The sequence below is a fragment of the Hemicordylus capensis genome, chromosome 7 (genome assembly GCF_027244095.1).
Source record: "Hemicordylus capensis ecotype Gifberg chromosome 7, rHemCap1.1.pri, whole genome shotgun sequence".
Lineage (NCBI taxonomy): Eukaryota > Metazoa > Chordata > Lepidosauria > Squamata > Cordylidae > Hemicordylus > Hemicordylus capensis.
The window spans coordinates 5,342,624-5,413,387 of record NC_069663.1 but is presented as its reverse complement, the minus strand read 5'-3'; the positions used below and the strand labels follow the sequence as shown (position 1 = coordinate 5,413,387).

Sequence of the window (70,764 nt, the reverse complement as noted above, 5' to 3'; positions counted from 1 at the left end):
CATCTCATACTTCAGAGGAGGCAATGGTCAACCCCTCCTGTATTCTACCCAAGACAACCACAGGGCTCTGTGGTCACCGGGAGTCAAAACCGACTTCACGGCACACTTTGCCTTTACAGTGATGAGGACAAGTTTCCAGAGGATAGAAAGCAGGGGTGTGAGAGCTGGCTGGGTTCAAGCCGGCTTGGCTTGACAGGTCCAGGGTCAAACTTGGCTGGTCTTGTGTGTTCAAATGGGCACAAAACGGCCAGGATGGGTCCACTCAAATCCAGTTCAAATTTGAACCAAGCCTGCATAACTCGTTTTGTGTACATCCCTAGTAGAAAGTTTGAAAACAACAGTTTATGGAGAGGAAAGGCATAGACAGGTGATGATTCAGCACTTTAATCAGATTCCCTCCTCCTAGTTCTTACGTGACTGTGTGAGAGTGAGACCTGCATGTAGAGAGACTGATCTGCCACTGCCATGTCTAGTTTGGCTCCCAGTCAGACCATTGGTCCAGCTAGCCCAGAACTCCCTGCTCTGACTGGCAGCGGCTCTCCAAGATCCCAGGGGATGGGGCCGTAGCTCAGTGCTACAGTATATGCAGAAGGTCCCAAGTTCTGTCCCTGGCAGCATCTCCAGAGAGAGCTGAAAAAGACTCCTGCCTGCAACCTTGAAGAGCCGCTGCCAGTCAGTGTAGCTAGATGGACCAATGGTCTCACCTGGTATAAGGCAGCTTCCTATGTTCCCAGTCCACTAGGCAGTCACCATGCATCTCATCATGTAGCATCTAGGGCAGTGGTTCCCCAACCAGGGTTCCTCCAGATGTTGCTGAACTACAACTCCCATCACCCCCCAGCCACAATAAATTGTAGCTGGGAATGTCCACTGGTCTAGGGAAGGTACTAAAACAAATGACAGGGAATGCCCACTGAAACGCCCTGGTTCCCTCCAAATGGCCATGGGAATGCATGGGATTTCCGAATGGCCGTTGGGAACCACTGCATTCCAGAGGGCATTCCCTGTCATTTGTTTTAGGATGCTCTGACAGTAGCTCACCATAGGACTTGCACACTGACGGTCCCAGGTTCAATCCCTGGAAACAGCTTCCTGTTGGAGTTCCAGTATATCGACCTTCTGCACTGACTATACTAATGACCATTAGGGGAATTGGGAGTAGAGGTAGCTAGTGAGGGTCTCCTTACCTGTCCCTGCTTGCCTCTACTCTATGGCCCCTGCCTTGACTCCTCAGGTATTTCCTGTGCTGCGTCAGTACTCTTCCTTTCCTCCTAGAGAGAAGATGGAAACATCTCTCCCTCCCTCTTCATTACGTGGCTGATAGATAGGATAGGTCTTTCCTATCTCAAAAGTACCTAACCAATAAACCCATTTAGTTTCGATTGCACGACAATCTCCATGTGTATTCTTAAGGTAACTGCAACAGCGAAACTCTGCCCTACTCTGGAGTAACTGGAGTGGGCATCTCCCTCGTGGTGCTTTGCTAAATAATTAAAAACTCTTAACACTCCCAGCACGGCTGGGAAAGGATCGTGCCTGAATCCTGGGAGAGCCACTGCCGGTGGAGTGAGCCAGAGACCTTCTCCACGCAAAGCCTGTGCTCGTCCGCTGAGCAAAGGGCTTGCTGACTCGCTGTATCAGGATGCGGCTCAGAGGCAGGTGAGGACGCTGAGGTGGACATGAGTCAGTCAAAGGCCGGGGCTGGGCCAAAGGTAACAGCCGCTTCCTCGAGTGACCCAGAAAGCCAGCTGAGTGCAAGAGAGCAAGAATTCGTCATGTGAGGTCATGGCAGTGATGAAACCAAGCACAGAGCAAGATTAAGGAGGGTGTGGGGCCTGAGCTAATCCATCAGCCAGGCCCACCCATTTTGGCCATCAGCCTGGCTCTGTGGTTGCCAGGAGTCAACTCTGACTTGACAAGGGCGCAACCAAAGATTTGCTACCCCAGGGACAAGAGTAAGGGGGCTTGGTGTGGAGGAAAGCTTCATTCCGTTTTTTACCTTTAAAAAATATTGCTGTGCAGAGGCAGAGGCTCCGTCCACCTCCTAAACCATCACAGGAGGTGAGGTCGGGCACTGGAGGATGGCGGGGAGAGAGCTCTATATTCAAGCCCCCTTGCAAATGACACAGAGTGGGCGATGAAATTGCTGGTCTTGTAGGAGGAGAGCTGGTCTGGTGGTAGCAAGCATGACGTGTCCCCTGAGCTAAGCAGGGTCTGCCCTGGTTGCATATGAATGGGAGACTCGAAGTGTGAGCACTGGAAGAGATTCCCCTCAGGGGATGGAGCTGCTCTGGGAAGAGCATCTAGGTTCCAAGTTCCCTCTCTGGCTTCTTCAAGATAGGGCTGAGAAAGATTCCTGCCTGCAACCTTGGAGAAGCCACTGCCAGTCTGTGAAGACAATACTGAGCTAGATGGACCAGTAGTCTGACTCAGTAGAAGGCAACTTTCTATGTTTCTGTGTTCAGTGTTTCTCTTCCATAGGATCCTATGGGGTTTGGGTTGTACCCTTGTACTTGTACCCTTAGCTAAGCAGGAGTGTGAGCATTGTAAGATATTCCCCTCAGAGGATAGAGCCGCTCTGGGAAGAGTATCTAGGTTCCAAGTTCCCTCCCTGGCAGCATCTCCAAGATAGGGCTGAGAGAGATTTCTGCCTGCAACCTTGGAGAAGCTGCTGCCAATCTCCTGTGATAGTTTAGGAGGCGGGTGAAGCCTCTGCTGCTACACAGCATCATTTTTAAAGGTTGGGGGGGGGAGAATTAAGTTCCCCTCCAAGATGCTTCTCCCCAAGATTTGGTGCCATAGGCAGTTGGCCTATACTGCCTATGCGGTAACCCACAACTTTACTTCACCATCTCAGGGGACAAATGCTCCTAGTGATCCCCCTGAGATGAAGAATGGGTGATGGTATTGCTGCACTGACAGCTTTCTCTGAATCAGCATCACCCTGCTTCTTTATCCCTACCCCCAAACCCTCAGGGTAAAATTGCACTCATTTCTGCACGGAGCAAAGGGTCAAGGTAACAATGAACAACGTGTTGTCCTCTCTCCATGGAGTGGACTTTGGAGGACAGTCCTGCCCATTTCCATTTCCATTCCTCTAAGAACATTGATGAAATTTTGAATGAGCTTTTGTGTTTTTAAAAAACTTCTAAAAACTTTCAGAACTCCATTGCAAATGTGGCCACAGCAGGCTCAATGGTCAGGACAATCAAAGCATGAGCACACACTGGTGGAGAGCTGGTCTTGTGGTAGCAATCATGATTTGTCCCCTTTGCTAAGCAGGGTCTATCCTGGTTTTCATTTGGATGGGAGACTACATGTGAGCATTGTAGGATTTGGGGGCCGCTCTGGGAAGAGCATCTGCATGCTTGCATGCAAAAGGTTCCAAGTTCCCTCTGTAGCTTCTCCAAGACAGGACTGAGAGAGACTCCTGCCTGCAATCTTGGGGAAGCCACTGCCAATCTGGGTAGACAATACTGAGCTAGATGGACCAATGATCTGACTCGGTAGAAAGCAGCTTCCTATGTCCCTATGAAAGCTAAAGTCATGCAATGCTATTACCTATTTTCCTTCTCTAGACCTTGTCCAAAATCTCAATGAGCATTCGCCCCCGCCCCTAGATATTCAGTGGGCAAACATGGTCCTCCAGCTGCTATTGAACTACAACTCCCATCATTCCCAGCCACAATGTATTGTAGCTGGTGGAGCTGGGAGTTGTAGTTCAACAACAGCTGGAGGACCGAGTCTGCTTAGCCCAATCCCAGACGGTACCAATCACCCCAGCCAGCTCATGTACTAATACAGGAGATTGGTGATCATCAGAACTCTCAATGGTTTATTTTTATTTTTATTTTTAAGCAGCTCTGAGAGCTCCAATTTTGATCAAAGTGGCAGCATTGGGTGTTGTGCATTCTGCTGTCCCACTCTTTTGAACCAGGAGGTGGTGCTCTTAGATCCAGCTTTCTTGTGTAGGGTTAGGCAGTGGCCGTAGCCAGGGTGCTTTCCAGATTAGGCCCTGCAATGGGGTCACATCGTATCGCAGAAGTTGGTTGCCACACTTCCTGTGTTGTGATACCACCGTCCCTACGTGGACAGCAGGGTGCCATTCACATTTCCAATGCCTTGTTTCAAATTTAATCACTATGCTATAGTGCTATGGAGTTGCATATCCAGTGTTAAAAAGTTGCTGTTTTTTCGGGTTGTTAGTTTCCGTGAGCCTGCTCCCCCTGCTGTTTACATTTTGAATGCGACTTGCCTGAACGGAGGCATTTTGCTGCTGTTGAGCAGCTAGCCTGGAAAGCGCCCAGGAGTGCCTTTGGGTTGCCAGCTGCAGCCTTTCTTGGAAAAAGAAGATCCAACCACAATTGTTAGATATGATTGAATTGTGTAGTGACTCTGTAGATAGGTTTCACTCTAATGGGGTATGTTGAATCTGCCAAACTGTTGTATCTGCTATCTTTACTTGGTATGTTTGTTGCTCCAGGAAAATGCTTTGTTAAGAGCTCTGTGTCTGCCTGGAGTTGTGAATACTACACAATGAGGTGATTCACACAATCAAAAACTGTGTCCTACCCAGGCTTAGGAGCTGTGTGTGCTCCCAATTTTCGGTTGTGTGGAAGCAGGGGAAGAGGAAAACTTGGGTAGCTATTCCTCCAACCTTGCTTCCACACAATCACTTCTATCCAGGTTTTCCCTGCTACTTTGCTTCCACACAACCGAAAACTGGGAGCACACACAGAGCTCCCAAAACGGGGTAGAACACAGTTTTTGATTGTGTAAATGACCTCAAGATCTTGCAACCATGAGGCAGGTCTCACGATCAGTGAGACCCACTTTGTCCAGTGTAGCAGGGAGAGCAGGCTAAGCCCGCTCTCCCCACAGATGAGCAGGGCGGCAGCCCTGGGCAGCCGGATCGGCCGCCCACATGACTGCCAGCTCTGTGATGGAGCCGGGGGGACACGACTGGGATGATTGGGGGCCGTGCGGCCGCTGGAAGCTCCAGTATGCCCTGTGCGGGCATGCAGGGCATACTGGAGAGACCCCCGAGCCGGGAGGCTGCTTTTGAGCCTCCCAGTTGGGGGTCTCCTCATGAGTAGCCATGGTGCGGAGCTGCACCCCGGCTACTCATGATTTTAAAAACCGGGTTTGCGGAGCGCTGGCTACTTAAGCCGGCTAACTGGCTAACCGCTTGTAAGCCACCAGGCTCGCCTGCGAGCTCGGTGGTTTACACGAGCAGCAAAAATCGGGCTTGGCTCTCCTCGCCTGATTTTTACTGTTCGTGGAAATAGCCCCCATCTTGTTTTATAGCTGCTCCCCTCATAAATACAAAGTCACCGTATGTTTGTTTAACTAAGCCTTTATTCCAGAAACAACTCCATTTTCGCTTCTCCTTCCTTCCCCTTTTCTTTCTCACCTCTTTTCTTTTTCACTCTCTACAGGATCTCCACTGGGACAAACGTCTGATCAACAAAAACACAATGGACTGCTAGATAGAATGTAACAAGCTTCTTCTGCCCTGGTCACAATCCTGCTAGACAACTGCAATGTATTCTACATGAGGTTACCTGCAACGGCTGCAATCAGATCGGTGTCCTGCATTTTTAAATTAAGATGCCAAAATATCCATGGCTGTATTAGCACACAATGAAATGCGCTCATTAGAGTTGATATGAGTTCTGATATAAAAGCACTGCATTTTTAAATTAAGATGCCAAAATATCCATGGGTGTATTAGCACACAATGAAATGCGCTCATTACAGTTGATATGAGTTCTGATCAAACTGGTTTTATGCCACATAGGCACGTGAGGGAGTCGGTCAGAAGAGTACTTAAGGAAGTATGCCGTTGTAATTCCTTTAGCCGTATTCACTGGATGTAAGCAAACCTCTTCATACATTAGAATAAATTACTCAAATAAACAGTCTCATTGCAATTGATGGGACAGGTTTACTTTTGGGGCAGGTTTACAGAGAAAGTCTCCTTCCTGCAACCTTGGAGAAGCCACTGCCAGTCTGTGTGGACAGTACTGAGCTAGATGGACCAATGTTCTGATAGGCAGCTTCCTACCTTCCTAATTTCAATGGGAGTATCCAGTGCTAATTTTCTGGAGCCTGTCAGTCAGGCTGAGGGGAGGGATTTTCATTCATTCATTCATTCATTCATTCATTCATCTATCTCTATGTAAACCGCTTTGGAAACTTCAGTTGCAAAACAGTATATAAGTATCCGTTGTATTGTATTGTATTGAATAAGCTGAGCTCCAGCTCATAGCCAGGGGGCAATATGCTAAATCATTGTAAACCGCTTAGAGAGCTCCGGCTATAGAGCGGTATATAAATGTAAGTGCTATTGCTATTGCTATTGCTATACACTATTACATAAAAATAAAACAAAACAGAATGAAATGAAACAAACTAAAAAAACCTAAATTAACCATTTCTAGCACACCATGTGCGGAACTTAATCCCAGCCATACACAAAATGGACACCTGATACGAGACATCATCGGTGTGTTTATCAGAGAGAAGTATATAAAACTCAACAGAATTGTTTGGGTATCTAGAAACAAGAGGAGTAAAATATCAAAAATGTAAATTGCAGTAAAAAGAACAACAGGGGGGAGAAATGTTACACGTTTACAATGCTGCCTTGAGGTACGTTTCACGAGCAGTTTCTCAGAAAGCACAGTTTTACTGACAGAGCATAACACAAGTCAGAACTTGCCTGGGAGACTTCAGAGAGGAGCATTGACCAATCAGGAATGCAGGAAATGTAGTTGATGTTTAATCCATCCTGGGACTTTTACACAAAGCAGGCTTTACCACGAGTTTACGGGGGGACTTTACTGCGAACTCGAAGTTTTCCAAAAAAACTGGCGCAAATAGTGGGGTTTTTTTAACCCTGGATATAAATCGGGTTACACTCTAATGTGCAGTGAAAAACCTGAATTGTGTGTGAACTGCTCCCTGATAACTCACAGGGACTTCAGGGTAAATCTAGCCGATATATGAATGCATCCCCTCCATTCCAGAGGAGATGCAAGTTAGAGGGCTTCAAAAGCCCCCTGTGAAAAGCTTCCTGGTGACTCAAAGCCCAATCATGGCCCTGTCTAGTTTCAGGGGAGGAACATGAATAGAGGCCTTGGATGATTCATAAAAAGGTCATACAATGAAAATGCTAGAAGGGATCCAGTGAGAATCAGCCAGGCCTGGCTCTCTCCTGAGACAGAGTAAGTCCATTTGGGGCAGCAGCAGTAGTGGCCTTTCCTAACAAGCCAGGGGGCACCAAAGGAGACAGCTCGGGTCGTTCTTCTCTCTCTCCTCCCCCACCCGGGATCTGTGCTACTGCAGGCTGGTCAACCACGCATCTCTACCTGATGAATGGCCAGCCTGCAGGCAGCTGCCTCCTTTGGTGCCCCCTCTGGGCACTTTCCAGATTAGCCCCTGCAACAGGGTCACAACATACCTGCGAAGTGTGCTTCCACACTTCCTGTGTTGCGACACCGCAGTCCCTACGCTGTCAGTAGGGTGCCGCTCACATTTCTGATGCCTTATTCTGGATTTTATCGCTGTAATTTAATGCAATAACGTTGTATGTCCTTTGCAAAAAAAAAAAATAGCTGTAATTTTTCCATTTTAAGAGGGTCACAATTCTGTTTCGGCATTGTAAGTGGTGTGGTGAGGATGGTTACATCTGCGTGGATGGTGATTTATCAATATAAAGCTCCTTTCCGTTTTAGAAATTTATTTCTTTTCTTTTTTTCGATGGGGTTGTGAAGAACTTTACACCTTGATTTTTTTCTCCATGCGGTCTGCAAAAGAAAGCCAACGTTCTGGCAAGGCTGGAGATGTGCTCCCTACAGCAGCAGAAACGTGGAGACCGCCGGGGGCTGCCCTCCTCCTGCTTGGCCGTCCCATTGTTCCTGAAGGCAGCAGCCACAATAAGAAGGTTTGTGCACAGAAGTCCCCCCCCCCACTGTGAGCTTGCAAGCAAGTTCTGTGGCACAGCCTTCCCCGCCCCCCTCCCCGAGTGCATTTGCATCCCTTTTTCTCGCCCGTTTTTGCGCACAGTTCTAATAAAGCTAATAACAATAATAATGCTAAGTGGGGGGGGGCCCTCTTGCTTTACATGTACCACAGCCAGAGAGAAAGAGAGAGAGAGGAAAGAAAGACGCATCCTTGGGGGCGAAGTTGAACCATGTGTGTGCTTGAACGTTTGAGTGTGTGCACGTGCGTCTCTCTTTCAGAAAGCAAAAAGGAGATGCAAACTCCTCAACAGTGGATTGCAACTCTGCAGCTGCCAGTGCAGTTTCTTTTGGGGTGGGTGGGTTGCAGCACACAGTATGAACGGTTCCGCCTGGGGGGGGGGCATTGTTCCATGGACTATGCAACAAACGGCTTACACCATTTCTTTACGTTTCCAATGCGATCGTGCCAAGCCGAAGCATTTTACACCACCCCAACCACTGTAGAGCATGTAATCTGGAAAGCACCCTGGTTCATTCGGACAAGCCACTACTGGACAGCAGAGAGTGACTGGCCCAAACTCACCCTGTGCCATGGACCAGGACCTATTGCCACACCAGGTTGGTCTGGGGAGGGAGAGCTCTGAGGACAAGGTTCCTGGTTTCCAGGAGATACCTGCACAACCTGGGCGCTTTCCAGGTTAGCCGCTCAACAGTGGCACAATGCTTCCCTTCAGGCAAATCCCATTCAAAACGTAAATAGCAAAGCACCCAGCAGGGGGAGCAGTGTCATGCAAACGAACAACCCCAAAAAACAGCAACTTTTTTACGCTGGATATATAACATCACAGCACTAAATCGCATCGATTCAATTCTAAACAAGGCATTGGAAATGTGAACGGCACCCTGCTGTCAGCGTAGGGACTGCGGTGTCGCAACACAGGAAGTGGGGAAGCACACTTCATAGATACACCGTGTCCCCATTGCAGGGTATAATCTGGAAAGCGCCATGGCCCCAAAGCTACCCTCGGGGAACCTTCTGTATCCCCAGCCATATCTGGACCTATTGCTGAGAGTTCTGAGGATGAGGAAACTGAAGCGTCACCTTGCTCTGAGGACACCTCATTGCCCCTTTACTACAGTTCGGAGGAGTACGTTGACCCTCCTGCAGAGACTGATCCGTAGGAGTCTGCGATTAAGAAATAGGGCTCAGCCCTTTAACTAGCCATTGGGGCTATTCTCACAATCGGGAAGAATCGGGCTAGGAAAGCCTAGCCCGATTTTCCCCGATCGTAAGAACCACCGGCCTTGGCTGCGAGCCCGGTGGTTCTCCAGCGGGTAACCCGCTTTGGTGGCCCTCCTCTTAGCCCGGGTTTGCGGAGTGAGTGCTCCGCAAACCTGGGCTATCTGGCCATGAGTAGCCACATGCAGCTCCGTGCTGTGGCTACTCACGAGGAGACCCCCAGAGGGGAGGCGAAAAGCCGCCTCCCGGCTCCGGGGTTCTCACCAGCATGCCCTGCGCGCTCACGCAGGGCATGCTGGAGCTTTCAGGGAGCGATCGGCCCCCGCTTCCCCCAGCCCCCGCCAGCTCCATCACGGAGCCGGCAATTGTGTGGGTGGCCGATCCAGCCGCCCAGGGCTGCTGCCCCGATCGTCTGTGGGGAGAGTGGGCTTAGCCCGCTCTCCCCGCAGTATAATCTAAAACGGGTCTCACTGATCATGAGACCCGCCTCATTGTCTCCGGGATTGTGGGTGGAGTCTAGGCTTATACCCAGCAGCAGGGCTATATAAGAGCTCAGTTTGCAGTATGAGTTGCTGAAGCAACCTGGTTGTACTTTGCTTGTCCAGGAGATTTATCAGACTTTACCGTGACTTAACTTTAGGAGGGTGTGGGTGTGCATTCACATGTTGGCCAGATTTGCCCCTAAGTCCATGAAATGTTTCAGAGAACACTTCACACATGATACGGGTTTTCCCCTCAATATTGGAACCTAGCCTGATTTATGTCTGGGGTTAAAAAAATCTTTTCTTTTTGCGTTGGAGTATCGGTTATGCCCTGAACTCACAGTAAAGCCTCGTGGTAAAGCCACGGAAAAGCCTGCTGTCTGAAAAGCCTCCTGGTTCCTGATCCTCAGCTCCCCTGAATATGCCCTTTGCTTGCTCCTGAGAAGTGCTGTGTATTGACGACAGGCCTTTGACCTCCTGCTCTGTTGACTGTGCTATACGTCTCCTCCTGAACTACAGGACCTGTGGGTCTTCTGAACTACAGAACCTCGCCCTGTGCAGAACATGATCCATGTCTGAAGATCAACCTAGACAAGATGATGTACATTTTCCACAACAGGGCAAGTAGCAGCCGTTTCCATTGGGAAGATGGTAGGGAGGGGTCAGTCAAGCTTCTTTCCCAGTGTTGGTGATCTGAATTCCTCTACAGCTGATTTCTTTAAATATGTAGAGACACCAGCCCTATTCAGTCATTATAAAAATGGTTAGAGATTGTAACTGGGGGGCGGGGGCAGAAGTGGGGTTCCCATTTAAAACTGCCAATGGTAAGGCATCATCTCTTGCTCTGAAGAACACTCTCTGGTGGCTGGGTAGAGAGAGTAACAATAAATCACTGGCTGGTTCCTGGCTGTGATTGCCAAGATGTCCTCTTGTGGTCTGCAGGATGATACCCAGGTCATTTTGATGCTCAATGTCCAAGATCCACTGTTTGAGAATCTTCTTGGCCTGATTATATCCTAATAGTGACAGATATTTCTTTAGAATTCTTTAGAATTTAGATGCCAAGTGATGAGAGTTTTGCTAGCAGTGCTTGTATCCAGGAAGACTGAAACCTGTCGGCCAGTACAAGGGGAATCAGCCCCAAAGGGGAAAGTTGATCTTGAGACAGTAGTTGAAAATTGAAACATGCTTTGGATTCCACCCTTTGAAAACCCATTTCTACCTTAGTGCAGCATTAGAAATACATCTGGGAGCCCAGAATACAGCTCTTATAAACTTAGACTGGACAATCTGCAGTGTTCTGTAGTTGGAATAGTGGCCCAGTTGTTCACCGTACAGACATTGAGCCAGTGGTTTGGCAATGAACAGATTTAGTGCAGCAGAAATAACTTCTCCTTTGGAGCAGAAAAATATCAGAATGGCTGATGTACCTGTTGGGCAGTGTAATCCACATGGGCCTTCCATGACCCTGTGGCATGAAAAACCACACCCAAATATTTAAAACTGTTAACCTGTTCAATCCGATGGCCCTTGATTGACCAATTAAAATTCTTAGGCTTCTTGGCAAGGACCATCACCTTAGATTTCTGAAAATTCATAACCAGGTGGTTATCCTTACAGTAATTGGCCAGGAGCTTAAGAGCCCTCCTAAGATCTACTGGGGTTTGAGAGATAATAGCATCAGCATCCGCTTACAGCAAAATTGGGATTTTTACCCCCGCGATGTCTGGCAGATGTAACCCTGGATCTGAGAGATTTTTGGCTAAGGTGTTTATATGCAGCTTAAACAGAGAGGGTGCCAACCTGCACCCTTGTTTGACTCCTTTGCTGGAAGTTATTGGGTGTGAAAGTGAGCCTCGGGGTTACCTCTCACCCTGACGTTGGTGTTCTCATAAAGCTTTTGAATGAGAAGAAGTAATTGCCTATCAGTGTTGATATCCCTGAGTTTTCCCCACAACCTTGGCCTCGAAATTGAATCTAGCGCTGATTTGAAATCTACAAAGGCCACATACAAAGAGCACTTGGGCTTACTGCTATACTGGATGGCTTTAAGAGGGGTTTGGATAACTTCATGGAGGAGAGGTCTATCAACGGCTACTAGCTGGAGGGCTATACTATAGGCCACCTCCAGCCTCAGAGGCAGGATGCCTCTGAATACCAGTTGCAGTGGAGTAACAGCAGGAGAGAGGGCATGTCCTCACCTCCTGCCTGTAGGCTTCCAGCGGCATCTGATGGGCCACTGTGTGAATCAGGATGCTGGACTAGATGGGCCTTGGGCCTGATCCAGCAGGGCTGTTCTTATGTTCTCAATAAGATGGCGTAGCACTAAGGAATGATCCACAGTTGAGCGCCCCATTCTAAAACCAGCCTCTTCATCCCCCAAGATGTCTTCTTGGTGGCACCACTGTGGCAAACCCGCCTAAGTAGCCACCCTTTAAAACAAGGTTAAGGGAGCGAGTGTTCCCTTAACCCTGTTTTTTAAATCGTCTGGCAGCTGCTGATGCTTCCAGCTGCAGATGCCAGACTGCGGGGAGCCCAGAGAGGCCTCATCCCCTAGGAAGCTGCTGTCTACTGAGACTATTGCCCCCCCCCCAGCTCAATATTGTCTACACTGCTTGGCAGCATCTCTCCAGGGTTTCATGTTGGGGTCTTTCCCAACCCTGCCTGGAGATGCTGCCAGGGATTGAACCAGGACCTCCTGCATGCTAAGCAGATGCTCTACCACTAAGCTACAGCAGCACCATTTCCAAGGAAGTTGCCTTCTACCAAATCAGGCCATTAGCCCATCTAGCTCAACACTGGCTGGCAGCAGTTCTCCAGGGTTTCAGGCAGAAGACTTTCCAAGCGTTACCTGAAGATGCCGTGGGTTGAACCTGGGACCTTCTGCATGTAAATCCAATGCTCTACCGCTAAGCTTCAGCAATTGCCCCAACAATCTGCTCCCTGAGATGACTACGTCACCTTGCTTCATGGTGGGGCCGCCCTGTCCAAGCCACTAAGCCACACAGACTCTCCAATATTTTCAGCAGCGTGGTGAGTGACCCTTTGGATTTCTATACACTCCTGGCTTGATCCTTTAAAAGGGATTGATGGTCCCAAGTTCCAGTTGCAGGATTCAGGCTGGTTCATCTTGATGTACCCCCCATGCTCGCTTAAATACATACATACCGGAAAGAACTAAGAGGACGAACAGCAGCAAGGTGGATGGACTCGATTACGCAGGGGCATAGCAAGGTTGGAGTGGGCCCAGAGACAAGATTTTAAAATGCCCCCCACTCACTGAAGCTCAGCTCATGAAGTAAAGAAATCTTAAAAGAAGCTGAACAGTGGTAACAAAAAGCATCTCTCTCTCTCTCTCTCCTATGTGCCACTATAGAACATCATCCTAAATTATATTTTAAAAGGTTTTGTAAATTGTGGATGATGCAAGTCATTTAATGCATTTCCCAGTCATGTGACTTGCCTCTGGGGGAGGGGGTCCCCAAGGCAGTGGGGCCCCAAACACTGTCTCCCCCTGCCCTATTAAAGTTACACCCCTGTGATTACGACAGCAGTGAATGCACCACTGAGAGACCTAAAAGGCCAAGTTGAAGGCAGATTATCCTGGAAAGAATCTATCTATGTGGTTGCTAAGAGTCGACACCGACTTGACGGCACTTATCAATCAGCAAGAACTAGAAATGTAAGCTTTGGAGGTGCATTTGCATGCATAGTGGTGGGGACATCACTTGCACCCCCCTAAAAAAAAAAAAAATCAGTGCAGGCTGGCATGCAAAATGAAATCTGAACAGACATTCTCAATCCGTTGGCTGTTCTTTCTCTCTGCTTTGATCGATATTTTGCTACCAGGTCGGTATTAGGTAGGGCCTTCCTTCCATTGTTTAATTCTATGGCCATCGGGTTATTAGCTGAACAAACAGGTGGGTGACTGAAGCAGTTGCTGCCCAAGGCGGAGAATTATGTTGACTGTATGGCTAAAATTCTCTTCCAAGAGCTGAAATGCCTTAGTGATTAGTCCTGCTGCTAGCCTGAGTCCCAGGCTTTTGCCATTTAACCAAGCCTGGTCATTTGTCCTACTGACAGTAATGGGCTTTATTGGGTTACTATTTGTGAAGTTTCTTTTGATGCCTGCCAGAGGTTACTGCACTCTAGGGGTGTGCACGGAACCGCCAACTGCGGTCTGGCACTGGGGTGGGGTGGGGTCGCTTTAAGAGCGGTGGGAGGGTTTACTTACCCCTCCCGCCGCTTTCCCGCTTGCCACCGTAAACATACCTCCCTGCCGCCCCTTCCCTGACGTTACTTGCAAAACCTCCCAGGAGTGCATTGCGCGCCTGCGCGCACGTCACAGTGACGTTAAGCGCGCACTCGTCTCTGTGACGTGCGTGCGGAGTGCACTCCTGGGAGGTTTTGCAAGTAACATCGGGGAAGGGGCGGCCCAATTACTCGTATGTTTACAGCGGCAAGCGGGAAAGGGGTGGGAGGGGTAAGTAAATCCTCCCGCCGCTCTTAAAGCGACCCCCCCAATCCAAACCACCCAGGTCCGGACTGGTCTGGACTGGTCCGGACCGGTCCGGAGGCCTTTTCAATGGCTTCCGGACCGGTCCGGGTCCATCCCTACTGCACTCCTGTGCACTCTTTCTAGGGAATCATGTTCCATCAAACTCCATGACTCTTACTTCTGATCAAATATTTATTTATTTATGTTTATGTTTAACATTTACCCAGAATGTTGGGGGGCAATATGCTAAATTATTGTAAACCGCTTAGAGAGCTTCCAGCTATAGAGCGGTATATAAATGTAAGTGCTATTGCTATTGCTATTGCTATTATTTATGTTTATTCACCAAACATTTGTCTCTGGGAGGTTAACATAAAACAATGAAAGCACATATAAAAGTTAAAACAAATCAACAGTTTAAAATCAACCATAAAATTAAAACAGACATTTTTTTAAAAGCTGAGAAAGCTTTTCAATATGCTTAGGATCCTGCTTAGGAATATGCTTAGGATCTGGCAAGCAAAGTGTGTTACAGATATTTTTATCATAGTTTTTATATACACACATACACACACCATTATACAAGAGAGAGAAAAGGAATAGGGTCAAACAGCCCAATTCAGACACTATGCTGCATGAGTGTACAGATAGATGTCTGTACACTCGTACATGTGTTTGTGTGAATGGCTATACCTGTGTTCATTTTTAAAGTGAACCTGAATGCAGGCCCTTCAAATGCAGGGTACAGATTGGAAGTATACTGCTGTACCTGCAATCAACATAACATGTGAATGACTATACCTGTGTACAGATCTGTACCTGTGTACACTGTACACACGTTCTACAGTGTTGAACATAATGTGTGAATGAACCTATTATCACTACATTTCTTATTCCAATGGACCAAGGGCAGGCAAACTTTGGCCCAGGTGCCAAAGTGCAGACAACGTGATTTTGAGTGGCACTCACACTGACATCTGAGAGGAGGCTCCACCGCTGAATTTAGCAGGAGCCATTGTTGCAGGGGATGATGGGAGCTGTAGTCCAACAACATCTAGGGACCCCAGTTTGAGAGACCTCCTGTTCCATTGGGTTTCTTCTCCTAAGTTGGGAGTGCACACAGTTGCAGCTTGTGAAGGCTATGCAATGTGCTACAGGAAGTCCTCAGACTTATGACACAATTGCTTCCTGAAAACTATGTCTTCAGTCACAGAACGTCTTAACTCAGAACCCATTTTTCAATAGAAATCAACGTTCTAAGGAGGGGAGTTGGTTCCTTAACCACGGTTACATACCTTATTTCCCCCACCCCGCCCCCCTGCTGCTGGCACAAAGCAGCTACAATACAGGAGAAGGAGGAGAGCTGGTTTTGTGGTAGCAAGCACAAATTGTTCCCTTTGATAAGCAGTGTCCACCCTGGTTTGCATTTGGAAGGAAGACTACATGTAGTCTCTCCCAGACTACATGTGATCGGGCTGGGAGAGACTCCTGCCTGCAACCTTGGAGAAGCTGCTGCCAGTCTGTGTAGGCAATACTGAGCTAGAGGGACCAAGGGTCTGACTCGGTAGAAGGCAGCTTCCTCTGTTCCTATCTCCCAGCCTTGTGTTGTCTAGATGAGAGCATTGGGACAGTTTTAACCCCACCACAAAGTCTTAGCAAAGACACACAGCAAAGCCACCACAGGAGAAGAGGCTGGCCTTATTTCTTAGCAGACCTGGTTTATGCACGAGGCAGAGAGAAGCAGATGTACAGGTGACTTCCTTGCCCTGGCTTGCAAAGAGTCTTCAGTTCTTGCAGCCAGAAGGAAACTGCAAGTCGAGAGGACGAGACAGATCCGAGGCTGCCCACAGTAGCAGGGGATGTGGCAAGGAGGGTTTCCAGCAAGCCTGTTCCAGGAGAAGATGGGACATTTCTGCTGAGGAGTGGCTGAACTTTGGCCAGTCACTATCTTTGGCCAGTCACAGGGTGATGGTAGACTGACTTTGGACTAGACTGGTAGACTGACTTTGGTAGACTGACTTTGGCCAGTCACAGGGTGATGGTAGCCCTAGCAGAGCCAATAAGGATGAGAAACCCGTTCCCCAGTGCCCAGTTCCTTAAGGAGGGCAGAAACCCCTGCAGCGGAAAGGAGAGCAGCTAGAAAGCAACCGGAGTCTGGCATTCCATCCAAAAAGGAGGAGAGAGGCTTGATGATTTGCTATTCAAAAGCTTTTCCAGCTTCCCTGGGGGAAAAAGGTATCTTCATCATGAAAGCCCCATATTGATCTACCTTTATTTGCACACATTATTTATGCTGAAATTTTGCCTTGCCAAGTGGAAAGGCATTCATACAGATTCACCGTGTTGCTCTTGCCTGCCTCTTTTCTTTCTTCCCTCCTTCCCTCTGCTGTCTTTCTCAGCTAAAAATCGAGATTGCATGCTCCTTGGGACAGGGACCTGTCATTTGGCTCTGTGTAAAGTCCATCAATGGTACTTTATCAGTTGTTTGATTGTTCAGAGAGCGCTTCAGCTGTGTACTTCACACCATGATTGCAAAGTAATTCATGAAGCAGTGTTTAACATGTTGTTGGGAGTGTGTGTGTGTGTGTGTGAGAGAGAGAGAGAGAGAGAGAGAGAGAGAGAGAGAGAGAGAGAGAGAGTCGGGGTGCAACTGTGGGGAGTCCAGCCAGATTTAACTATTGAACAGAGAGGTGATAAAGCAGGTCAAGCCTTTCTGGAAGTCCTTTTGGAGACGGGACCATAGCTTAGCACAGAGAACATAGCTGCCTTTTGAGGGGAAGGAGGTGTGAAAGATCCAGAGATAGAGCATCTGCTTTGTATGCAGATGGTCCCAAGTTCCATCCCTGGCAGCATCTCCAGGTAGGGCTGGGAGAGACAGATTCCTGCCTGCAACCTCAAAGAGCCGCCGCCAGTCAGTCTTGACAGTACTGAGCTAGATGGACCAAGGGTCTGACTTGGTATAAAGCAGCTTCCTATGTTCCATGTTCTGCCCCTAGGTGCATGGGGCATTCTGCCCCAAAGCATGCCTTTTATACTAGTAGTAGTAGTAGTACTAGTAGTAGTAATAGTAATAATGTGCTCCAGGACAGAGCTTTTACAATTAAAACAGTTTCTTGGCTCACATTAAATCCTTTATCCTGTGTAGGACACTCTCTTCTGCATCCCCTATGCCCCTTCCTCTCACAAAACCAAAAACCAGATGCGCACTCTTGCAATGTCCTTCTGCATGGCGCTTTCCAAACTAGCTGCTCAGCAGCAGCAAAGCGCCTCAGTTCAGGCAAGTTGCATTCGGAATGTAAACAGCAGGGGGAGCAGTCTCATGGAAACTAACCACCCCAAAAAACCAGGAACCTTTTGACGACGGATATACAATGTCCTAGCTCTATATCGCAGAAATTAAATTCGCAACAAGGCATTGGAAATGTGAACGGCACCCTGCTGTCCACGGAGGGATAGCAAGAGTGGCTATCTGGCTGGCTGGCTAGTTGTCTGGCAGCTGGATTTTTAATTTTAAGCCTCCTAGCCGCAGTGGAAGAGAACGTACTTAGGGGTCCAACAAATACTGCAAAAGAGGGGAATATTAAATGCAATTTGCTTGTATTTCGAGACCGACTGCAACTTCTGGCTTGTGTTGGGTTTGTCTCCTCAAAAGACAGCTCTGCATACAGTGCATCACAATTGTCTCTTCAGTGTGGAAACTGCTGGTCAGGTTTGTTGCTGGCCCTGTTTGTTGCTGGCCCTGTTCCTAGTCTACACAGTCTAAGCAATTGGGTTGGGTGTTGTTGTTTTGCTCTTCCGCTTTGGTTTTTCCTGCTGTTACATAAGAACACAGGAAGCCGCCTCCTACCGAGTCAGACCTTTGGTCCACCTAGTTTACTATTGTCTACACTGACTGGCAGCAGCTCTCCAAGGTTTCAGGCAGGAGTCTCCCCCAGATCTACCCCGAGAGATGCTGCCAAGGATTAAACCTAGGATCTCCAGCACGCCAGGCGGATGCCCTGCCACTGAGCTAAATTCCCATCCTCATAGGATTTCTTACAGCTGACAGTGCTCACATCAGGGGTGTAGCTATGATGGATGGTTCAAAGGACCCAGCCCCCCCCCCAGCTCCTGAGGGCCCCCCAGCTCCACCCCTCCCTCTTTTCTTCATTATTTCCCTCATTCAAAGGCACCGTCAGAGAGAGGGCCAAACACGGGCCCACCTCCCTTAGCTACGCCCCAGGCTCACATGTTGTCACCCATCCAAATGCAAACCAAGATGGACCCTGCTTAGCAAAGGGGATGACTCACACCCTGTGACGTGAAATGTGTCCTGGGTTCCAAACAGCTGACCTTCAAACAAACTTTAGGAAGACAATACAGCCTGTCGGTGAGTTAGGGACTTCCTGTAGTTACCGTACTTGTCATAACAGAATAAGCAATGCCGTGGAAGGGAAGGAGAGTCGACATGTAATTCCCCCTTCCACCAGTTCCCTTTCTCTAGGCCAACTTCTGCCTTCCCACCACCCTGAAAGAAGCTAAGGCTCAACAATAAATCAGGAGCAGCTCGTCCTAATGAGTCAGGGGGACACCCAAGGAGGCGGCTCAGGTTTCTCCTCTCTCTCCCACCCTGCCTGCTGCCTGTAGGCTGGACATCCATCAGGTAGAGTGGTGTGGTTAGGAAATGATTGGAAATGCTGGAACACAACGTGGACACCAGCAGCAGCCGTCAGGAGGGGTGCCGTGCTGGGGTTGGATAGGGCCAGTTGCTCTATCCAGGAGAGACGCCGGACCCATCCGTTGGGGCCAGCATCTTTAAGAAACTGCGAGGCGCGCCTGCTCAGAGGAGATCATCGCAAGCCCGTGACGTTTAGGCTTGCAACGATCTCTAAACTGCACGGGCGCGTCTGGCAGTTTCTTAAAGATGCTGGCCCCAACAGATGGGTCCAGCATCTCTCTTGGCTGCCGCCGGAGGAGGGGGGAGGGAGGACTGCTCCACTCCCCCCCCCAGCCACAAGTATTTTTTTAAGCGGAGCTTTGGAGGGGCGGCCCCCCCAATGAGATTGGGGGGCCTCATACAGGGCGGGGGGAGGGGTGTCACATGGCTGGGTGGTCCAGGCACCTGAATTACTTTGGTGCACCCCTGGGAGGGGCTGCTGAGCTCTTGGAGGCATAAAAAGGAGGGAGGTGCACCAGAGGGCCGGCAGACCGCCTCTAGGCGGCCACCAAAGCTGGCCACCAAAGGGGGCCAGCTTTTGGTGCCGGGCCTTCGGGGTGGGACTGAGGTCTAGGAGAAGGTTATATTAGGGTGGGGCTGGAGGTCTGGGCTAGAGTTTGCAGGAGGCTTTACACACAGGGTTTCTGCCCCGAATCTCCTTCAGTAGAGAGCGTGTGCATACACTCCCTGGAGCAGGACCTTGCTCCTCTGCAATGCCAGGTCAGTTCAGAAGAAGACCGAAATCATCCACGACTTGATCATGGGTGAGGCAGGGAGCTGACCCGGCTTGTATAAGTCTATAACTGAGACTTGGCTGCGGGAGGAAAGGGGTCCAGTTTGGGCCCAGCTTCTCCAATCAGATGACTCTGATGGGGAGCAGGTTAGGGGAAGTGGGTGGGGTGGGGTAGGGTGGGGTGGCTGTGGTCCATAAGAATACCATCTCCCTTACCAGAGCCTCTGTGAGACAGATGACTTATACCAAGTGTATATTTCTGAGGCTGGGAACTAGGGATAGACTCTTGGTGTACCATCCACCCCGCTGCCCAACGGACTCCCTAACTGAGCTGATGGAACCAGTCACAGAGTTGGTGTTGGAGTCTCCCAGACTTTTGATGTTAGGCGACATCAGTATCCACTTTGGGGCTGGCTTGTCTGGTGCAGCTTGGGAGTTCATAGAGGCCATGAAATCGATGGGCCTATCCCAATTAATTTCAGGACCAACTCATGGTGCCGGAAACACACTCAATTTGGTCTTCTGTTGGGCTCCATCGTCAGGAGATCCTGTGGTTTCCCCATTGTTATGGACGGACCACTGCCTGCTTCACAGCCACAACCCACCCCTGCAGGGGTGGTGGACCTATTAGGATGGCCCACCCAAGAAGGCTGCTGGATCCAGTAGGATTCCAAAAAAGCCTTGGAGGGTTTTAATGTTGGTGCTGCCAGTGAGTCTGTCGAGGCCCTGGTGGGAACCTGGAATATGGAACTCACCAGGGCAAGAGACACGATTGCTCCTAAGCGTCCCCTCCAACCTGCTTCAAAAATGGCCCCTTGGTATACAGAGGAGTTGCGGGGGCTGAAGCATCAGAGTAGGTGTGACTGGAACACAAGTGGAGGAAAACCTGGCTCAAATTTGACAGGACACAGCACTGGATCCATTTGAAGGTTTATGTGATAGACCAATTTTGGTCTGCATGAATTGTGCATGCAGATTTGCGTTCAGCAGAGCTATCCCAGGTTGTGAGGAGTTTAATTTCTGCTCTTTCTGTTTGGAATCAGTCCCCGGAGAATTTGTTCTGCTGTAAAGCTTTTAATGGGTTCTTTGCGGATAAAATCTCCTGTTTTCTGGGCTGACTTGGACTCCACTATTTCTGCAAGGGTTATGAAGGGGGTGTTCAGCAATCCCTCTTGCAGTATTATGCTGGATCAGTTTCAATCTGTGATTTCTGAGGATGTGGACGAGCTGCTTCGGGCGGTGCGGCCTACCACCTGTTCTCTGGAACCTTGCCCGACTAACAGGAGGAGAGCTAGTTTTGTGGTAGCAAGCATGACTTGTCCCCTTAGCTAAGCAGGGTCCACCCTGGTTGCATATGAATGGGAGACTAGAAGTGTGAGCACTGTAAGATATTCCCCTTAGGAGATGGGGCTGCTCTGGGAAGAGCATCTAGGTTCCAAGTTCCTTCCCTGGCATCTCCAAGATAGGGCTGAGAGATTCCTGACTACAACCTTGGAGATGCCGCTGCCAGTCTGTGTAGACAGTACTGATCTGGATGGGCCAATCGTCTGACTCAGTATATGGCAGCTTCCTGTGTTCCTACAACTTGGCTGCTTCTATCTAGCAAGGAGATTGTTGGAGGTGGCCTCGTTAATATCATTCATGCATCGCGGAGGGAGTACCCCCTGTTTGGAGGAGGGGCAATAGATAGACCACTTCTTAAGAAACCTTCCCTGGATCCCTTAGCGATGGCTAGTTACAGGCCAGTCTCCAATCTCCCATGGTTGGGCAAGGTGACTGAGAGAGTGGTGGCCTACCAACTCCAGAAAGTTTTGGAGAAAACGGATTATCTAGACCCATTTCAAACTGGCTTTAGAGCTGGCTATGGAGTTGAGAGGGCTCCATTCTGTCACCAATGCTTTTTAATATCGACATGAAACCGCTGGGTGAGATCATCAGATTTGGTGCAGGGTGTTATCAGGATGCTTGTCATCTATTTCTCCTTGTCATCACCACCACCACCACCATCATCAGGAAATGGCATTCATTCCCTAAATGCCTGCCTACAGGCAGTAATGGGGGGAGGTGCTCATTGTAGGCACTCAGAATCTGAAGGATGAGTTAGATCTTCCTGTCCTGGGTGAGGGTTACACTCCCCCAAAAGGAACAGGTATGCAGCTTGGGAGTACCCTTGGACCCAAGCCTCACCCTGGTATCTCAGGTGGAGGCTATGGCCAGGAGTGCCTTCCAACAGCTTGGGTTGATTCACCAGCTGCGTCCATTCCTTGAAGAGAACAATCTCAAAACAGTGGTGCATCAGCTGGTAACCTCCAGGCTTGACTATTGCAATGCGCTCTACGTGGGGCTGCCTTTGTACGCAGTTTGGAAACTTAAGTTAGTTCAAAAACCAGCAGCCAAAATCTCAAAAACAATTGCTTCTCTCCAACCATCAATTTTCTGCTAAACAAGCCTCAAACTAAAGCTGCCTGCCTCTGGACCTAAGAGGGAGGGGGAGAGAAAGAGCATCCGAAGGCTGCCTGTTTGCTTAAGGAATCAAGTGGCCAGCTGGATCTTCGATTTTGACAGCCGATGATGATGGCGAGAGGGAAGCCTTCTTGGATTCAATTGGGACAGATGGGACATTCTCCTTTTGTGCTGACCCCCCCCAACGCCCCCCCCCATGCTCCCAGCAAACGTGATGGTTGTTGGTCCCTGCATTAAACAGCATTCTGTGCAATGCCCGCTCCATCTGTGAGAGCCCTCTTTGACATTTCTTTCCCTGTCTCCAAGGAAGTAGCTTCGATAGCCTATAGAAGACCAGCTAAAAGACACCCCCCCCCAACACACACACAGCTCTGGTGCTTGGGGGAGACTATCTGCATAGATGGATAGATAGATAGATAGATAGATAGATAGATAGATAGATAGATAGATAGATAGAACAAGGCTGCATAATCAACCAGAAACAAATCTGGAACTTCACCATTATTTCCCTGAGATCATAGTTCTGGCAGTGAACTATATAACTATATAAATTTAGTTATATTTGTAACTATATATAGTTATAGATATAAATATAACTATATAATAATAGATATAAATATAACTTTATAAATATTCACCATATTCATATTATTATTTATTTGATTTCTATACCGCCCTTCCAAAATGGCTCAGGGCGGTTAGGGGATGTGATACATATTGGGGATATGAGTGTGAGTTTACTATATATTGTGAAATGTGTCAACCAACCAACCAACCAATCAATCAGCGAGGGGCCCATTGTAAAACCTCGTCTCTGGGCCCACTCCAACCTCGTTATGCTCCTGATTTTGCAGTGGCCACTTTGACGGAGCTGCTCCATTCCTTCCCATCCTGCCTTCTGCGTTCTCACCAGAGTAGCTGCTTTCACTCCGTAGAAGGGAAAATATTATTATTATTATTATTATTATTATTATCATCATCATCATCATCATCATCATCATCATCATCATCATTATTATTATTATTTCTTGTTTACACAGTCAGACAGGTGTTATTGACTGGTTTGTTTTATCCAGACATCGAGTCCTTCCCAAGGACCTGGGATGCCAGAATTTTATTGTCAATCGTTATAGATATCGTCGCAGAATATAGGCTGTTCCCAGTAAAGCTGCTTTTTGTAATTGGCTGATGGTGATTTCTGTGTCCCCTATGGTGTTGAGGTGCTCTTCAAGGTCTTTTGGAACTGCACCCAGGGCGCCAATTACCTCTGGGATTATTTTGGTCTTTTTCTGCCACAGCCTTTCAATTTCAGTTTGTAGATCTTTGTATTTTATTATTTTATTTTTTCTATTTCTTTTTCTACTATTCTGCTATCCCCTGGTATTGCTATGTCGATTATTTTCACTTGTTTTTCTTTCTTCTCGACTACAGTGATATCTGGTGTATTGTGTGGCAGATGTTTGTCTGTTTGTAGTCGGAAGTCCCATAATATTTTTACATCTTCATTTTCTTCAACTTTTTCAATTTGATGGTCCCACCAATCTTTGGCTACAGGTAGCTTGTATTTTTGCAGATGTTCCAGTGTATCATCCCTGCTACCTTGTCATGCCTTTGTTTGTAGTCAGTCTGTGCGATCTTCTTACAACAGCTGATCAGGTGGTCCACTGTTTCATCTGCTTCTTTACAAAGGCGGCACTTGCTGTTTGTTGTGGATTTTCCGACTTTGGCTCTTATTGCATTTGTTCTTAGTGCCTGTTCTTGTGCAGCCAGTATTAAACCCTCTGTTTCTTTCTTCAAGTTGCCATTCTTAAGCCATTGCCAGGTCTTGGTGATGTCTGATTTCCCACTTATATTGTGTAAATATTGACCATGCAGGGGCTTATTTCTCCATTTTTCTGCTCGGTTCTTGACTTGTTCTTTCTTGTAGGCCTGTTTTGTTTCATTGGTGTTGAACAGTTGTGCGTTCTTGACCATTTGAAGTGCATCTTCTTCACTGTCCCTTATATATTCTTCAAGGTCTCTTTTCTCCTCCTCTACTGTTTGATGGACTTGCAGCATTCCTCTTCCACTTGAGCTGCGAGGGAGGTAGAGCCTATCTACATCACTGTGGGGGTGCAGAGCACGATTGATGGTCATGATTTTCCTGGTCTTACGATCTAGCGTCTCCAGCTCTGCCTGGGTCCAGTCTATCATTCCTGCAGTGTATCTAATAACAGGTATAGCCCAGGTGTTTATGGCTTGTATGATGTTCCTGCCATTGAGTATGGACTTGAGGATTTTTCTGACTCTCCTGATGTATTCACTTCCCATTTTTCTTTTAACTTCAGTGTGTGCGATGTTATCAGCCTGGAGAATGCCCAAGTATTTGTAAGGTTCTTTCTCTTCCAGGTTCTTGATCTTGCTTCTATTGGGCAGTTCTATTCCTTCTGTTTTTCTTATTTTCCCTCTGTTCATTATTAATGCAGCACACTTGTCTTGTCCAAACTCCATTGCTATATCGCTACTGAATATACGGACAGTGTTTAGCAGTGATTCGATTTCTGACTGGTACTTTCCATACAGCTTCAGATCGTCCATGTAAAGCAGATGGTTGATTTTACTGGATGTTTTAGATGTTTGGTATCTGAGGCTTGTTTTGTTTAGTATTTGTGAAAGTGGGGTCATGGCGATTACAAACAATAGAGGGGATAGTTAGTCCCCTTGGAAAATGCCTCTTCTAATGCTAACCTGTCCAAGTGCCTCGCCGTTGATAGTTAACTGTGTACTCCACATGCTCATTGCTTTTTAAATAAATATCTGAATGTTTTTGCTGACACCAGTTGTTTCTAAACATTTTAGTATCCATGTGTGAGGCAATGAATCGAAGGCTTTCTTGTAGTCAATCCATGCAACACTTAGATTGGTTTTTCTTCTCTTGCAGTTTTCTAAGATTATTTTGTCAATCAGCAGCTGGTCTTTTGTGCCTCTGGTGTTCGGGCAATTTCCTTTCTGTTCAACTGGAAGCTGTTTGTTAGTTAATAAGTGTTGCATCACTTCATCTGCTATTATTCCAGTTAATAATGTGAACATGGTTGGCAGGCAGGTTATCGGTCTATAATTACTTGGAACTGCACCTTTTGCTGGGTCTTTCATGATGAGATGAGTTTTCCCAGTTGTTAGCCATTGTTCAATATCACCTCCTTGCAAAATGTGATTGAACTGTTTTGATAGTTGTTTATGAAGGCTTCTTAGGTGTTTCAGCCTGAAGCCATGCAGTTCATCGTCGCCTGGCGCAGTCCAATTTTTAATTTTCTTTGCTCTTTCACTGATTAATTCTGGTGTTATTATTAGATCTTGCATTTGTTGGTTACATTTTTGACTTCTTTCATCCTGCCTGCTTTTTTATTATAATCTATTGGATTGTCCCATAATTTCCGCCAGAATTGCACTGTTTCTTCTTTATTTGGCGTTTCTACGTTTCTTGCAGTTTCTCCTTCTATGCTTTGGTAGAAACGTCTCTGATTCGACTGGAATTTGAGATTCTGCCTGTGTTGTGTAATTCTGGCTTCATATCTGCTAATCTTCTTTGACACTGCTGTTATTTGCTGCTTTATTATTTCCAGGACTTCTCTCATTTTCCTTGAATCTAGGTGGTATTTTTGGATCAGATACTGTTTAGTGTTTTCATTCTTCAGCTTCTTGTCTGGCATATCTTTCAATTTACTAGCATCTGATCTAAGCCTGGAGATTGTATTTTCTAATCAAATCTTCCATTTAGGTGATGTACTGCTTTCTTTTTTGACAGGTCCACTGATCTTCTATCCGAGCTCTTGTGTTGTTATTGTTGCTGCACTGTACATGAGTTGGTTTGTTTCTTGCAAATTATTGGTTGTTATTTCTGCAAGTGCAGCATTGACATCTTTTAATGCCTGAGCAAGTTGTTTTTTGGCAACTGTTTTTAGAGCGGGAAGTCGAACCCTGGTGGTTGTTTGCTTCATGTGCTCAGTTATTTTTTGCTTTAGTTCTTCTTGCTTTCCTGTTAAACGGCATTTGGGTTTTTGAGGTGAAGGCAAAGGGGAGGTTGCCTGGTTTTAATTTTAAAACAGTTCAGCAACGGTGATATCCTCTATTTCCAACACCTCCTCCATCTGCGCCTGAGCAACTGCTTCCGTTGGTGGTAATTCTTCTTCCATATCTTGAGCCTGTGTTGCTCTTTGCAGTTCTTCCAGCTCAACTCCTGTGAATACTTTATTTCTTATTCTGAATCTTCTCTGGTCTGCTAGCCTTTGTTCTGTTATTTCTGTATCTGGATGCTTCTCTTTCCAAATTTGGTACATTCTTTTTAAATCACCTCTTCTAGTTGGACTAGACTTGTAATAGCAGATCATTATATCCTTCTTGGCATTTTTTGTATATTTTTTTTGGTTAAGCGACGTTTCTTCCAGTAGCTTTGCTGTCTCCAGCCCTGGTTGCTCAACTGAATATCCTGAGTCCTGTAGCCCACTTGCCACCAGATGTCCAGGGACTATAGCACCTGGCGCGCTCCTTGTTGATCCGGGCGATGACCAATCCGGTATAGATTTATTAAAGTTACGTCTCACCATATTGTTGATGGGAGAGGCACTCTTTGTCTGGATCCTCTGGTGAGACTTGTCTTGTAATAATAATAATAATTATTATTTTTAATAATTAATAATAATAATGATATTATTATTATTATTATTATTATTATTATTAACATTTATATCCTTCTCTTCCTCCAAGGAGCCCAAAGCAGTTTACTACATACTTAAGTTTCTCTTCACAACAACCCTGTGAAGTAGGTTAGGCTGAGGGAGAAGCGACTGGCCCAGAGTCACCCAGCTAGTATCATGGCTGAATGGGGATTTGAACTCAAGTCTCCCCGGTCCTAGTCCAGCACTCTAACCACTACACCACGCTGGCTCTTCCGATAGCCTTTGAAGTACCCCTAGGGGTAATAGTACCCCCTGTTGGGAACCCCAATCTATCTCAATATTGTCTGTTCTGTCTGGCAGTGGCACTCCAGAGTTTCAGGCAAGAGTTTTCCCCAGCTCTCCCTGTAGATGCCAGGGATTGAACCTGGGACCTTCAGCATCTTTAAGCAGATACTCTACCACTGAAATACAGCCCCATCCCTAACAAGTCCAAGGGACAATAAAATGCTCCTTTAGGGAATAATGTTTGAAAACTGCATGCAGAAGGTTCCATATTCCCTCCCTGGCAGCATCTCCAAGACAGGACAAGATATTTTTTATTTTTAGGACAAGATTTTAGGACAAGATTTTTTTATTGAACCAACAAACTACGAAAGCATATGAAACCCTTGCCTGTAAACTTGGAAAAGCTGCTGCCAGTCTGTGTAGACAATACTGAGCTAGATGGACCAAGGGCCTGACTCAATATAGAGCAGCTTCCGATGTTCCTAAGTTCCTATATTCACAGTGAAGTCCTAAGTGTTTTGAAACGGAGGGGGGAAATATTTAAAACTGAAAACCTGGACATTTTTGATGGAACTGTGAGTCTGGATTTGCTTAAAATGGCAAGAGGGTGGAGGAGATTAGGAAGGCAGGAAGGCAGTCTAAATAAATATCATAGGATTTGTCTTACACATAGTCTTACACAATGCTTGCTTGTATTAAAACTTGTTTTTGTTTTTAAAAAAGCATGTGGTTTCTGCATAGAATAAATGTGTGGTTTTTTTCCTGGGGAAGAGCATGAGCAATACCCTGCTAACTAGGCAAAGAGGCACCTTTTAACGTGGTGATTCTCTTTATTTAGCAGGGGGAGAGTAACTGGCCCTATCCATCCCCAGCACAGCATCCCTCCAGTGACTTTTGCTGGTGTCTATCTTATGTTTCTTTTTAGATTGTTAGCCCTTCGGGGACAGGGATCCATCTTATTTAGTTATTTATTATTCCTCTGTGTAAACCACCCTGAGCCATTTTTGAAAGGGTAGTATAAAAATCAAATGAATGAATGAATGAATGAATGAATGAATGAAATCTTACTTGCAATCTGAATAGGGGGAGGCGGTCCACAATTCTGAAAATGATGCTAATGCACCAAACTGGCCACGTGGGAAGCTTCGAGACAGAGAGTGTCCAAGGCAGGCGCGTTCTTAAATTCTTCTTAAATTTGGATTCCCACAAGTTGTTTGAGAAGGAGAGCTGGTCTTGCGGTACTAAGCATCATCATCATCATCATCATCATCATCATCATCATCATTTATTCAACTAGCACTTTGCAGAGTTGTAATAAAGGCCTTGGGAAAGATATTTAGATGCCATGAAGTGTCTATACCTACAGAGATTAGAATAGTTTGGACAATTGTTTTCCCCGTGACACTCTGTGGATGCAAAAGCTGGATTTTTAAGAAGCAAGATAGAAAAAGTATTGACACTTTTGAACTTTGGTGCTAGAGAAGACTTTTGAGGATACCATGGACAGCCAGGAAAATAAACAAATGGATCACAGAACAAACCAATCCAGAATTTTCACTCAAGGCACAAATGACCAGGCTCAAACTATCATACTTTGGACACATTATGCGAAAACCCAGCTCCCTTGAGAAGTCCATAATGCTGGGGAAAGCTGAAGGCAAGAGAAGAAAATGGCCAGCAGCAAGGTGGATGGACCTGATCACGACAGCAATGGATGCACCACTGAGAGACCTTAAAGGCCAAGTTGAAGACAGATCATCCTGGAGAGAATCTATCTATGTGGTCGCTAAGAGTCGACACAGACTTGACAGCACTTAATCAATCAATCAATCAATCAATCAATCAGGGAGAGAGAGGGGGAATATGTCTCCATCATCTCTCTAGGAGGAAACAAAGAAGATTGACTCACCACAGGAGGTACCTGAGGAGTCAAAGCAGGGTTCATAGAGTAGAGGCAAGCAGGGACAGGTGAGGAGACCCTGACTAGCTCCCTCTGATCCTAATGCCCCTAGTTGCCATTAGGTTAGTTGGTGCAAAAGGTCGATGCACTGGAACTCCATCTCCAACACGTATAGACAATAGTGAGCTAAGCAGACCAATGGTCCGGCTTGCTATAAGACAGCTTCCTATGTTCCTATATACAACTCCCATAGAATCACAGGATCATAGAATGTCAGAGTTGGAAGGTACCTTCGAGTTCTTCAGTCCCCTACTCCGTGCAGGAAACTGCTACAGCAGCTCGGACAGATGCCTGTCCAGCCTCTGTTTGAAAACCTCCAGCAAAGGAAAGCCTACCACTGCATGAGGGAGACTGCTTCGCTGTCGAACAGCTCTTACAATTAAGAAATTCTTCCTAATGCCTAGCCTAAATCTGCTTCCTTGCCATTTCAACCCATGGATTCTAGTAGCCCAGCCCTAAGGAGCAACAGAGAACCAGTCTGTTCCTTCTTCTATAAGGCCATGGTGGCCAGGGATGTTGTAGTTTAGTATCATCTGGAGACCCAAATATGAGGACCCCTGACCTTCGAATGATGAGTTAGTGTTCTAGCATACAGTCGAGATGTGCAACGAAACCAGACCACACCCTTGTGCAGCAACTATAATGTGCCAAGGGAAGGCAGGTAGTTTGCATAAGAGAAAACACACTCAGAATTGATCATTTCTACAGTCCTTTTTAGTGCTTCACAATGGGTATAACATTGCTCCTCTTCCGTTTCTGTTGTGAAATGTCATGATGCATCTGTTGAACTCCTCCCTCCTCCTTCCATGATCTTCTGGGTATTTGAAGACCATCTTTCCAGGCCTTCACAACTCTGGTCCTGCCCCCAGTAGAAACATCGGAAGTTGCCTTATACCAAGTCAGACCCTGGGTCCGCCTGGCTCAGAACTTTCTGGCACAATATTGTCTATTCTGACTGGAAGCAGCTCTCCAAGGTCACAGGCAGCTTTTCTCTGTTGCCCCCGAGGACTGGATTAGAAATTGGATTAGAAATTCCATGGGGTGAAATTGCAAGGAAGCAGATTTAGGAGACGACAGGGATCAAACCTGGGACCTTCTGCGAGCAAAGCAGATGCAATTCCAGCTCCGTGATTTCCAGCTCTCTGCTCTTAACTGATCGGGGTGGGGTGGGGGCCAGTTCTCTCCTGCGTCTGCTTCCCTCTTCACTGTTCTAGCTATGTTTCTCAGGAAGACGGTTCCCAGAAGCAGTTTAACCCAGGCTGCTCGTCTGCAGCGCAGGCATCCCTATGGATCACAGTGCTGCTGGCCCGCCTAACCCCACTTTGAAGCCTGGCCTTTAGACAAAGTTTAGGGTGCGAGCGTGCCCTTTACCCCGGCACTGGGATCAGATGGGTGCTCAGGCTGCTTGTTGCCTGAGTGCACACAGAGATGGGTGCCTAGAGCGCCCGTCTCAGAGGAGAGGAGAGCTGGTCTTGTGGTAGCAAGCGTTTCTTCCCCCCTTAGCTGAGCAGTGTCTGCCTTGGTTTCATTTGAATGGGAGATTATACGTGTGAGCACTGTAAGAGATTCCCCATCAGGGGATGGAGCCGCTCTGGGAAGAGCATCTAGGTTCCAGGTTCCCTCCCTGGCAGCATCTCCAAGATAGGACTGAGAGAGATTCCTGCCTGCAACCTTGGAGAAGCTGCTGCCAGTCTGTGTAGGCAATACTGAGCTAGATGGACCAATGGTCTGACTGGCAGCTTCATATGTTCCTATCCCCCAATGCACCACGCTCGACACACTATGCATTGTGGGATATCCAAAGGTTGGGATGTGTCATCCCAGCCTCCAAAGATCCACACTGCTGGGAGCAGTGAGGATCATGTGAGCGCATGGTAGTATACCTGAAGAAAAGCAGAAGAATCATCTGGGGGGGAAATTAGTTGGACTCTGCCTACCCCACTGCCCGCCCTCCGCATCCCAGGACTATCATGTGAATAGCCTCAGGGTCTTACTCCCAGTCAGCTCTAATTCCAGCTTTAGCGCCAACTTTAAACTCTTCCTCCAGCTTTCACTAACTTTCTGCTGCAGGCGAGCCTCCTTTTATTCTCTTCCCCCCCTCCAATTTTCCGAAACTAACCGATTTAAAATTGACTGCATGTTATGCTTTAAAATAAAATTATTACAAAATGATGTATAGATGGTATCTGACACCCCAAAAATTGGCATTAATGTATAAAAATGTATCAAACAAATGTTGGAAGTGTGGACAGTCTGAAGGCACTTTTTTTCCTATGTGGTGGAGCTGTGGGAAGGCTAAAGCATATTGGGAGATGATATATAATGAGTTAAAGAAAATATTTAAAATGACATTTCCTAAGAGGCCAGAATCTTTCCTGCTGGGAATAATAGAAGGTGCAATTTCTACAACTAATTCAACGCTTTTTATGTACGCTTCGGCGGCGGCTAGAATTATATATGCACAGAAATGGAAAAGTAATGAAGTGCCTTCAAAAGAAGATTGGCTGATAAAATTTTTGGAATATGCGGAGATGGCAAAACTTACAACACTAATAAGAGACCAAAATTTGGAATGCTTCAAAGAAGATTGGAAACCATTCTTGTTGTATCTAAAGAACTATTTTCCTACCATGGACTTTACAGCAGTGTTCGAAATTTAGTAAAAAAAACCTGCAGGTTGAATAGATTAGCTATGTTTGTAAGGATTTAAATTTATGTTTTGAACTATTATTATAGCAAGGGTGAACTTTATAGCTGATGATTCACGAAGAGATGTGTGCGGGAAGTCCACCTTTGTCTATTCGTAATAAATGACATATTAATATTGTTAAAAATAATAAAAATTGAATTTGGGGAAAAAACCAAACCAACCAATCAAAATTAATGCGAGCTCCCCCCATTAAAAAAACAAAACCAAACCAATCCAATCCAACCCTCTCCTCCCTCCAAAAACCAAACAGCAGGACTCTTTCCCCAACCAGACCAAACTGTCAAACGGGAGCTGTGATCCCTGCCAGCTTCTTATTACAGAGCACAGGAAGGAAGCAAATACGCATTCAAAACAGAAATGTGAAGAGCACAAGAGGAGGTCAAGGCCTTGTTCCTGCACAAATGGCATTTCATACTTGGCAGGACTTTTTAATCACTGGAATGGAATCACATTTCCTATTTGGCTGTATTGGAGGCAGTCAGTGTTGGTTTGTAAGCTTGCCAGGCCTTGCCAAGGCTGTGCTTTCCGGGCACTCGATTGGAAGGTGCAGCTTGCTCCCAGGATCCTGTGCTCAGCAAACCTCATTGGCAGCAAACCTCAAGTGGGCTCCTCTGGAGTGATCCAAGCCAATTGTCTGAGTGAGTGCTTCCAAGCAAGAGGCATTTGCATGGACCTGTAGCAGTGTAGCAGCGTCTCCCTCAGCCAAGAGGTGAGCTTGGGAGTCTGTGGGCACAAACGCTCCAAGGGAGACGAGAAGAAAAGAGGATCTCAGACACGACGGTATGTTTTGAACAAAAGGGGCAACTTTATTAATATACTTAAATAGGTTACAAGTCGTCACTTAACTTTCTAACTAAAGGAAACAAAACAGGACAGAATGGAGTAGGCAAAAAAACTTTCCATCTTGGCCAATCTGTTGGAAAGCCAAAAATTCCTACTCGGCCCCCAACAGGGCGACCAGCAAAGCCCATTCTGTCCCTGGGAGGGAGGGGGAGGGAGGGAGGGAAGGGAGGAAGCCCAGGGTCAAACGGAACAAGGGAATAGCAGGGCAAACAAAATTGGGGGGAGTCCCAGCCAGCCCCCACCCACCCCACCGCTCCTTGCAGGCACGTTCACGTGGTCTCCTCTTCTGGGGCGGATCGACTCCTCCAGCCTCCCAGCAGCAGCACAAGCCTGCAAGAAGCACAAAGCAGCGTCAGTGGGGTTGCCCTGCTCCTCCTCCCTTTCCACTCCGGCAGCCCAGCAAGCGGGGATCGGGCAGTGGGGTGGGGGTTGATGGGGGGGCAAGCCAGAGAATTCGGGCTCCCCACTGTGCAGCCACAGCATGGAGCAGGAGGGAGAGGAGGATTCTCTGGCCTGCCACCGGGCAGCACCAGGGGGCGCTACTGGGGCTGCAGGGGGCCCCCAGAGTCTCCCAGGCTCCTCTGCTGCTGCACCAGTTTGGGAGGAAGGAGGAGGGAGCGGAGGGGGGAGTGAGGCGTGGCTGCGGGAGTGGAGGGGGGGAGGAGCACACCCTCGGCAGGGGAGGGGGCGGATGCCTGGATGGGGCTTCCCCTGCCAGGGGAAGCCAGGCCGCTGGGGAAGGGGAGAAAGGTGGAAGGAGGAGGGGGTGCTCCCTGGCCAGCTGGTGGGAATGGAGGGAGGCGGTGACCTTGCCCTCCTGCTGGGGCCACACAGCCTCCCCGGACCCAAGGGAAGCCCAAGAATGGTTCCAAAGGGCCACTTGGGGGCAGGGTGGTCCTGTAGCCTCCTCCCACGGCCTGCCAGCAGAAGCAAGGGGAGGGGCTTCTGCACCCCAGAGGCGGGGCTTCCTTGGGCCAGGGGAGTGGAGCCTGCTTCCCCCTCACTCCTCAGACAGAACTGCACTTCCCTGCTGGATGTCTTCTTGTGGACAGATCTTGTGTCCACGCGGTTGGAGGAGGTCTTCTGGGAGGCCCCTGCGCTGCACGGTCTTTCCTGAACCTCCCTTCAGCTGCTGATCTTCAAGGGGAGAGCACGGGGCTGTTGTTCCTGGAAAGAGAGGAGGACATTGGTTCAGAGATGGGGGGTCTTCTCACACTCTCCCCCATGACACCACCAAGCACCAGGGACTCCTGGCAGAATATTTGTGTCCTCATTTCCCAGAGGGAAGAGAGATCTTTCCTCTTTCCCTTGGGCTACTGGTACAACCAGACACAAGGGCCGAAGTTGGCATTCCAACACGAGGGAGGGTTGCCCAGATTCCTGCCCACCCTTCCTGCAGCCCCAGCCCCCTCCCTAACCATCGGGGCCCCTTCAAGTGAAGCCCTGCCTTGGTCTACTCACCAGTCGGTCAGGTGGAGAGATCACCGTACTCTGGCGGGTGTCTCTTCTTCTTACAGCCCGCCCACAAGCGCCGAACGGCAGCCCGCAGCCCGTGCCGGGAGTGGAGGGAAAAGGCCTTCTTCACGATCTTCTCTGTCTTGCAGGCAACTCTCCCGACCTCGGGGTCATGGTCGCCAAGCAAGCTCTCCAGCGCTGGAAGGATGAAGGAGAAGGTTCAGAAATGGCATGAAGAGATCACCCCACCCTTGGCCAAGCCCCACCATTTCCACACCAAGAGGGCGCAAGTCCTGACTCTTTCTCCCCTGCACTCTGGGAAAGCCTACTGCTGAGCATCCCTGAGGATGCAAGCGGGACCTTCCATTTGAGGGGACAGGTGGCCCATTCCAGCTCTGTGGTCCCTAAATCTAGGCCTCTCCCCTAACAGAAACTTCCCCTTCCCACCCAGAAACCGGCACTTACCAGCATGGAAGGTCTCTATGTTCCCTTCAGTGAGGATGCTGCCCTTTTTGTGGACCAGGTGACCTAAAAAACAAGGGTGGAAGGAAATGGGACCACAGTTCAGGACACTGTGCATGGACAACCCGATCATTCAGGAGAGGAAATCCTCCCCTCTCTGCTCCGTCTGGGACCGACAATTTGAGCCATTCCTCCAGGGACTCTTATGTCACCTTGGGAGGAAATTAAGCCAAGAGACCTCGCTAACACGCACTGGGCCAGTCCTCCTGGGGAGGGAACAGCTCCTGCCCCTCCACACCCTTCTGGCTGTGCCTTCCAAGAGAATGAACCTTTGCCCACCAAGATGACCCACTAAGGGAGACCCAAAAGTCTTGTTTCGCTTACCGATCAGCAGGGCAGCCGTTCTCCTCACTGAAGGCTGCTCGCTGCGGAAGAAGCCCAGGATCTTGGTGGCCTCCATCTCCACGGCGTCCTGTGTGCCGAGCTGCCGAATCTGGGATCAAGAGCAAAGACAAATCCCGAGTGAGCAAAGCATCGCCCAAAGGTCCTTGAGCCATTTGAGCCGAGGGACGGACAGGGAGGGGCTGCCCTTACCAGACGCTTGGCGATCTTGTGGAGCAGCTCCTGCAGGCTGTAAGAGTCCCGCGCCAGCAGCTTGCCCTCCAGGTGCCATAGGAGGGCTTCCACCAGGAGGCTCAGATTGTCCTTCGCAGCCTGCCAAAAGAAAGACCGGAATGGGAGTGAAAAATCCTCCCAAGGGATTCCAAGAAACCTCTTAGGGGGCTTCAAGGAGTAGGGCCTGGATAGGCCAAACCACAGCGGGACAGCTCGTGAATTCACCATCCCGTGAGGCTAACTCTGGGGCCTGCCACTGGGTGCCTGGAATTGGGGAAGCCTAAACACCTTCGTAGGGGTGGCAGGAAGAAGTGGGCTCTCACCTGTGCTACCTCCAGGTCCTCATCCTCCACATGCATCAGCACCGCGATGAGGGTCGTGATGTTCTCCTCTGTACCCTCATGATGGTGGTGGCGGTGCTGCAGGAGATCCAGGTGGGTCCTCATGGCTGCCCTTCGGATCTTAGCCTCCTCCTACAAAGAAGAACAGGGCTTGTTATTAGGGAGGAATTCCTCACCTCCATCACCATGCAGAAGAGCTTGCATGGGTCTCTAGGGGGTTTCTTGTTTCCCTTCTCCAACCCGTTCGGAACCTGCAGGTTGGCCGGCCCTCATAGAGCCAGGGCGGAGGGCTGGCATGTAAGTACTCACGTGGTGGAAGAGAGGGCGGCACAGGGCAGCCAGGACAGCATTCACCGTGGCCTGGTGTTCTGATGGACAGTGCCTCAGCCGCTCCATGAAGGCCAGGACCCCCAAAGTGGCATCCAGACTGGAGGTCCTGAGCCCTCCCAGGATCCCGGCACTAAAATCCTGGGGTTTCTTCGCCTAGGGAGGGAAAAGGTGGATCCTTGAGAACACATGCTAGTCTACCCCCTGCTAAATGGACCACATAGCTGTCCATGTTTGATGCCGCTTGGCTTCCATCCAAGAGGGGTGAGAAGGCGGCATTGGAGCACGTGGGGAATCACGGCTCCCACTGAGAGATGCATTCCCTTAAGGATTTCTCCTTCATCCTGTGGCAAGGGTTCCACAGGCTGAATCCTCCCAACTGGAAAAATCTTCCTGTCACACCTGGGGATGCCTAGGAGCACCAGCCTCAGGAAGGGCTCCCCAAAGAGAGGAGTCTCCATGTCTAGGGATGCTCCATGCCCAGGGATGTCACTCACCGCCTTTAGCTTTCCATAAATGTGGAAAAGACCCCTTTCGCTCAGGTAGCGGATGTTCTGGCTGGGGTGGACTAGCCACGCTACCAGGAGCATCCAGGTCTTCTCTAAGGCAGCAAAGTCTTGGTCTTTCAGGAGCAGCTAAAAGAGGGAAAGGAGCAGAAGACCCATCAGCCCCTGGGGCCAAACCCTCCTCTCAGGGAAGCCCACCTGAGGAAAATGCTTCTCACCTCCACAAAGAAGGCCACCTCTGCGAGGGAATGCTCTTCTGGATCTTTATCGAGGCTGAAGAGGGAAGCCAGGTATGCCTTCAGCCTGGCCACTGTGGAGGATGGTGTCTGGAGGAGAGCCCTGCAACACACAAAGGCCCCTGCTGAGTCCTGGGCGGGAGGCCCAGAAAGAGCAGACCTGACCCAAACCACCCCAGCCCCCAGGCCTCCTGAGGAATCTCCTATTCACTCCTACTTACCTCACCAAGAGGGCCACACCCTGGAGGCAGCTCTGCGGAGAGCACAGGGATTCCCAGCAGGTCTTCTCTGGGGTCACCTGTGCCACCCTCTCCAGCAGGGTTCGGACAATCTGCGCGGTCTCCCTGCAGAGAAGAGAAGGTTGCTGTCACCACCATGTCAAGGGTGGAGGCAGTGGACAAGGGAGGGACTCCTTGCGGGGTGGCGTAGTATCAAGGGTGGAGGGACTGAGTTGGACCATGGGAGGGAGACCACAGAGGTGAAGTGACTTTATCCACAGCTGGCTTTTTAACACTGCAGATGCATTTTAAGGCTCTCTGCAGAGCCAAGAGGGCTGCAAATTCTGGGCTCTCCTCTGTGTAGCTGAGGGAGGGGACCTCCGTGCCAGAGTCACCCCAACAGGCCAGAAATGCTCCTCACCCATCAGAGTGGGACATGGGAGAAATGACCCTAGCCTGTCCTCCCAGAGTGCTGGAAGGAAGACTTGCTGGCCCCGCTTTCCCCACCGCCATGACTTACTCAGGAGGCAGGTCTTGGCTGTCTCGGTTCCCGACTCCCTCGGTGGTGTTCTGCAGGCCAGTGAGGATCTTGTTGACCAGGCCCACCAGGAGTTCGGGGAACCTTTCCTCCACCTCACTGGCATACTCCACGCTCCGGATGACGTCCCCAATCTTCTTTGTTGCTCTCCCCTGCGAAGAAGAGGAGGGTCAGGCCTCAGCACTCAGTCCGAGGGACGGTTATGGGTCAGGAGAATCCCCAGGGCCAGGCCAGTGCCATGGGTGTCTGCACCCACATCTGGGCCTGGAGGGTGCTGCCTTTGGCATAGGGTGCATGAGGTCAACTGCAAGGGAAAGACATCCACAAGGGGAAAGGGCAAGTCCCCACCTCCCGTCTGAACAGTGACTGCCATCCAAGCCGCCATCTTGTGTAGTGCAGGAAAGGAGGGGCAGATGGCTGGAGTCAAGTCACCCTTGGTTTGCGCCCCTTACCTCTCCCAGATGGACCGAGGAGAACCAATCTGGGGCCAGCTGTCCTCTTCTTTCTTCTTCGCCGATGTTCCTGAGAGAGGAGAGGAGAGAGAAAAGCTTCTCAAAGAACTGTCCTGTTGGAGATGGCAGCCAGCTGAAGAAGTACACGGGCACCCAAGGAGATGCTAAGCAAAGATCTAGCCTCCCTTGGGAGGTGGCTGGCAGGGGAACTTCATCAGGCCAGAGATCTCCCAAGTCCAGCCTTTCATTCCCCACTGAGAAGCCCTGGGAAGTGATCAAAGGGGGCATCGAGACAGGAGCCCTCCCCTGCTCCTTCTCCCCAACACCCGCTCATGCCAACAGCATGGGGGTCTCAGAGCTCCCTCTGCTAACAGCCAGCAATAGACTTGCTGGTGTCTGTCTTGCACCTGCTGCCAATCGGCCTCCTTGGGTGAACTCCCCCTCCAGATTTCTCAGGGAGCAGGTAGGAGGAAACATCCCTCTATGGGGCTCAGACATGGGGGGGCTGCCCCTGTCCCCTGCAGCCTTCTGCTGGCTACGCTAAAATCCCCCCAGCTCCCTACTGGCTCCTCAGCTGAGACGAGGGTACCTACCTGGCCGAACTGGGGGTCAGCGGAGAGTCCCACACCTCGTCCTCGATGCTGCTGATGTCATGCATCGTATCGTCCTCGTCTGTAGAGGAGCACTGGGGAGGAGAGAGAAGAGAATCGGGAGCGTTTCAGGGCTTGCGTTGACCTTGCGAGGCTTCTGAGAGGAACCAAGCCCAAGGGACAGTTGGGAAGACATCCTGCTCTAAAATAAGACCTGCCTCTTGGTAGAAAAGGCATTTGGCATCTCAGCCCAGAAGAGCCTTTCACCACATTTTTGCCCTCTTTCCAATGCCTCAGATGCATTTCCTCCCATCCCACCAATCACAATCCCTCCCATCCTGCAGCATCTAGAACTAGAACCATTCCATGTTCTGTCTCCTGCTGGGGAACAGGGCACTCACACACACACACACACACACACACACACACACACACACACACACACACACACAACCTAGAGCCCGTTCACATGAAAAAATGGATGATGAAATGGATCATTTCTCACCTCCGCGGAGGACGAGTCTTCCACCGTGTAGGTGTTCTTCATCATCTTCTTGATGAGCCACTTCTTTGGCTTCGGGACTCTGAGAGGAGAAAGGAGAGACATGGCATAAGAACAGCAATGCATGCCCTGTGGATCAAGTGAAAGACACGTGTAGCCCAGAACCCAACAGTGGACAGCCAGATGCCTATTTAGTTGGTTGTGAACCACTTGAGACCTGGTTACATGTGGCATTAAAGTGTGTTTATTCAGAGAGAGAGAGAGAGAGATCTCGAGATTCGGAGGTTCCTTGGCTGTCATGGGTTATAATCTTCAACTGGCTTCTCCTCCATGAACATGTCTAATCAACCAAGGCTCCCAGGGAAGATGATCCGCCTCTATGATCCCTGGAGCGGCCCTTCAGCTGAGAAAGGTACCTGGGGGAACTGGTGGCATAGTCCTCTTCCGACCCCTCTTCCTCCACGCTGGCATGTGGAGTCTCGGCCCCCGGGAAGGAAGAACTCTGTGAAGGAGAGAAGGGGGAGAAATGGTTGCTCTGGCCCTCGCATTGAGCTTCCTAGGCTTCAGCAGGGAAAAGGCCAGCCTGGCACCTTCCAGCGGTCATCACCGGGTGAGCTGAACGCAGGAAGTGGGCCGGAAGGGGATCGTCCCATTCTGGACACAACTCTTCCCGCTTTCCTGATTTTCAGTTTTCTTAAAAACCACTTTGGAGCCCAGGCATGCTGGCTGGAGGCTGGCAGGAGAGATGGCAAAAGAGCTCCTCTCTCGTGCCCGCCTTCCTCGCAATGAGGTCGTTCGGGCTGATTTCAGGCCTTCGCACACTAATGCAAATGGCAGAGGGGAAAGGCATCACCCCCCCCCACTCCAAGACATGCTGCGCTCCCTCACTCAGCTGGGGCCCTGATGGCTCTGGTGACTGGAAAAAACCACTTCCAGTCCACTTCATGCTTTCAGTCGGCTCCTTAGTGAGGACACTAAAGGCACGTGCAAAAACATGCCAAAACTGGGTCTCCTTTCCTCTTTCTTTCCCATTTCTTTCCCCTTTTTCATTTAGTTCATTTCTCATTGGTTTGGTTGAGTTTGCTTATTGTTTTGTATTTTTATTCATTCTTCATTTATTTGTCACTGTTTTTCAATGGTTGCCATTAAAGCAACAGGATGCTCCACTTTTAACTGTGAGATCTCGACCAGAAGTCAAGGCCATGGCCACCATCTCCTTGCGGCCATATTCTTTAATCCTATCACCCCCACCGTGCCACCATTGTGATGCAGTGTTGTTAAGGGCATGGCTGTCCCTTTACCATAGCTTTAAGCAAACAACTGTCAGAAGATGGCCGCCCACCCGGCAGCATCAAAACTGGGGCCATTCCACATGCTCTCTACTCCTGGGCAACACGGGGGACCCACACGCCCAACCCACAGTTCTTCCGAGGGAGGGACTGGATGTTGAGGCTTCCTGACCTCTCCAAGGGATGGCTCTTGGTCAGCGGCGGTGTTTTGCAGCCTCCTCAACACGGTGCTTGGCCTCTGGACGCTAAGAAAAGAAAGAAAAAAGACACGAGATCAGAACACAAGTGCTTAGAAAGAGCTCTGCTTGATGAGATGAATGAGGCATGCAGCCCAACACCCTGTTTCCAGGAGTGGACAGCCAGATGCCTGCAGGAAGCCCACGGGCTGGGCATGGAGACACCTGCCTCCATGGAAACAACCCTCCATGCTGCTCGGACCTTCTGTCCACCCTTGGCTTCTTGCTAAACTAACCACCCCCACCCCCCCAAAAATTGCATGGGCTCCTAAGGAAGGTCCTCTACTTCCATGAGCGATGGAGCTGCCCCTCCAGGTGAGAAAAGAGTACCTCGGGGAACTGACAAAGCTCTCCACGTCCAGCTCCTGATCCCTAGTGTTGTCTTCTGGGATCTTGGCCTCTTGGATGTCAGGACTCTGCATATGAGACAAAGGTTTCCAATGAGTGTACTCACTCTGATCTTCCTAGGGCCTAGGATTCGTAGGGAGTTTTCCCCCTGACATTTTCTTTGAGTTCATTTTTATTTCTTTAAATTATTTTGATTTTTTTTTAAAGACAAAAAAAACTTATAAAAAAGCAACCATGTGTTCTAATTCTAACTGTGGTGGGAGTGCCAGGGCACAGCCACCACATGCTTGTGGCCATTTGGTTTCATCCTATGTCCAACCATGAACCTCCATTGTGATATGATCTACTGTGGTCAGCAAACTGGCCACCATCCTTCAAAAGGGCCATCAGAATCAGTTGGCTGCACTCTGCAGCTCTAGTCCAAAGACAGCATGACAGGTAGGTCTGTGAAATCTCTTTCTTTCCCTCCCCAAAACCAGCCATTAACAGAAACATCACTGCATGGGAGCTCCAGAATGGAATGCTAACTGCTTGTTGTCATTTCTTGTCATTTCTTCTGCATTCCTTTCATGGGGAATGGAAACCAAGAGGAACGGGACCCACTGGCATCAAGAGTTTGGCCCAGAGAGTCTTCTTGATCCCACCCCTTCATGTCCTCTTCTCTCCTCTCCCCAAGAAACAGGGTTAGCTCAGCCTTTCCAAAGGGAGAGACAAGGTGGGCCCCTGAGTCCGGAGTGAGGGCCATCCCTCCTGCTGTGGGCTGTTTTTCCCTGAGGGGACCAGGATTGTCTCTCCAGAAATGCCTCTTCAGTCAAGAGACCTGGAGGATCTCTGCCAGGAAGACCCTCTCCTCTCCTGACCCGTCTCAGGGTCTTGGGAGCCGTTTGATGCCTCCAATCCAAAGCACACCAACCCAGAAAGGTGGCCATTGGAAGGAGAGGCAGAGGGTTGCAGAATCCTTCCCTAGCCACGACGTTCCCACTGTAATCCTCTGGCCAACATGCAGCAGCTGGATTTCCTCCCCTTTCAGGATCTGACCCCCCTCTGTCTCCTGACGGTGGAGATGCAATCTCCCCTCACCCCTCCACCAGCCCATCCACAAAAGCGACTGGAATCGTTTCCTTACCTCACAAGACCATTCGGTGTCCACGGTCTGGAGAAACCATCCATCCTCCTCAACTGTGAAGACACTGCAGGAAGAAATACAATGGCCTGAGTACCTCGGAAGAGCCTTGCTGGATCAGACCAAAGATGCATCTGGCCCAGCACTCTGCTTCCAATAGGGGACAGCCATCCGGCAGGCCTCCAGGAAGCTATCCTCTGTGCCCTTCAAGCTAGCGGACATCACCACCACATCTTGGAAGAGTGAATGCTTCTACGCAGGGGCGTAACTACCATGAGGCCGGGGGAGGCCGTCGCCTCGGGGCCCCACTGCCTTGAGGGGCCCCCCAGAGACACCTCCCATGACTCCCCATTGCCCCCTGCCCAGCCCCAAGACCCTTCAGCCCCTTGCCCTGTTTGCCCTCCCTCCTTCTGGTCCTCCTGGTCGGCCATCCAAGCAGCAGGCAAGCTGCTTTTCTCCCGGGCGCCTCTCAGCTGATCGGCGGCTGGGCGGGGCTTCCAGGGAGGCCTCCGTGTAGGCCTCCGTGAAGCCTGAATTCGAGTAGGCTGGCCAGCCCCAGGAAGAAGGCTGGCAGTCAGAGTGGCCACTCCAGTTCTCTGCAGCAGACCCTCTTCTTCCCAGGCCAGACAGCTCAGCCTTGGCCAGGTAGAAGGTGGATTCCTTTTGGTGGTCACACCCCGCCCCCCGCCCCCTATATCCAGGTAGGGATCTGCTTGCCATAGGGCTTGGATGGGGGGTGGGGAGACTGAGAAGTCTCTGAATATTTCATGGAAGACTGATTAAAAAATTTGCTGGCTTAAAAAAACCTCTAAAAAGTCCTATAAGTGGCTTGTTTCATGGCAGGAAATTACAAAAACTTCTGGAACAAATTTATTTATGTATTCATTCATTCATTCATTCATTCATTCATAAATACACTTCTGTTCAAGTTGTTTTGCAACCCAGGTCTGAGTGAGAACTGAGACATGAGTGAGAACTGTGACGCATGTGTTGTGCTTTTCTATTTTCCCCCCTTAGGGTCAATCTGGCCCACATGTGAATGCAGCACCTCCATTCCAGAGGAGATGTGTGTTAAAGGGCTTTCAAAGCCTCTTGTGAAAAACCTCCTGGAATCAAACTGGACTGAATTTGTTCAGAATTCTGAGAAAGCAAACATAGGCTCACCCTGCATGGTTGAAAGTCTCCTTTGCTAATCTGCAGCAAGGCGCCCATTTGAATAATGAGTGTTTCTAGTGTGTTCTAGGCATTAAAAGTAGCACAAAGATATAGTATTCAATGTATATCACTATATATTGTGAAGTGTGTGTGTATTCAGTGAAATGTATTTCTTGGAAGCATACATATTTTGAAATATCAGACTTAAATCCTTGGAAGCCTGGGGTGTGTGGAAGCCCTGGACTTAGGGGGGGGGGCATTTTAAAATCTCTTCTCAGGGCCCACTCCAACCTTGCTACGCCCCTGAGCGCATTTGGGTCCGTTCTTAGAGCTCTACTTCGAAAACAGAGCACAATGCAGAGAGCTTCATGATTGAAAAGGGAGCTGCATCTGCTGTCCACAGAGCCACCACCAGGTATTACTTGCTGGCAGACTGGAAGTCGCTTAGATGAACTTCAAGCTCAAATCCTTGGTTTTGCAAATACACCACATGAAAAAGGAATTTTTGACTTGGAAATAGTTGTGCCTGAAAGGTATCCATTTGAGCCTCCAAAGATGCACTTCCTGACTCCATTTAAAAAAGGTTTTACTCCCATATAATTCTTCTCTTCTCATTTGCTCAATTTTGTACATCTGTTTTTTGTATGTTTTGAATGAGGACAGAAATGTGAGAATAAAAGCCCCCTGCTTACGGGGCAAAGAGGCACCTTTTTCTCTTTGTAAACCGCCCCGAGGCATTTTTGGAAGGGCGGAATTATTATTATTATTATTATTATTATTATTATTATTATTAAAAAATTTCTCGGCGGGGGGGCCCATTTAAGAATCTTGTCTCAGGGCCCACTCCAACCTAGTTACGCCCCTGCTTCTACACAATGTATGAAGACGTCGTTTTTGACTGTCTGCCCTGCAACTCTTGCCAGTCAGCGGCACTGGATCCATCCCAGATCCAGGCTGGCAGGGGGACAGAAAACCTTCCCTACACAAAAGTTCAAGAAGAAACTCTACCTCCTCGGGGAACTGACGGCATGTGCGTCTTCCAGGATCTCGTTCCCAGTGTTGACCGTCTGAATCCTGGAGCTGTCCGAGAATGACTTCTGTGGATGAGAATGGAGAGAGGAATGGGTGCTCTGGGGCCCACTTGAACTTTCCAGGGCATCTGGGGTCCAAACATCAACCCTTCTTCAAGAGGTCCTTCTTAACAGAGGAGCTTAAAGCAGGAGGTGGCTCCATAGCACCTCAAAACCGTGTCTACCAACGTGTAACTGGGCTCAGAGAGGAACCAAACCCAAGAATCTACTGAACCTCAGAAACCAGCTTTCTGCCCATTCCTGGGCAGTCGGGAGAGATCATGGCTATTACACAACATTTGGAGTGTCAGGATCCCGAAGAAGAGTCAGGCCTCCTGCTACATGGGACACTGTGGTTTCTTGAATGGTGCCTTTAATTAAGGAAAGCCTAGCTAAGTTCTTCTCTTTGCTGGGCAGAGCTCTTGGCCACTTGATGCTGCAGACCCGTGTTTTGAGGCCCTTTTCAATGACACCAGAAAGTGGGCCATGAGGAGCCAAGAAGTGGCAGTGGGGGAAGAATGCACCATCTACCCCAAAGAAGACTTTCCCACTCTAGTTCCCCTCCAGACTGCTCCCTTCCTGGACGTGTTTTCTGCTTGGTAGTCCAGAACAAAATCAAAGTCTAGAACCCTGGGGGAGGGAGTGATTTGGGGCAGGAGAGCGGAATGAAGAAGCGAGGTTGGAAGATAGGTAGACACACCCCTCTTCCCTCTCAGCACTTCCCATCCCAAAAGTTCCCATGATGCTTCCTCCATAGCGAGGGTCTCCAACCTTTGCCTGAGTCACTTGTAGTTGAGCCCGGATTGTCACTCATCCCACCCACCCAATTCACTGCTACTACCACTGCAAATATCAAGGCATATGGCTTTTCCAGACAAGTTCTCAAAGCATCCCTTCAACTTGCTAAGACAGGATCTCTACCACACGCCCTCTATTCTAGCTCGAAATGGGGTCTCTCCCACCCCCTCCCAGCCCTGCCATGTACAGACTGGGTTTTCATCCCTTACCAGTGACCATTTGCTCGTTTTGGCTACGGAGCACTCTTCATATATCTCCTGTGGCTGGAAGTCACTGAGATGGGAAAAGGACAAAAGACACAAGTGAGTGAGTGTTTCAAAGGAACCCAGAGTATTCAGTTTCCAGTAGTGGGCAGGGTTGAAGGCAAGAACCCTCCAAGCTCCTTGCAACATAAAGGTTACTTTCTTTATTTTATTTTATTTTATTTTATTTTATTTTATTTTATTTTATTTTTTTATTTATATACCCTCCCCGCTATCCACAACATAAAGAGCTTTCTTTCTTTCTTTCTTTCTTTCTTTCTTTCTTTCTTTCTTTCTTTCTTTCTTTCTTTCTTTCTTTCTTTCTTTCTTTCTTTTCTGATTCATTCATTCATTGGATTTATATATATTTTTATACTGCCTAATTTAAAAACCTCTAAAACAGCTCAGCTCCCTTGGTTCGGGTTTGGAGAGCGGCTACTGGTCAGAGTAGAGCAATGGTCTGACTCAGCATCACCTGTTCCGAGGGGCTGCCACGACCCCCTCCTCTGCCCCCCAGAGGGGCTTCCACTGTTCCCCTCCCAGTTGCTCCCTTTGCCCTGCAACCACTCAAGGAGGCACCAGCAGATCCAGCCCTGAAGGAGCAGCCAGCCACACCCTGGCTCTAGTCTCCTTCTCCCGCTCTGGGTGGCTGCAGGGCTCACCTGGAATCCAGGGCCTGAGAAATAGTGGGCCAGGCACACCAGCCCATGGAGCCCCACAGCCCTTCAGTCCTCAGAGAGCAGACTAGGGAACCGATCCCCCCACCCCACCCATCCTCATTTAAAACCCTAGGGAGCAAAATGTGCACAAGAACCCTCCCTGGCCTCCTGTGCCTGAACCCCTGGATCCTCTCCCAGAACCCAGCTAGCTCAGACGGATCGGCTCTTCTCCTTTGGAACTCCCTTTGCCTGCCCCTGCTCTCATTCCTTTCTGTCTTCCCCACATTCCAATAGTCAGAACTTAGACTGGGTGCCTCTTGCAAACTGGGACCTCTTGGGGGTTGGGCTTATTAATGTTGGGGGTCATGACTTCTATGGCAGAGTATTCAGCAGCTATTTCACTCCCATTACAGCAGAAGTCAACAGGGTCTCCGCGGCAACAAGTTGTCCATGATAAGCAGGGAGATTCACACAAGGTTAAACTAATCTGCTTTATTCAGAAGAAGATGCTGAGAGGAAAAGAACTCTATCTGACTTCTGGCTACGTGTTGGTCAGAGAGAGACCTGTCGTGGTCATCAGGGTTACTGGTGCCAAAGGCCGAAGGCATCTGGAGCTGGATCTCCAACAATGAAACCCTGGCAGGGGCCATGTTTCTTGAGAGGATCCTAAGTGGTCCTGAAATCCAAGGTGCCATAAATCAAGAATGGGCCCAGATAACCCAGGAGGAGCAGGAGGACGTACCTGAGAGGAGCCACAGGAGTTGCCTCATCAAGGCTGCCCACGCCGCGGAGTGAGGGGCATCCTTCTCCCATGTCCTGTCAAGGAGAGAGGAGAGCAGGAGTGAGGATGGGCTGGGCCAGCTCACACCCACCGGGGTCATTCCTAAGCAGCCAGTGGGGACTCCCACCCTAGATTTCTCATCAAACTGCTTTGAGAACTTGGGTGGTCTTTCCCCCACATTGGACCTCTTTGGGGCAGGATGGTGAACCCTTCCTCTAAACCCCCTGCCGGAGGCCATGTTCAGCGCTCCCACATGGCCCCAAATGGACAAAATTTGGCGTGAGCCGCAGGGGAGACAGGTTGCTCTCCCCCTGCTAAATATCAGAGTATGACCACTTTGAAGGGGTCTCTTGGCTCAGTTAGCTGAACTCCCTGGGCCCCGTGGTTGGCATGGGGCACCACCAGCCAGCAGGGTTGCCAACTCTCTCACTAATCCTGCTCCTGTGACTTCAGCAGAAGGCTGGCATGCAGATATCAAGCTGGTGATGCATTTCCCATCTCTTTGGGCTAAGCTGGTCAAGCTTTTGCTCAGAGCAGAGGAGCCAGGCCACATCAAGAGGGGGCAATTCCCATCTTCCATAGAACCTGTGACTCCCCCTTGGCAGAAATGGCCCTTTCGGTCCTCCCTCCATCCCCCTCCTCAACATTTCATTTCTTTTACCGAAGAATGACCAGTGTTGTTTTCTTCACTCCCTCATATGGCCATCCTGCCCCTCTGAAGAGGGAAGCTGCAAGGATCTCGGAGAGACCAGGAACCCCTTCCCTTCCTCTGTGCAGGTGGCTCCACTCTGCAGTTCCTCTCTGGATGAGATCCTGGAGGAGGGAGGGGGCTGACGGGGCTCTGACCCATCGATGGAGGGCTGCTACTCCATGAAGACCCCGTGAAGATGGTCTGGGCCAGTCCCTTCCTGCCCTACAAGGTCAGCCCAGAGGGGCCAGGACAGTCTCACTTCCTAAATGTCTCCACCTTGACCCAAATCCAACCCCTGGGGGTCTCCCCACCCCCACCCCCTTCATCGAGAGGGGGCAATTCCCATCCTCCACATAAGTGCCACTTGGCAGATCTTGCCATTTCTATCTTCCCTCCATCCTCCTCCACAACATTTCATTTCTTTTCTATCCTACTTTTAGTTTAAAAATATCAAAGAGGCTTACAAGCAATAAAACTTGTATTATTTCATTCTAAGCTACTGAGGAAGAAGCCTTTCAAAACAAGGTCATCATCACCATCAATCCAAAGAGGGAGGGAGGGAGGGAGGGATCTAGGGAGGGAGAGTGCCTCTCCGCAGGGGTGTTGCTGGAGACTTAAAATGTTCCCGAGCCTGACCCCTTTTATTTATTTATTTATTTATTTATTTATTTATTTCATTTATATACCGCCCTTCCGAAATGGCTCAGGGCGGTTTACAATTAAAACAGGAAACATTAAAAACAATTAAAACAGAGATGCAAATATAAATACCAATTTAAAACTACTTAAAAAACAATTAAACTATCAAAACAATTAAAACACTGAAAACCATTTATTAAAACAATTAAAACTGATTAAAAACCCTGAAAGGCCAGGCTCTCTTGAAGGACAGTAAAGAATCAAGATTACGAATTTCCGCTGGGAGTGCATTCCACAGTCCAGGAGCAGCTACAGAGAAGGCCCGCCTTTGAGTCGTCACCAAACGAACCGGTGGTAACCGGAGACGGACTTCCGCAGATGACCTTAACGTGCGGTGGGGATCATGTAACAGAAGGCGCTCTCTAAGATATCTTGAACCCAAGCCGTTCAGAGCTTTAAAGGTAATAACCAGAACTTTGTATTTTGCCCGGAAAAAAATTGGCAGCCAGTGTAACTGTTTTAAAACAGGCTTTTGAGCATCCAATCCAGGCATTTCCAGCTCCCAAGAATGACGAATATTTTTTTAAAGCCACCTAATGGTGATGCAGGGAAGCAACTTGCCTAGAGAGCAGGAGGCTGTTGGTTCGAATGCCTGCTGGTGTGTTTCCCAAACAATGGGAAACTCCTATATCGTGCAGCAGCAATCAAGGAAGGCGCTGAAAGGCCTCATCTCAGACTGCACAGGAGATGGCAATGATCAACCCCTCCTGTATTCTAGCAAAGATAACCACAGGGCTCTGTGGGCACCAGGAGTCGACACTGACAAACAGCACAATCTTTCCTCTCCTTTAATATGGCCATCCTGCCCCACTGAAGGGGGAAGCTGCAGGGATCTCGGAGAGGCCAGGAGCTCCTTCCCTTCCTCTGTGCAGGTGGCTCCACTCTGCACTTCCTCTCTGGATGAGGTCCTGGAGGAGGGAGGGGGCTGACAAAGCTCTGACCCATCGAAGGGGGGCTGCTGCTCCATAAAGACCCTGTGAAGATGGGCTGGGCCAGTCCCTTCCTGCCCACCAGGGTCAGCCCAAAGGGGCCAGGACAGTCTCACTTCCTAAATGTCTCCACCTTGACCCAAATCCAACCCCTGGGGGTCTCCCCCCACCCCCTTCAACAAGAGGGGGCAATTCCCATCCTCCACAGAACCGGCAACTCCCACTTGGCAGAATTCGCCATTTCTATCCTCCTTCCTCCCCCCCCCCACATTCCATTAAATTCCTTTTAATTTAAAAATAATGAAGTGGCTAACAAACAATAGAACTCATATAATCCCATGCAAAGCTACAGAGGAAGAAGCCTTCCAAAAAATGGAGGTCATCACCATCTATCCAAAGAGGAAGAGAGAGGGGGAGCCTCGCTGCAGGGGTGTTGCTGGATGCTGAAAGTGCTCCCGAGTTTGGGCTCTTTTCACCATCCATTCCAGTCATGCTCAAATACCAAGAATGACCAGTGTTATTTTCTTCAAGTCCCTCATATGGCCATCCTGCCCCTCTGAAGGGGGAAGCTGCAGGGAGCACGGAGAGGCCAGGAACTCTTTCTCCTGTTCTGTGCGGGTGGCTCCACTTTGTGCTTTCTCGCTGGAAGAGGTCCTGGAGGAGGGAGGGGGCTGGCGGAGCTCTGAGCCATCCATGGGGGGGCTGGTGCTCCATGAAGACCTTGTGAAGGTGTGCTGGGCCAGTTCATTCATGCCCACATGGGTCAGCTCAAAGGGGCCAGGACAGTGTTGCTTCCTAAATGTCTCCACCTGGACCCAAATCAAACCCCTCTGGGTCTCCCCCCCCCCGCATAAACTGAACCTATTTGGGGCAGGGCGGTGGACACTCACTCTGGACTCCTTGCCCGAGGCCATTTTCTGCACTCCCTCACGGCCAAAATTAGACGGAAATTGTTTGTGAGCAGCAGGAGATGCCAGAAAGTCTTCCTTTCAACGGTCGAGTCCAGAGAGTTTGATGGCAATAGTGGAACCTCCAGCCCCATCAGGATCCGTTGCGACCGGTAAACACACCCAGCCGGGGACTCCCCCCTCCAACAACCGCCATGTTTGAATGTACACAAGGATGGTGGAACTCCCAGGCCCAGTGGTGGGCACAAGGCACCAGTAGGCTGGGTTGCCAACTATTTACCTGGTCCTGCTCCTGTGACTTCAGCAGACGCCTGACATGCAGATCTTAAGCTGGTGAAGCAGTTTCCCATTTCTTTAGGCTAGGAATGCCTTCACCTGCTCAATCTGCTCAAGCTTTTGCTCAAAGCAGAGGAGCCAGGCTACATCAAGAGGGGGCAATTCTCATCCTCCACATAAATGCCACTTGGCAGATCCTGCCATTTCTATCTTCCCTCCATACCCCCCCCCACCTCAACATTTCATTTCTTTTAGCCAAGAAAGACCAGTGTTGTTTTCTTCCCTCCCTAATATGGCCATCCTGCCCCTCTGAAGGGGGGAACTGCAGAGAGCTCAGAGAGGCCAGGAACCCCTTCCCTTCCACTGTGCAGGTGGCTCCACTCTGCACGTTCCTCGCTGGATGAGGTCCTGGAGGAGGGAGGGGGCTGATGGAGCTCTGAGCCATCCATGGAGGGCTGCTGCTCCATGAGGACCCCGTGAAGCTGCACTGGGCCACTCCCTTCCTGCCCTACAAGGTCAGCCCAGAGGGGCCAGGACAGTGTCGCTTCCTAAATGTCTCCACCTGGACCCAAATCCAACCCCTGGGGGTCTCGCCCGCCCAAAAAACATTGAAACTATTTGGGGCAGGGCGGTGGACACTCACTCTGGACTCCTTGCCTGAGGCCATGTTCTGCGCTCCCTTCACGATCCAAATTGGACAGAAATTTGCTATTAGCAGCAGGAGAGGCCAGAAAGTCTTCCTCCCAACGGTCGAGTCCAGAGAGACTGAAGGCAGCAGCGGAACCTCCAGCACCATCAGGATCCGTCGCGACCGGTAAACACTCCCGGCTTGGACCCCCCCCCAGCAACCGCCATGTTTGAATGTACACAAGGATGGCGGAACTCCCATGCCCAATGCTGGCCACGAGGCACCAGCAAGCAGGGTTGCCAACTCTCTACCTGCTCCTGCTCTTATGCTTTTAGAGGAAACCTGGCATATTCAAATTAAACCGATGAAGATTTCCCCATCTCTTCATTTTCATTGCAGCAAAAGCTTCATCTGCTTAATTTTGGACTGTCAAGCTCTTTTTCAAGGCACAGGAGCCAGGCTAGCAAAAAGGTTGGCAACCCTGCAGGATAAAGACTGAAGTCCATCCCTGATCACACATGGAAGGGGACAACAGTGATGTGAATTCGCTTCGTCCCTGGGTCCGCCTTTTAGCCAATCAAACAGACACAGTGGGAATCTCTTTTGAGGCGTTTATTGCAGATTAGCAGTGGGCTTTGGCTCTGCACTGAATACAAATTGGTTATAGGTGCATCTTACATTTATACAAACAATCTGAATGATACTGACACCCTAGACATAGTATACGTGGCAATAAAATGGTGGGCTAAGTATCTAGTACGCATGCGAATGATTCATTCTTCATCTGGTGATTACTCCTTATTTGGTTACATCCTGTTTTCTTAATTGTCGGCAAAGAACAGTGAGAATCCTGTGAGAACCAAGTTTCCTCAGATACAATTTAGTGGAGAGAGATAACGACGTTGATCATGAGAGGCCGTGATGGGCCTGAGCTGGGCTGGGGTTACTTTAAGTCAGACTGAGGTTTTCTAAGTAAAATGGAGTTACTTTGGTTTTCTAAAAGACATCAATTCCCCCCTGAAACACTGGATCATCCTGAACCTTCAGGATATATGGGCTTGTAAAGGTACAGCTGTATGTATGGGTCTTACATTATGGCAAGGTTGAAAGGTTCTCATAAACATTTGGATTCAAGCTAGAATGCATTATAAGCAGCAACATGTGATTATCAATAAAAGGAAAATACATACTATAATTAGAATTATCTTCTTTGCCCATAAATCAATAGGCTCTCCATATGAGTTAAATGAAAGTCCTAACTGTTTGGAAATATTAATAATAGCTCTTTCTAACACATAAACTTTTAATCTTGGAAATATAGTTCTGTGTTTTGTGTAGCTAAAGGATTTGGGACATATAGGTGCTGAATGGGCTGTACATATGGCAATAAAACTAGATACATTGCATATAATATCCTAGAGCTACAAACATAATTAGTATAATTCTGATTTGATATAGATAAAAAGTTTTACACATAGCAGCAAGGTGTACATATAAAGATCATACAACTTATAGCAAGCAACATTGTTTTAACCCATCTTTATCCCAAATAAGGTATCAATAACAGTCTTGCATTGTGGAACCAGGTGCTTCTAGTGATTAATGGATTATCAGCTTGTGGAAAGCGATAGCAATGACAAGTCACGTACAATCACATTGCTTAAATACAAGTGTCTATAAAATTAGCAGGTCAAGCTTGGGCTAGCTTAATGTCTTAGAGCACAAACTTGGGGATAGGTGCAGACTTGCAGGTAAATGCTCTGGGAAATGACCGGAGAGCAAGCATGTGAGGTCCATGTCCTTACAGCACAGGAGATAGCATGGTTTTCAACATAATGATAGCACATAGTCACTACAAGAAAGTAATATAAGAAAGTGGTGTAAATCATCAACTCCCACCACGCTTAGTGTCCTCTAGAGTCTGTCATGGCCAAAAAGGAAGCCATGGAGAGCTTTAGAATTAAAATTTAAAAAACACTAAGAGTCCTTGGTAAAAAAAATATTTTAGTCCTTCAGTTGAGAACCAAATGCTCTTGTACAACGTTGCAGGATTTTGGCTATCCTGGATGTTCTCTGATCCGTGTTGTTTTGGCTTGTTTGGATAGTGTCCATAGACAAGCTCGAATGTTCATGTGTTTGGGAGCCTTGATTCCCCCCCCCCCCCCCCCGTGGGCAATCTGAAATAGTCTCTTTGGCAGAATTTGAAAGAGTGTCTTTGGCAAGGTATCTTACCCAGGTAGGATGGTTCCAGGGCTTTACAGCTTGGGGAGATGCTGTTGCATGTATGACTCCAGAGAAAAGTGACAGTCTCCAGGCATTTGTTGTCTATCCCTCTCCTATAGCACTTAGGAGCAGGAAGATGAACTTTGCATTAGGCCCTCTTCTTCGAACACAGGACAGGGTAGCAGATGGACGTTCTGTCACCATTGGGTTGGATTGGAAATGCAGATAGGGACTGCCCCCGGGTAGCTGCTGCTGCTGATGGTTAGCTTTCCTGGGTCAGTGTTGATGTCCTCTGGAGACTCCCTTGGGATCACGTTCTGGCGATGGATCCAGGTATTCCTTCATTCTGGAGAGGACCAATCCTTCTTGGAAAGACAATTCAAGGCACTGCTGGTTGCAAACCTGTTTACTTGAGAGAAAGACAGGCAAGTGAGTTGCCAATTCCCTCCCCCCTCATGTAGGGACAGCGTCCTGAGACGCTGTCTGGGTGCCAACCATCAGCCAACCATCTGGGTGCCATCCATCAGCACAAAAGGAAAAGTTAAGTTTTCAAGGCAAATAATACAAAGGATGGATAAAACCTGAGGCTATTTTCAATTTGGTCTTTTGGCATTTTTTCTTTTGTTCCTATGTTCATGGAGCCGCTCTGGGAAGAGCATCTGAAGGTTCCAAGTTCCCTCCTTGGCTTCCCCAAGATAGGGCTGAGAGAGATTCCTGTCTGCAGCCCTGGAGAAGCCGCTGCCAGCCTGTAAAGACAATACTGAGCTAGATAGATCAGTGGTCTGACTCAGTATATGGCAGCTTCCTAGGTTCCTAGGTTCAAATGATCTGGCTGCTCACAGTTACAGTGGCAATTTTCTGCACAAGGAAACACCGTCCCCATGATGGCCAGCACTTTTGTGATCAGCAGCATGTATGACCCCCTGAATATAAATATTTGTAGTAGTTGTAGTAGCAGCAGCAGCAGTATAGTATATAAATGTGTTTAGATAAATAAATAAATAGGTATGTAATATTTCTATTAAACATATGAAAATAACAAAATATGAAATATGAGATAGATAGATAGATAGATAGATAGATAGATAGATAGATAGATAGATAGATAGAATTAGTTTGTGAGGAGATACAGTGATGAGGAAGCCACTTAATTGTGCAGCAGAGAAATGACTTGATTATCAAGCCAGAGGTTGGCGGTTCAAATCCCCGCAGGTATGTTTTCCCAATATAGGAAGATGCTGAAAGGCATCATCTCATGCTTCAGAGGAGGCAATGGTCAACCCTTCCTGTATTCTACCCAAGACAACCACAGGGCTCTGTGGTCACCGGGAGTGAAAACCGACTTCATGGCACACTTTGCCTTTACAGTGATGAGGACAAGTTTCCAGAGGATAGACAGCAGGGGTGTGAGAACTAGCTGGGTTCAAGCCGGTTTGGCTTGACAGGTCCAGGGTCAAACTTGGCTGGTCTTGTGTGTTCAAATGGGCACAAAATGGCCAGGATGGTTCCACTCAAATCCAGTTCAAATTTGAACCAAGCCTGCATAACTCCTTTTGTGTACATCCCTAGTAGAAAGTTTGAAAACAACTGAGCTAAACCAAAATAATCTCAAAAACATGTCATGATGTGCAGCGGCCCTCTCCACCCCCAACACAGGACCTCCAGTGACTGTTGCTGGTGTCTATCTTAGGTTTCTTTTTAGATTGTGAGCCCTCTAGGGACAGGGATCCATCTTATTTATTTGTTATTTCTCTGTGTAAAGCTGGACTTGGAAGAAGAAAGATAGAAAAAGTATTGAGGCTGCTGGAGAAGACTTTGCTGCTGGAGAAGACTTTTGAAGATACCATGGACAGCCAGGAAAACAAACAAATGGATTATAGAACAAATCAATCCAAAATTTTCACTCAAGGCAGAAATGACCAGGCTTCAACTATCATACTTGGGACCCAGCTCCCTTGAGAAGTCTATAATGCTGGGAAAAGTTGAAGGACAGAGAAAACGAGGAGGACCAGCAGCAAAGTGGATGGGCTCAATTACGGCTGCAATGAACGCACCACTGAATGACATTAAAGGCCAGGTTGAAGACAGATCATCTTGGAGAGAATCCATCTATGTGGTCGCTAAGAGTTGACACCAACTTGACGGTACTTAGTCAATCAATCAAGAGAAAAATGACAATGAGGACAGATTATGGGGAGGTAAGGCATAGACAGGAGATGATTCAGCACTTGAATCAGATTCCCTCCTCCTAGTTCTTTCGTGACTGTGTGAGAGTGAGAGCTGCATGTAGAGAGACTGCTCTGCCACTGCCATGTCTAGCTTGGCTCCAGTCAGACCATTGGTCCAGCTAGCCCAGAACTCCCTGCTCTGACAGGCAGCAGCTCTCCAAGATCCCAGGGGATGGGGCCATAGCTCAGTGCTAGAGTATATGCAGAAGGTCCCAAGTTCTGGCCCTGGCAGCATCTCCAGAGAGAGCTGAGAAAGACTCCTGCCTGCAACCTTGAAATGTTTTAGCTGGATTTCACTGAGCAGAATGATTAACTGCACTTCACTGAGCAGGTGTGAATGGGTAGAAGGCCAAAGTCTGTCATTCTCCTGGGACAATTAATTACCTGGGATTATCAGCAGGTAGCCATGCCCATGACATTTCTGGCTGATTCCGGCAGTTAAAGGTATGGGGAAAGGGAAGAACAAAGACTCATAAAGTCCCCATTCCTCCTGGTCACCTTGACCCTCTAGATTCTTTTTAACAAATACATGTCTGTGGATTTCAGCCTTTCGCCTTCCACCAAAGTCTAGGAAATGTTTTTTAAAAGAACACATTACATCATGAACACATTACAACCAAATCCAGTCCAGCTACATCCATGCAGTTTCCAGGCCTCCCGACTTTGTGATGTTTACCTCCTGGCAACTTTGAGCCGTGTTACTTCCTTAATTGGTTCTCTTGTGGCCGTTTCGAGGAACTGTGGGCGTCACTGGCCATCTAATTGCACTAACATTTCTCCCGGGGGAGGAACAGCGGAACAGGTGCTGGAGGCGAATGGTTTGGCCGAAACCAGACTCAGCTGGAAATCTTGGCATTTCCCTGGGCCTCTTTTGGCCTTGGGGGACTATTGATGGCTCTGCTGATATGCAAACGTCCGTCTACAGTTCCAGAAGTGAAACACGGCAGGGGGAGAGAGGAAAGTAGATCTGGTGGAGAACATGAAGAGATGTGCGTACTCCCGTCAGTGACGGAGACCCTGTTGCTGGCTGTACCGGTGACTGAGTACTCCCATTGAAATGAACAGAACAAGTCAACTTGTCCCATTCATTTCCATAAGACTGCTTAGAGTCAGCCGCAGAGGGAGGCCAGCGGTGACCCAGGTGCTGCCCCCACCGTGGCCCCCTCCAGCCCAACCCCCTGCGTCTGATGTCAGATGCAGGCGTGTAGTTTTGCTCCCCAACAGGCCCACGTGGCCCTGTTTAGGAGCTCAGTTGGCCAGCGCTGCGTTCACCTTCAAAAGTCAGGGGGAGCTGCTCTGGCCGCACTGCAAAGGTAGTGCTGGCCAATTTCGCTCCCAAACGGGGCCACAGGGCCCCATTTGGGAGCAAAATCACACACACACCCGTATCAGACAACTTAATCTGGATTTAAGCCAGTCAGTGACTGGAGTAGCCCATCTCATAGCTGCTGCACTTAATTGTGTGTGTGTGTATACACATATATACACAAAAACACAAATTTAAGTGGTACAGAGACTATTGCAGTCACTGGTTCACATCCACACTAAGTTACTCATAAGCAGCCTGATTGAAATTCATGGGACAAGTGCAATTTTCTGAAGCCTGTCGCTTAGGCTGAGGAGGAGGGATACGCTGAGCTTCAGCACATAGCCAGCCAATCAGCAGCGGAGGGGGAGGGTCTTCACGCTGCTCCCTCCCCTTCTGCAGCAGACACAGCACTGAGGACACATCAGCTTCAAGCCGGCAATCCTGAGAAGGGGAACAAAGAGCACAGCTGCAGTGTGGGGGCAGGAGGGTTCTGAGCCCCCCCTCGATATTATTTATTTATTTATTTATTTATTTATTTATTTATTTACATAGACAGGTGTTATTGACTGGTTTGTTTTATCCAGACATCGAGTCCTTCCCAAGGACCTGCGATGGCTGAATTTTATTGTCAATGTTGTTGCTGTTGTTATAGATATCGGCGCAGAATATAGGCTGTTCCCAGTAAAGTTGCTTTTTGTAATTGGCTGATGGTGATTTCTGTGGCCCCTATGGTGTTGAGGTGCTCTTCAAAGTCTTTTAGAACTGCAACCAGGGCGCCAATGACTACTGGGATTATTTTGGTCTTTTTCTGCCACAGCCTTTCAATTTCAGTTTGTAGATCTTTGTATTTTATGATTTTTTCTATTTCTTTTTCTTCTATTCTGCTATCCCCTGGTATGGCTATGTCGATTATTTTGACTTGTTTTTCTTTCTTCTCGACTACAGTTATATCTGTTGTATTGTGTGGCAGATGTTTGTTTGTTTGTAGTCAGAAGTCCCATAATATTTTTGCATCTTCATTTTCTTCAACTTTTTCAATTTTATGGTCCCACCAATGTTTGGCTACAGGTAGCTTGTATTTTTTGCAGATGTTCCGGTGTATCATCCCTGCTACCTTGTCATGCCTTTGTTTGTAGTCAGTCTGTGCAATCTTTTTACAAAAACAACAACAACAACAACTATTATTATTATTATTATTATTATTATTATTATTATTATTATTATTTGCATTTATATCCCGCTCTTCCTCCAAGGAGCCCAAAGCAGTGTACTACATACACAAGTTTCTCTTCACAACATCCCTGTGAAGTAGGTTAGGCTGAGAGAGAAGCGACTGGCCCAGAGTCACCCAGCTAGTATCATGGCTGAATGGGGATTTCAACTCGAGTCTCCCTGGTCCTAGTCCAGCACTCTAACCACTACACCACGCTGGCTCTTCTGATAGCCTGATAGTACTTGTACCCCCTGTTGGGAACCCCAATCTATCTCAATATTGTCTGTTCTGTCTGGCAGTGGCACTCCAGAGTTTCAGGCAAGAGTTTTCCCCAGCTCTCCCTGTAGATGCCAGGGATTGAACCTGGGACCTTCAGCATCTTTAAGCAGATACTCTACCACTGAAATACAGCCCCATCCCTAACACAGTCCAAGGGACAATAAAATGCTCCTTTAGGGAATAATGTTTGAAAACTGCATGCAGAAGGTTCCACATTCCCTCCCTGGCAGCATCTCCAAGACAGGACAAGATTATTATTATTATTTTTTTAGGACAAGATTTTAGGGCTGAGAGAAACCCTTGCCTGAAACCTTGGAAAAGCTGCTGCCAGTCTGTGTAGACAATAGTGAGCTAGATGGACCAAGGGCCTGACTCAATATAGAGCAGCTTCCGATGTTCCTAAGTTCCTATATTCACAGTGAAGTCCTAAGTGTTTTGAAACGGAGGGGGGAAATGTTTAAAACTGAACACCTGGACATTTTTGATGAAACTGTGAGTCTGGATTTGCTTAAAATGGCAAGAGGGTGGTGGACAGTAGGAAGGCAGGAAGGCAGTCTAAATAAATATCATATGATTTGTCTTACACATAGTCTTACACAATGCTTGCTTGTGGTAAAACTTGTTTTTGTTTTTAAAAAAGCATGTGGTTTCTGCATAGAATAATCATGTCTGAGCTTTTCTCCCCCCCCCCCCCCAGAACGAGAACATTGAGGCGCTCCAGAGGATGATCAGGGCTTTGCTGGAGGAGGCCCCCTCTGTCTGGAACTTAATCAGCATCTTGAAGGTAAGAGCAATGAAAGCCCCATTCAGACAGTTGGTAGTACATGTGTGCATGTGTCTGAACATTGGTACGTGATTCTGTGTGCATGACTGTAGTTGCTTCGTTTTAAAAGTGAACCTGGGCACGGGCCCCTCACAGGCCTGGTCCAGCTAGGAAGTGTCATGCAGTGCCTGAAAACAGGACTGCCTAATGGTTACATGGTTTCCATTCACCCCTGAGCTCGTTCATGGTTCTTCTCTGCAACTTTGCCAGCTCTAACATAATCTGGCTGAGCGGGGCTGACCAGAATTGCACCCCATATGTCAAAGGTCTCTGCCCCAAAGCGTTGGGGCAGCTGTCTCGACCCAATTCCTCAGCCAGAAGGAGGACGGTGCACCACCTGGAAGCCTATTGGGCTACCTGTATTGCTGCCCTCCTTCTGTTCTGCACTCCTTCACTGCCCCATTGGCCCCCTCTCCTGCCAATGTCTGCTTAAGGGTCACTTTCTCACTTTCTCCCTGCTCTCTTCTAGGCTGCAAAGAGTCTGCCGTTGCTGCAGGCGGCTGTTTAAGACCTCCCCCACCAGTGACTCCGCCAAGGGCAAGCCCCCCAGAGGGAGGTTCTTTAAACGGAAACACCGCGTTGAGCCTACTCCAGCACCACCTCCAACTCCCACAGGGGGCTCCCCGGCAGTATCCAGAGTCACCATCGATGAGGAGGTGCCCCAGGTTGGGACTGGGGCTGACTCTTTGGGGAAGGTGAGAGAGCTAGTGCTTGGGAACCTGGCAGACTTGTGGGTCCGAATGAAAAGGCCTTTGGTGAGCAGTCGCTTCCCTTTGGGAGATGCTAATCTCTCATTATTCATATAGGCTGGCTGACTTGGGCTGTAACCTAGAACTGGTAGCCCGCCTTAATTCCAAGAAAAGGAATCCCCGTTTTTAAATTCCAAATGGGAATCAAACTCCTTAAACCCACCCACCCCCGACTCTTCTTCCCTTCCAGATCTGACAACTGGAGTGGAGAAAATGGAAAGAGCTGAGGTAGGGATCCATTCAGAAAAGGGCCTTCCTCCCTAGAGCCCAGGACATTTCTCTGAGAGGCATTTGCCCCATACGGGATCTGGAAGCACCCACTCTCTGCTCTGATCCCTTTCCCACTTCTGCATTCTCCCTGAGAGGCAGAAGCCGAATATTCCATGGAGGGGGTGGGGTCCCCAGAAAGGACCTGAGAGCAGCCCACCAAGTAAGGGTGCCCGCTAAATTTCCAGGAAGGTACGGAGAGTCCTTCATCTCTAACAGCTCAATGCTTCTAATATTCAGGTCATCCTCTGCTGGGCTGAATTCTTGACGTCCGTTATTGACGGTATTAAGGATGCCAAGTCCTGTGAAAGTGAGATGCTGTCGTATGAAAAAGACAAGGCTGTGGACGCCGTACTGGAGAGTGAGATGTGGCAGAGAATGGAAGAGGATGACCAAGCGCAGGCTCAGTCAAAACCTGACTGCCAAAAGTGTGTGTTTGAGGCTGGTGCTATTCCAATGAAGTCCATGGGTACTGACCAACTCTCTTCTGCTCTTTGATCTCTGCCAGGAAATTATGGAGGACTGTCTGTGGCAGGACTCCCAAGTGGGCACGTCTCAAACTCTCAACCCCTCTCACAGGGGTAAAAATGGTTCTTGCAGGCAAAGACCTTGCAGCAAAACTGTGAGATCTGGAAGCCATGCTTGCCTTCTGCTTTGGGAACCCCAAGGCAAAAAGTGACCCATTAGACCCTCCTCCATTTGTTCAATATGTAGAAGTCCCTCCTTACCTAAATCAATTAACATCAGAATATTACGTCTCTTCTCTTCTCTTCTCTTCTCTTCTCTTCTCTTCTCTTCTCTTCTCTTCTCTTCAGATGGCCTTGTCTTCGAGGACTTCCATGAAAAGGAGGAATTTGTCTGATCGCCCATTTGCTTCCTTTTCTTTTTAATGCTCCTAAAGCTAGGAGAATAGCTGCCTGGAAGTATTATATGTTTTTAAGAATACATATCATACCATATCATATCATATTACATGATTGATTTTAACAATGACTTTGAAATGGTTCTGTATTGTATTTTGTATTTCCTTCACCCCTCCCCCCTTTTTTATCTGTTATGATTTAATTTTTTCTTTGTTTTATCTTAATAAGTACAGTTTATTGTTCTTATTCTTATTTGCATTCTTATTCTTACTATTAGTAAAACTGCTATATATCTTGAATTTCTGCCCAGACATTTACGAAGCGACATAACAGCTGGGGGAAGCACCGTGCCTTGCAGAGGTGCACCAGGCAGAAATTCATCTGGGGCATCTCTAGGAAGTGGATTGGGGAAGCTGCAATTCTGGAATGTCTGCCTAGACACATCCCTCCCCAGCCCAATGTCCAGCTGAGAGATCAAGGCAAAGTGTGGCTGCATGGAGCCTCTTTTGGAAAGCCACCATACGCTCCCAGACTGTATAAAGTCTTGACAGCTTCTATGGTGCGGAATTTAACATGGCCACCTTGGCTTGGAATTTCCGTGCTTTTTAGAGTAGAACTGGAAATGGAAAGCATCTCAACTCTCATCTGAAAGAAGAGGTTTTTGGATGACTGGAGAACATTGAAGCCATATTGAGTTGCTGTATCTAAACCTTTTCTGATCAGATCAGCTTAAAGTTAAAAGACGAGGCCACCTGAAAAGATGACACTACTTCCAAATGACAGTCAGGAGAGCGCTGAGGACTAATGTAGAGAACGAAGAAGGACCTAGTTTGGGGCCTTCTTATGTGGACCAGCTCAGTCTTTCTCCTATTCCAGCTGGACGACCAGAAACATGATTAATCTCCCCAAAGGGAAGAACTTTCACAGCTCTTCCTTTTTAATGAAACTCTTACCTTCAGCATCATTGATCTCAACTAGAAATTAAAATGTCTTACTCCCTGAAGCGTATCACACCATCCATAGATGGCAGAAGTAAGATTAAAGTAGCAATCCTAAACATAGCTGCTTGGAAGTAAATCCCTTTAAAATCAATAGGGCTTACGTTGAGTAAGCATACTTCAGTTCAGGGCTGTAAGATCCGAAACATTCCAATTCACAGACTAGCCCAGTGGAGCAGAACTTCTCAATGATTCTATTGACAGGCTTTTGATCTGGCTTGATTTTGGGCTGTGTTGCGTGGAATCCGATCGAATCATTTGGAAGTCTTGTATATTATTGCATAAGTCTATATACACTGACGTAATGAGGAGGTTTGGAGAGAAGAGGTTGCAGAGGAGCTCTGTACTGACAGCAGTGCTGGATGATAGTCTTGACATAGCATCTTTTATTGTACACACCATTTTCTTTGTGGGATTAATCTGCACATAACTGGGTGAGTCATGATAGCTGCTGTTTCACCAGTGGGCAGGCAGGATCACAGTGTGACTTGCTCAAGACCACCTATGAGTTTGTGGCTGAGCACAGATGTCAGCCGGGGTCCAGATCAAGACTGCTACCCCACCCCACCCCACCCCCATTACATTTATACCCCACTCTTCCTCGGTGAGGGTAGAGTTCTCCATGTTATCCTTACAACAGCCTTCTGAGGTAGGCTAGGCGGAGAATAGTGACTGGCCCACGGCCACCCAGTGTGTTTCATGGCTGAAAGAGAATCTGAACCCAGGAGAGGTGGCTCAGTCATGCATTATGAGAGGCTGTCTCCACAGGAGCACCAATGGCCATAGGGATGGATTTGGGGCTTGATCCTGCTCTCAGTTTACAATCCTGCTGGAGGCTCAGCACTTGATTAGACAAGAGGACATCTGGAATTTGGTGATGCGAGCACCAAGCCCTCTTTCTTTCATGCCGAGACATTGAACAGCTGGCACCAGACCTTTATGACCAATTCAGGTTTTCTGTTAGGCGACTCCAGAACAGCATTCCTTCCGTGACTGGCACTAGCTTCTCCCTTGTGCTTCTTTTTAGATTGCGAGCTCTTTGGGGGACAGGGGGCCACTTTCTTCTCCTTTTTGTATGTAAACCACTTTGAGAACAGTTGCGTTGAAACATGAGATATAAATAAGATAAGTAGTTGTTTGCTTCGGTATTCCATTTCTCAACATCCTTCCTTCACAGAGGGGGAAAGTGCCAGTTGGACTTCCAAGGAGACCCTGACCTGGATGAAGCTGGCTCACTTTTGAACAATATCGTGGCTTGAGTTGCCCTCTGAACAACTTGAGTTGCCCCCCGTAACGTCACGGGCTTGCGACGATCTCTAAACTGCACAGGCGTGCAGTTCATTTGCTTCAAGCCACCATCCCTCCCCCCTCGCTGCCACCCCTCAGCCACCATTAGAGTCTTTGGTTTGGTTTTTTAATGGAACTTTGGTGGGGTGGGCCCCCCAAAGGAAGTTTTGGGGAGCCTCGCATGGGGGTGGGGGCTCGTGGCTTGGCGGTCCGGATGCCCAAATTACCTTGGTGTATCCCTAGAAGGATCTGCTCTGCTGCTAACACCAGACATGGATCTCCTGACCAATGACCCGTTTAACTACTGCCACCAAGTAGACTTGTGTGTTCTAGACTGAATCTACCGCAATGGCCTTCCAACCTTCCGTTGCAAAAGCAAACTTCTTTCAAGGTAGTAAAGCCTATAGGCGTGGGGTGGAGTCCACAGAAGCTAGAATTTTCCTTTCACTATTACAAGAAATCTGACTTTGTGATTAGTTCACTTCAAGGTTGTTTCACACGTTCAGTACAAAACAACAACAACAACAGTAACTAACAGAGCAAAAGGAACAGACAAAATGTGATCAAAAACGCATCCAAGATAGATACGTAGATCTCTGTCTTAACATGTGGTTATGAAATGTCTTGGTTTGATGTCCGGTCACAACATAGCTATGCATCTTATTGATCTTATTAGCAAAGTGCCAAAAGGAAGCTACCCACACCAGTTACGGAGTAGAGTGCAGAGTTGAGTTGTTGCCATTATGTGAAGAACACACATGGAGATTGTTGTACAATCTAAACGAAAAAGATGTATTGGTGAAGTACATTTAGAGAGGAAAAACCTAGTCCTATCTATCAGCTACATAATGAATAGGAAGGGAGGGAGAGATGTTTCCATCTACTCTCTCAGAGGAAAGGAAGAGGACTGACTCTTGACTGGGAATAGCTGAGGAGTCGAGGCAGGGGCCATAGAGGAGAGGCAAGCAGGGACAGGTAAGGAGACCCTCACTAACTACCTCTACGCCCAATACCCCAAGTGGTCATTAGGAGAGCTGGTGCAAAAGGTCGATGCACTGGAACTCCATCTCCAACTCTAAGAGTAGTAGCTTCTTTACAGTAAGTGCAATTTCTGACCATATTCCAAAGGAGCATGGAAGTCTCTTGTGCAGAGTTCTCTCTCTCTCTCTCTCTCTCTCTCTCTCTCTCTCTCTCTCTCTCTCTCTCTCTCTCTCCATCATAGTTTACCCTGTAGCAGAGGCCTGTACAGAGCAAGCCAGGCTGCACATGGGATATCTCAAGCTCTTTGATGTGGCTTGTCATGCACAGAAATCACGCTTGATGTGGAAGAGGGGAGTGGACTTCAATGTTCTAATCAAAGAGCTGCATCTGAGCTGGCACAATACAAGTGCCTGTTGCTATTCTCTTAGAATGAGCCAGCCCTATTGGTATCCCAGGTATATTTTGGTGTACTTAAGCTTTGCCCATATATGGCAAAGCTTTTCTGCAAGCAAATCAGAGTGTGAAAAGTCAGACCAGATATTGGTGGTCACCAGGGAGCTGTTGCCGAAAACGGCCTCCAAGGATCTGATCTCCATCTTGTTGCTAACACTTAGAAGCATTGTGTACATGTGACAATTGAACTGGGATTCTCCATGTCTCCTTCGAATGGGCTTGTGGAGATTTGCAATGTGGTTGCTGCATTGTAATTTGACCGAGTACACATGCGCAAACCCAGTGAAGGTCATTCACTTCAAGGAGGCTGTTGTTGGGCTTTGTGATTATTTAGCAAAGCACCAATGAAGCTACCAGGCACTGGAGAAGATCCTTTATCTTCTGCTTCTGGTAGAGAAGGAATGCCCCTTCTGGTTGTGGTACAGATTCCTCGGGTTCACGGTCTGGCTCTTGCATCGTGAGACATCTTGCCTCTTTCACCTGGATCTCTGGCACAAGTTCTGGCACATCATCTCTAGTTGGCCCTTGTCTCTCATCAAAAGACACCACATTGCAGATCCTGACCTCTCCATTTGTAGGATCAAGGGTTCTCTATCCCTTTTGGCCATGCGGATATCTAACCAAGACTCCCAGTTCACAGTTGCGATTGAGTTTGGTTCTCCAGGCCTTTGGGACGTATGCATAAGCTCTCTATCCAAACATTTTGACATGCTTTAGAGAGGGTTTGTGCCCAAGCCATCGTTCAGATGGTGTCTTGTCTATTGCTTTGGCTGGCAATCTGAGTGGCAAGGACTTAGGAACACATGGGAAGCTGCCATCTCCTGAGTCAGACCATAGGTCCATCTAGCTCAGTATTGTCTGCACAGACTGGCAGCGGCCTCTCCAAGGTTGGGAGAAGGTTGGGGTCCACCCTGGTTGCATATGAATGGGAGGCTAGCACTGTAAGAGATTCCCCTTAGGGGATGGAACCGCTCTGGGAAGAGCAGAAGGTTCCAAGTCCCCTCCCTGGCTTCTCCAAGATAGGACTGAGAGAGATTCCTGCCTGCAACCTTGGAGAAGTCGCTGCCAGTCTGTGTAGACAATACTGAGCTAGATGGACCAATGGTCTGACTCAGGAGATGGCAGCTTCCTATGGTTCTATGACATCAGAATGTATTAGCTCCAAAGGACACTGTGACTCTGTCTGTGCAGAAAAGCTGGCTCTCACCCCTTGATTCAGTAAGCAACACTGACCCCTTGTGGCAGCTTCTCTGCATGACTCCACTTTAAAGTCCTTCCTAATGCCATTTCCCCCAAGCTCATTTATCACATGGATTTGCCTATGTGCTAGTCTTTTCGGCCATATGGTCGAACGGTTCTTGTCTTTGCATGAGGCTGCAAGCCTGGCCTGTTCAGTTACACAGTCCAGTTGAAAAAGCACATCTTTATGCATATAGGCTATATATATTATGCATCAGGAAATCATCCTTCTTAGCTGATGTAGCAAACGTTGTCCTGCAAAGTCACTTTGCAACTTTGATTGACTCCATCTCCCACAGAGGTCAAGTTACTCTCCATATCAGGGACTAAGAGGGCATCTTGGATCAAAATCTTTTCCATTTCCCCATCCAATTGCTTACTAGACAGTTCAGCAGTTCCTCTCCTGGATGAAGAACTATTTTTCCCATCAGCAAACCAAACAGCAACTTTGTCATTTTTGTCTAAATCTATCAACAGTTGAGGGGAATTCAGGATGTTTGGGGTAGCGCCTGACTCAATAACAAAACGATTCCTCTCATTCCTGGTTGCTACAATGAAAGACTTCTCTCTCTCTCTCTCTCTCTCTCTCTCTCTCTCTCTCTCTCTCTCTCTCTCTCTTTCTGTTTCCCGTTCTTTCAATCCAACCTGCTGTTTATTTCTCTGTCTGTGAGAAACGGGTATCCTCCTTTCTATTGTGTAGACTTACTGTCAGTCATCTCTGGAGCTATGCTGACCAGAAACAGACTTCCCCAAGTCTTCAAAGGTCATCAGGCAATGGCTGTGCTGTTAACCATAATATCAGTTGTCAGCTCTACAGCCCTATGAAAGCAATGTAGCTGCAGCTTATAGCAGTGAGCAATGTTGGTATCCAAGCAGTTGTGGAAAGCTAAACAACACTTGAGATTGACCCTCATGGTTGCCCACTCACCCTTTTTAGGACAGGGAACTCCCTCTACTTGTCAACCTGATGAGCTGGTGAGGACTCAGCTGTTAAGAGTTCAGAAAACTTTTGCTCTCCACCTGAAAGAGACTTCCCACTTCTCAGAGAAGTTGCAGGTCACCCCTTCAAACCTGCACATACACTTCACTCAAGCCATTTCCAGACTTCTCTTCCTTGGGTGTGCACCCAAACGGACCAACTCCAGCATCCATGAACTCATTCTTCTACCTGAATATTGGACCCTCCAGGTATGACTGATGCATTGCCTCCAAGCAGGTTTTGAAGGATGACTCCAGAGGCAGCATGGAGAAGACAAGCGGCTGCCTCTCTGTGGTTGACTGCTGCACTATTACGTCAGTAGCCTCCTCCCTCCTTCACTTCCACTGGGTCTCCTCCTCTCCAAGCATGGGAAGGAGAGCCCTGCTGTTCCCAAAACAAGAGGGTCCAGAGGGAAGCCAGGCAGCTGTTCAGAGCTTCCTTCCACTTGGGGCATCAGCTCTTGGCTTTGAGACTCAGAGGGAGGGAGGGAGAATCCTGCTGCTGCCTCTTCCGCCACCCTCCGCTGAATAATGCCAAAGTCAGCGATGAAGAGGCAGAGTGGAGAAGGCTAAGCAGCCACCGACCTGCTCCACGCTGCCTCCTGGCAGGCAAGTGACAGCATCGCCACACTCTGGAAAGAGCAGAGAGCAGTGGCCAGAGGGCAGAGCCAGCAAAGTGATGTGTGTCCCCTCAGGTGAGAATCAGTGTCAGGATTGCGCTGAAGGAATGAGTCCCCGTGTCGTGCTGAAACAAGAGCACATCCCAGCAACCAAGGTGGCTCTCGGGATGAATGGCAGTGGGCGGAGGTGGAGGGGTCTGCTCTGAGGGGCCTGTGGTGGTTTTGCTTTCAACATGGTGGGGAAGAGAGTCCTCTGATTTCTCAGATCAACAGACATATGAACAGGAAGGGTGAGGTTTGGAAGAACTTCTACTACTACTACTACTACTACTACTACTACTACTATTGATATACCGCTTTTCGACACAAGTTTCCAAAGCAGTTTAAGTGGAGTAAGAATCAAGGAATAAAGATGGCTCCCTGCCCCCAAAGGCTCACAATCTACCGAGAAACCTAAGTTTGACACCAGCAACCGCCACTGGAGGGTTACTGGGCAGGGGGTGGGTAGGGCCAACTGCTCCCTCGTGCGGCCTCTGTTCAATAAAGAGAATCAGCCCTTTGAAAAGGTGCCTCTTTGCCCGCTTGGCAGGGGATGCCTCCAACTCCTGAAGCAACCACTAGAGGCAAGAGGACCAATGGCCATTGCTGAGGCTCATGACACATCCTCTTTTATGACACCTCTGGGGCTCAGCTGCTCTTTGTGGGTGAGTTAGGCGAGGAGGGAGGAGGCGAGGTGGAGAGGAGTTGGAGAGATAGCGAGGAAAGAGTGTATTAGAGAGTCCGTTTCCGTTTCTGTTTCTGTTTCGGTTTATCCATCTATTTATTCATCTATTTGTTTATTTATCCATTTATTTATTGATCTATTTATCCATTTATTTATCCATTCAGGGTTACAGTTAGTGTTAGTGTTTGTTATTTTGTTGCTTGTTGTTTGTTGTTTGTTTGGGGTGGTTTTGGGAGGGATCTAGGGGGGGAGGGAGGGACAGTCAGCTTTTAGTAAGAGGAGGGATAGTTATTCAGGGGGGAATAGTTAGACAGGGAGGGAAATGGGGGAGAAGATGAGGAAAGGCTTCTTTGCACGGTTAGTAGGATTGCATAACAGCTTTGCCTTGCTCCCTCTGTTCCCGGACAGGTCTGACTAGAGACCCATTCTCACCTTCTCCCTGCTCTCTTCTAGGTTGCGAAGAGTCTGCAGATGCTGCAGAAAGTTCTTTAAGACCTCCCCCAGCAGTGACTCTGAAAAGGGCAAGCCCCCCAGAGGGAGGTTCTGGCCACGAAGCAAGCGGGTTGAGCCGACTCCAGCGCCACCTCCAACTCCCTCAGGGGGCACCCCGGCAGTCTCGGGAGTCACCATCGGTGAGGAGGTGCCCCAGGCTCCTGGCGAATGGTTGGGACTGGGGCTGACTCTTTGGGGAGTGTGGGACAGCTGGTGCTTGGGAGCCCGCGAGCCAGCCTGAATGCCAACAAAGGGAATTCACCTTGCTTAATTCCTCGTGGGAATTCAAGTCCTGAATCCCCCCTCGCTTCCCATTCTTCTTCCCTTCCATGGAGCGGGTGGTGTCCCCAGAAAGGACTTGAGAGCAGCCCACCAAGTAAGGGTGCCCGCTCCATTTCCAGGAAGGCACGGAGAGTCCTTCCATCACTAACAGTTCAGTGCTTCTAATTTTCAGGTCATCTTCAGCTGGACCCAGTTCCTGTCCGCAGTAATAGAAGACGTCAAAGACATCAGGTCGCAGGGTGGTCAGCTTCTGACCTATGATAAGGATGAGGCTGTGGAAGCCGTACTGGTGAGTGAGATGTGGCATAGAATGGAAGGGAATGCCCAAGCGAGGGCTCAGTCCAAAGTGTGTGTTTGGGGATGGAGCTATAGCAAGGAAGTCCGTGGGTAGTGACCACCTCTCTTCTGCTCTTTGATCTCTGCCAGGAAATTATGGAGGATGTCAAAAAGCATCCCGACCCTGGGTTCCTGCTGCGGTTAAGCCTGGACGCCGTCACGGAACTCACGTATGCTTATAGCCCACGGGGATTAAATAGGAGGGGGTTGTGTCAGGAAAGGGCAGTGGCAAACCAGGCCAGATCTGTAACTGGATCTCCCCTTTCCCAAAAGATGGCCATTAATGTGAAGGTTTTTCTTTTAGAAAGAAATCTTCTTAAGTACTACGGCCTTTTGCGAACCAGGGCCTCCCCAGACGGGGACTGGTCATTTTTGGAAAAAAGAAGGGAAACCATCACAGACCTGTCGTCGTTTTTGACGCTTGCTGGGTTGCCATGTTCCTCTTCTCTAGAGGAGCTTCCATTGGCTGGATCACCAGCCCTCCTCACACTACGAAATCTCATCTTTCTCCCTCCAGCAAAATGAAGCCGCCTATGCCCTTCAATCTCAAGGCAGCAGTCCTCAATGTGGCGGTGTCCGGGCTGAACCAAGTGGACCCAGGGACCCAGGTAAATTCTTCTTGGGCTTTTTTCTCTTGCGAAGAAAACGTGATAGCACTGTCAGTACCAGTGATTTTTCAATGTTGTATTCTCAAGACCGGTTGTGTCTCCTACTCATGACTGATCTTCTCTTTCCCCCCTCGAAGGAGAACATGGCATCCTTTAAGAAGATGCTCAGGGGGCTGCTGGAGGAGGCCCCCTCTGTCTACAGCACCATTGGCATCTTGAAGGTAAGCGCAATTAAAGCCCTATTGGGACGTTAGGTAGTAGATGCGTGCAGGTGTCTGAACGCTGGTACGTGCGTGACGGTAGTTGCCTTTCTTTTCAAAGTGAACCTGGGCACGGGCCCCTCACAGGCCTGGTACAGAGAGGGAGTGTCAAGCAGTGCCTCTATTCAACAGCATGTATGAATTGCAGTCCCTGTGTCCAGATCTGCCCCTGTGCACTCTCCACTCGTGGTCCGAGTGTGCAACATAAGGTGTGAATGGGGCTTCTGTCTTCATCCTCTCCCACATCCGAACGTGGTCTGAAAGAAAGAGGCAGCAGACCCCATCCACTTGGTGTATTCAAGATACATCTAGGTCACTTCCTTATTAGAAGCCAACTGGCTGAGAAGACAGAGAAAACCATCACTCTCATAAGCAACTTTCAGAAATATTGATCAACTTTAGAATTGACTTCTAGAATTCTGAATGACAATTCAGAAATATGTCAACTTTATTGCGGGGGGGGGATGTTTATATGGAATTTGATCCTCCTTAGACTCCTTTGGGACACAACCAAGGGATGTTCCTGTAGTGGAACAAATTCCTTCCGGGCTTAGCTCTCAGTAGCATGGCAAGGGATGATTTAGGCCAGTGCGATGACTCTGAGCTGCTGTTTCAACCCACAGGAGCTCCACAGGTATATTGAATCGGAGGAGCCCCGGCTGCAGGCTCTGGGCCGAGAAGCCTACGTCTACGTCCTGCAGCATGTGGCCAGACTGCCCAGTGTGGAAGTAAGTACCCTGCTGTGGACATGGCTTGGCTCTGCTTCAGCATCCTCTGGGACCCCTTGTCAGCTTCCAGGTTCAGAAGAAGACCTCCCATTGGTCCCTGGTCACACGGGGGCAGCCTGGCAGCACACTTGCTGGAGAGGGGCTGTTTCCACTGCGGCTCACCGAGGAAGAGGAGGAACAGGACAGAGCTGTCACCCGCCCCCACCCCATGTCTCTTC

The 70,764-nt window shown here is 48.6% G+C and overlaps 1 protein-coding gene and 1 non-coding gene across 5 annotated transcripts; both read right to left on the bottom strand.

The window, feature by feature from the left end:
* Positions 1 to 12,357: 12,357 nt before the first annotated feature.
* Positions 12,358 to 12,428, bottom strand: TRNAA-AGC (transfer RNA alanine (anticodon AGC)). The gene has a single exon. It is a non-coding gene; the product is annotated as a tRNA-Ala (tRNA).
* Positions 12,429 to 32,472: 20,044 nt separating this feature from the next.
* Positions 32,473 to 42,415, bottom strand: LOC128332779 (uncharacterized). 4 transcript variants are annotated; one of them, XM_053267503.1, is made up of 18 exons: positions 41,774 to 42,415; positions 40,630 to 40,715; positions 40,236 to 40,308; positions 39,191 to 39,276; positions 38,778 to 38,856; positions 38,276 to 38,367; positions 37,683 to 37,752; positions 37,213 to 37,382; positions 36,696 to 36,818; positions 36,457 to 36,577; positions 36,230 to 36,367; positions 35,715 to 35,888; positions 35,388 to 35,537; positions 35,044 to 35,163; positions 34,834 to 34,942; positions 34,453 to 34,515; positions 33,994 to 34,185; positions 32,473 to 33,699 (listed from the first exon to the last, which is right to left on the bottom strand). In XM_053267503.1, exons 5-17 carry the CDS (start codon positions 38,820 to 38,822, stop codon positions 34,001 to 34,003), a joined length of 1,560 nt encoding a protein of 519 aa, XP_053123478.1. In that variant the 5' UTR covers positions 38,823 to 38,856; positions 39,191 to 39,276; positions 40,236 to 40,308; positions 40,630 to 40,715; positions 41,774 to 42,415; the 3' UTR covers positions 32,473 to 33,699; positions 33,994 to 34,000. The 4 variants fall into 4 exon arrangements, with proteins under 4 accessions (XP_053123478.1, XP_053123479.1, XP_053123477.1 ...); XM_053267504.1 differs by lacking the exon at positions 39,191 to 39,276; XM_053267502.1 differs by lacking the exons at positions 39,191 to 39,276; positions 40,236 to 40,308 and having other exon boundaries at positions 40,644 to 40,715.
* Positions 42,416 to 70,764: the final 28,349 nt, after the last annotated feature.

Coding starts and splice junctions, on each gene's coding strand:
- LOC128332779 (XM_053267502.1), bottom strand. CDS start 41,904: ATGCATCTTTGGTCTGATCCAGCAAGGCTCTTCCGAGGTACTCAGGCC. Junction 37,383..37,682: donor CCTCGGTCCATCTGGGAGAG/GTAAGGGGCGCA, acceptor TCTTCTTCGCAG/GGGAGAGCAACAAAGAAGAT. Junction 36,368..36,456: donor AGGTGGCCTTCTTTGTGGAG/GTGAGAAGCATT, acceptor TCCCTCTTTTAG/CTGCTCCTGAAAGACCAAGA.